The sequence below is a fragment of the Pseudochaenichthys georgianus genome, unplaced genomic scaffold (genome assembly GCF_902827115.2).
Source record: "Pseudochaenichthys georgianus unplaced genomic scaffold, fPseGeo1.2 scaffold_951_arrow_ctg1, whole genome shotgun sequence".
NCBI classification, from domain to species: Eukaryota; Metazoa; Chordata; class Actinopteri; order Perciformes; family Channichthyidae; genus Pseudochaenichthys; species Pseudochaenichthys georgianus.
Genome location: NW_027263476.1, coordinates 1 through 55,219, shown reverse-complemented (window position 1 = coordinate 55,219; position 55,219 = coordinate 1). Strand labels below are relative to the sequence as shown.

Here is a 55,219-nt window from a genome sequence, read left to right as displayed (position 1 = left end):
CGGGAAGAGGAAACCATTTCAAACCCAGATGTAAATTTAATTATAACTTGTGCCTGCAGCGTGTAAATCTCATCCTGCTGTAGCACCATAACGTTCATTACTGATCACAGTAATTTAATTGTTTGTCGTGTTCTTTTTTAGGACTTCGCTAATTAAAACATGGTGGAAACACAACAAACTCTAATGCAGGGCTTCTCAAACCTTTTCCCGTCATGTACCCCCTTTGAAACATCTTCTCAGCCAAGTACCCCTGACCGACCCCCAACATTTCTGATAGAAAAAGCCTGTATAAATAAGTACAATATAGTGGTGTTCCCTCAGTGTGTGATTTATGAACTCTTTCATGACTTACAACAAACTGAGAAAAAAAGACCACATTTTTAAAAACAGATTTTTCCAAGGAGTTTTTCAATTGAAGTGAATCGAAATGATATATTATGAAAACTATAAAATACAATACACACATTTGAAATGTTTATATGAGGACCCCCTTGGTGGTTCTAGGAATACTTTATATACAATTGTGTTTTCTATATAACTTGTTGTACTAAGATTATTTTTGTAATCATGCATGCTATTTTTTTTAATTAACAATTTGTTGTTGTTATCTCACGTACCCCCTGCAGTACCCCAACGTACCCCTAGGGGTCCGCGTACCCCCATTTGAGAATCACTGCTCTAATGCACCAAAATAATGTTTTAAAGGTGTATTTTTTACAAGGTTTTGGTGGAAATAAGCTGGAAACAGAACTTTACCACTGTAGTAAGTTGATATAATAAAAACATCCTAATTACCCACAGCAGATTCAGGAAAACCATCATTCATCTGGAATAAAGATGTTAAATAATCTGCAAAGACATCGCTTTTTCATCAATTTTGCAATGGAATAATGTTATGTTCGATGTGTTCGACAGGATGTCAGTAGCTAGCATGTGCTTCTTCTGCAGCTGCTGATATAGAGAAGAGGAAGAAATAAGCTCTAGTATATTAAAGCTTTATTTATAATGGTATCTCATTATCCTAAATAAAGTTTTTTTAATTCAGAGATTTTTGTAAGGCTTTGTAAGAACTGAAAAGTTATTTTTGCTGTGTGTGTGTGTGAGTATGTGTGTGTGTGTGTGTGTGTGTGTGTGTGTGTGTGTGTGTGTGTGTGTTGTGTGTGTGTGTGTGTGTGTGGTGTGTGTTGTGTGTGTGTGTGTGTCAGTCGCCTTTTATCATCTGAATCAGGGCGGTCATTGATTGCTGTGTCTCTGAGTGTGTGTGTGTGTATGTGTGTGTGTGTGTGTGTGTGTGTGTGTGTGTGTGTGTGTGTGTGTGTGTGTGTGTGTGTGTGTGTGTGTGTGTGTGTGTGTTATAGGACACCACAGACATGAGGTCATAATCAATCAATCAATCAATGTTTATTTATATAGCCCAATATCACAAATGTTACATTTGTCTCAGTGGTCTTCACAGTGTGTACAGAATATCAGTATGACAATACGACACCCTCTCATAACTGTGAGAGCATTCTTCAAAAGGGTTTCCTGTTACATAAAAATGTGTGTGTGTGTGTGTGTGTGTGTGTGTTATAGCCCAACATTAGCCTCCTTTAGCTTAGCGGTGGTGACGTGAAGTCATGTGACCGTGCTGTAGTTCCTTTATAGCCCAACATTAGCCGCCTTTAGCTTAGCGGTGGTGACGTGAAGTCATGTGACCGTGCTGTAGTTCCTTTATAGCCCAACATTAGCCGCCTTTAGCTTAGCGGTGGTGACGTGAGGTCATGTGGCCGTGCTGTAGCTCCTTTATAGCCCAACATTAGCCTCCTTTAGCTTAGCGGTACTGACGTGAAGTCATGTGACCGTGCTGTAGTTCCTTTATAGCCCAACATTAGCCTCCTTTAGCTTAGCGGTGGTGACGTGAAGTCATGTGGCCGTGCTGTAGCTCCTTTATAGCCCAACATTAGCCTCCTTTAGCTTAGCGGTGCTGACGTGAAGTCATGTGACCGTGCTGTAGTTCCTTTATAGCCCAACATTAGCCTCCTTTAGCTTAGCGGTGGTGACGTGAAGTCATGTGGCCGTGCTGTAGCTCCTTTATAGCCCAACATTAGCCTCCTTTAGCTTAGCGGTGGTGACGTGAAGTCATGTGACCGTGCTGTAGTTCCTTTATAGCCCAACATTAGCCTCCTTTAGCTTAGCGGTGGTGACGTGAAGTCATGTGACCGTGCTGTAGTTCCTTTATAGCCCAACATTAGCCTCCTTTAGCTTAGTGGTGGTGACGTGAAGTCATGTGACCGATCGTGCTGTAGTTCCTTTATAGCCCAACATTAGCCTCCTTTAGCTTAGCGGTGGTGACGTGAAGTCATGTGACCGTGCTGTAGTTCCTTTATAGCCCAACATTAGCCGCCTTTAGCTTAGCGGTGGTGACGTGAAGTCATGTGGCCGTGCTGTAGCTCCTTTATAGCCCAACATTAGCCTCCTTTAGCTTAGCGGTGGTGACGTGAAGTCATGTGACCGTGCTGTAGTTCCTTTATAGCCCAACATTAGCCTCCTTTAGCTTAGCGGTGGTGACGTGAAGTCATGTGACCGTGCTGTAGTTCCTTTATAGCCCAACATTAGCCTCCTTTAGCTTAGCGGTGGTGACGTGAAGTCATGTGACCGTGCTGTAGTTCCTTTATAGCCCAACATTAGCCTCCTTTAGCTTAGTGGTGGTGACGTGAAGTCATGTGACCGATCGTGCTGTAGTTCCTTTATAGCCCAATATTAGCTTTTGACTTCAGAAATCATAAAGTGGTGTTAATATGTGGAGTATCATAAACGTTCATTTGACAGAGAGATTTCTTTCTGCGATAATCCGAAATCACATGGAGACATCCCATTGGACCGGGGCGAAGCTGCCTTCAGGGTCTGTCGTTGTCATCAAGTTAAAAACAGAGCGGTTATTTTTGGTTTCTGTGAAGTTTGACATTTTCCAGACGGAGGAGCTTCACCTGACGGTGTGTTGTCGGGCGGATGCTTTTATCCAAAGTGCCTCTCAGCAACGTGAAGGCATACGTCTGAAGCGCAGATTGCCCCGGAGGGAGTAGAACCTTTAACCTTCGTCGAGTCAGCATTACTACAGTCTGTTTAAATGTTGCTTAACATTTTCCTCAACTAGGAAATAATCTCCGGCTCAGTTCACAGGGATGGCGTAATAGAATCATTATTTTCCAGGTACATACAAATATTTACAATAAGTACAAAAGATAGAAAGTGAGTTTGTGGAACTGCTTCTAATCAGAACATTAAATACACTGAACATTTAAATTATATTATTACATTATAAACCATTTGGATGATTAAATATACATTTTATTAAATATATCAGCCGTGGTTAGCGGTCAGATTTCCCTCACTGAGTTATCCTTGATCCAGTTGCATTGTGGGAAATGTAGGCGCAGTTTGGTAGCGGTGCATTTAAATATTCAATCCTTTATTACTGTTCTTTTTCTTACATTTCACGCTGTTTTATTGCTGTCTACCTCCCTAGATAACCCACCTAGTCATAGTAAGAAAAACATAATACAAAAGGAGAAACAATAACATTGTTATTCAGATGTCTCCTGATGTTATTTAATAGGGGATTTTAGGAATATTTAAAAGGCCTCATCAGGAGTAAAGCTTCACCTTTAGCTGCTCTGAACAAAGACTTGAACACAGTGTCTTCATGTGGTTTCCAGGGGCAACAGTACTGGTTTACATGAGAGAAAAACATGTATTTTGTTGCTGATGTGTTCATGTTGCGTAACTGTAGAGAGTGAGTGGAGACAAAAGGACGAGGGAGAAGCACTCAAATGCAACGGTAACCACATGAACAAGAGTCTCACACTTTGAAACACAAACATGCAAAGGAAACGCAAAAGAGTCGCTCCCTTATTCCAAATCTGATGAGACGTCTTGATCGTCAGACAGAAAGTAGAAAAGTCTTTATAGTCCAGCTCGTCGGATGGGAGTGGCTGGTTGAAAGGGATGAACCTGAGCGCCTGCTCGTTGATCTGTCCTGGTTTTGATCAGGACTCCTGTCCACTTGACCTGTTGAGTAAAGTGTTAATAACCCAGGACATCGTGGTCTTGTCCTCGCTGGATCATTGGGTTTCTCAGGCTTTGGTTCGCGAGGCATTCACTGAACGTTGTGTCTTTGTTGTTTCTGAAACTAGCAGAATCCATGAATCTCCTCCGACACGTGAGGGCAGAACGGATCATTAACTAAACATGTTCACGTGTCTTTATCTTGCCTGTGTTCAATCATAGGTGTGTGTGTGTGTGTGTGTGTGTGTGTGTGTGTGTGTGTGTGTGTGTGTGTGTGTGTGTGTGTGTGTGTGTGTGTGTGTGTGTGTGTGTGTGTGTGTGTGGTGTGTGTGTGTGTGGTGTGTGTGTGTGTGTGTGTGTGTGTGTGTGTGTGTGTGTGTGTGTGTGTGTGTGTGTGTGTGTGAGTGAGAGAGAGAGAGAGAGAGAAGCTTTGATGGCACTGTATAATTGTTGTGTAATAGCAGCTTGTGAATTATTTAATTCAAACTGCTTCCTCTGTGCCAGCAGCAGCTGACACACACACACACACACACACACACACACACACACACACACACACACACAGTATACAACATTGGCACACCTTGCAAGGATACACACTTATCTTGTGACATACACATTAATAGACACAAGCACACACACACTAACTACAGACACAGCAAAACATGCAGTGCTGTATAAAGACACAGTAAATTACACAAGCGCACACACACACACACACACACACACACACACACACACACACACACACACACACACTGACTAATGCAGTCGAGGTCCTTTGAGACGTCATTGCAAAGTGGTGTGTGTGTGTGTGTGTGTGTGTGTGTGTGTGTGTGTGTGTGTGTGTGTGTGTGTGTGTGTGTGTGTGTGTGTGTGTGTGTGTGTGTGTGTGTGTGTGTGTGTGTGTGTGTGTGTGTGTGTGTGTATCTCCAGTCATGCAGTTCATTAAATTCAGTCTCATTTAATAATAATGTCCATCCCATTTTCTCAAAGTCAAATTTGTCTTTAAATGTCCATAACCCCAACATACTCACTTAAAATGATATAAAAAGATAACGCTCCTATTGGCTATCGCTCCAACACATAGTACGTGATAGGCTATGGGGCGGGACATCTCTAAGCTGTTGACCAATCACCACAAAACATGTAGACATGTCCTAGTAGAGACACTACATACTACCTGAACATCAGCAGGAGAGGACTCTTTAAAGTAGAGACACTACATACTGATATACACCTGAACATCAGCAGGAGAGGACTCTTTAAAGTAGAGACGCTACATACTGATATACACCTGAACATCAGCCGGAGAGGACTCTTTAAAGTAGAGACACTACATACTGATATACACCTGAACATCAGCAGGAGAGGACTCTTTAAAGTAGAGACACTACATACTGATATACACCTGAACATCAGCAGGAGAGGACTCTTTAAAGTAGAGACACTACATACTGATATACACCTGAACATCAGCAGGAGAGGACTCTTTAAAGTAGAGACACAACATACTGATATACACCTGAACATCAGCAGGAGAGGACTCTTTAAAGTAGAGACGCTACATACTGATATACACCTGAACATCAGCAGGAGAGAACTCTTTAAAGTAGAGACACTACATACTGATATATACACCTGAACATCAGCAGGAGAGGACTCTTTAAAGTAGAGACGCTACATACTGATATACACCTGAACATCAGCAGGAGAGGACTCTTTAAAGTAGAGACACTACATACTGATATATACACCTGAACATCAGCAGGAGAGGACTCTTTTTAAAGTAGAGACATACTGATATACACCTGAACATCAGCAGGAGAGGACTCTTTAAAGTAGAGACACTACATACTACCTGAACATCAGCAGGAGAGGACTCTTTAAAGTAGAGACACTACATACTGATATACACCTGAACATCAGCAGGAGAGGACTCTTTAAAGTAGAGACACTACATACTGATATACACCTGAACATCAGCAGGAGAGGACTCTTTAAAGTAGAGACACTACATACTACCTGAACATCAGTAGGAGAGGACTCTTTAAAGTAGAGACACTACATACTGATATACACCTGAACATCAGCAGGAGAGGACTCTTTAAAGTAGAGACACTACATACTGATATACACCTGAACATCAGCAGGAGAGAACTCTTTAAAATAGAGACACTACATACTGATATACACCTGAACATCAGCAGGAGAGGACTCTTTAAAGTAGAGACACTACATACTGATATACACCTGAACATCATCAGGAGAGGACTCTTTAAAGTAGAGACACTACATACTGATATACACCTGAACATCAGCAGGAGAGGACTCTTTAAAGTAGAGACACTACATACTGATATGAACCTGAACATCAGCAGGAGAGGACTCTTTAAAGTAGAGACACTACATACTGATATACACCTGAACATCAGCAGGAGAGGACTCTTTAAAGTAGAGACACTACATACTGATATACACCTGAACATCAGCAGGAGAGGACTCTTTAAAGTAGAGACACTACATACTGATATGAACCTGAACATCAGCAGGAGAGGACTCTTTAAAGTAGAGACACTACATACTGATATACACCTGAACATCAGCAGGAGAGGACTCTTTAAAGAAGATACACTACATACTGATATACACCTGAACATCAGCAGGATAGGACCCTTTAAAGTAGAGACACTACACACTGATATGCACCTGAACATCAGTAGGAGAGGACTCTTTAAAGTAGAGACACTACACACTGATATGCACCTGAACATCAGTAGGAGAGGACTCTTTAAAGTAGAGACACTACACACTGATATGCACCTGAACATCAGTAGGAGAGGACTCTTTAAAGTAGAGACACTACACACTGATATGCACCTGAACATCAGTAGGAGAGGACTCTTTAAAGTAGAGACACTACACACTGATATGCACCTGAACATCAGTAGGAGAGGACTCTTTAAAGTAGAGACACTACACACTGATATGCACCTGAACATCAGCAGGAGAGGACTCTTTAAAGTAGAGACACTACATACTGATATACACCTGAACATCAGCAGGAGAGGACTCTTTAAAGTAGATACACTACATACTGATATGCACCTGAACATCAGCAGGAGAGGACTCTTTAAAGTAGAGACACTACATACTGATATACACCTGAACATCAGCAGGAGAGGACTCTTTAAAGTAGAGACACTACATACTGATATACACCTGAACATCAGCAGGAGAGGACTCTTTAAAGTAGATACACTACATACTGATATACACCTGAACATCAGTAGGAGAGGACTCTTTAAAGTAGAGACACTACATACTGATATACACCTGAACATCAGCAGGAGAGGACTCTTTAAAGTAGAGACACTACATACTGATATACACCTGAACATCAGCAGGAGAGGACTCTTTAAACTGCATTTATTCTTTCATATAGATGAAACTACATCATTTTTGTTTCTGTCTCTTTTCAAACTGAGCTTTTGTATCTTGACAGTTTCAATTAAATCGTTTTGTTGATTTTGGCCTTTTTTCTCTTAACATCATCTGGTATAACTTTAATTAGATCAGAGGAATCAGACTGAGATGTTTTGTCAGAGATCAGCAGTGTTGTCATCAATAATATAAATTGAATTTGAAGAAGGCAGTTTCCTTTCTGTTTATTTACAATGCTGCACATTGTGTTCACGTTAGGGGTGTAACGGTTCACAAACATTTCGGTTTGGTACGTACCTCGGTTTTTAGGTCACGGTTCGGTACGTTTTCGGTACAGCAGAAAAAATTATCAAATCAAATCAAGTTTTATTTATATAGCACATTTATAAATGATGTTTGGTGGAGCCAAAGTGCTGCACATATAATAAAAATAGCCTACAGTAGAGACACTTTACAGCAAATACAACAGCACAATATCAGTATGAGAAAAACAACACCCTCTATCCTTAGACCCTCTGTCCTTAGACCCTCTGTCCTCAGACCCTCTGTCCTCAGACCCTCTGTCCTCAGACCCTCTGTCCTTAGACCCTCTGTCCTCAGACCCTCTGTCCTCAGACCCTCTGTCCTTAGACCCTCTGTCATCAGACCCTCTGTCCTTAGACCCTCTGTCCTCAGACCCTCTGTCCTCAGACCCTCTGTCCTTAGACCCTCTGTCCTTAGACCCTCACATCGTACAAGGTAAAACTTCCAGAGAAAACCCACAGTTTAAAGGGGACATGGAGAAACCTCAGGGAGAGCAGCAGAGGAGGGATCCCTCTCCAGGACGGACAGACTGCAATAGATGCCGTGTGTAAATCCAAGAGATAATACATTTTACAGCGTAGAGACCGAATGTTAGGAAATGCCTGTGTCTGTAATGAGAAGATGAATCCACGAGGATGTCAGCTACAAAAACATAAAATATGTTTTGGGTTTTTTCAATTATTATTAAACTGTGAATAATGTATTCACTCAAATAAATACAAAATATAATAAAAATAAACATTAAAGGTGACCTATCATGCAAAATGCACCTTTGTACGTCTTTTATACATGAGTATGTGTCCCCGGTGTTCCAGGGAACTCACCAAGAGTCAGAAAACACAACCCTCTCTATTTTCCTCCGTACCCAAATCTCTAAAAAAGGGGCTGCAACGGATCTGATACAGACTGATCCAGATTTGAACACTTCTATGACGTCACAGAAGTGGCGCTACGGCTATTGGGCCAACTCCACCAATCAGGAGGAGACAGCCACGGACGTTGCCGTTCGAAAGCGCTGGAGACGCTGTAGTACATATGCCATGCCTGTAGGTGGTGCTGTTCTCACAGAATCAGCTCATCGTGCAAAGACAGTTTTAAATTGAGCGAAATGAGGAATGGCTAAAAGGCCTGATCTGTTTGGTATTTTGAAAAGTAAAAAGTATAAATATGTCTTATATAGGTATGGTCCTACACTATATTATTCGAATATAGCATGATAGGTCCAATTTAAGGTGCAGCATTTCGATGAACTGAAATCATCTGTATTTGAACTGTACTAGTTCCTAAGCAGCCAGCTTGACATTAGGACTTGCTTGTCATTGTGTTTTCATGTTGTTTTAGAGAAAGATGAACTTGTCCACTAGTGCTGTAGTGACGCGTCGACAACGTCGACGCATCGTCTTCAAAATATCGTCGACGACATATTTCCGCGTCGACGCGTCGCTACACACACGTGGGTCACCCACAGCAACAAGCAGTTCTAGCTGTGGTGGCTACCATTAGCAGCTAGTATTTGCTCTCCGATTTTTACATTAAAATGGAATTATGGATTATAAATTCAATCATTTTTTTATACATAGACGTTAAAAACCTATGGATTAACCGATTCAGCCGCGTTTTTTCTCATTTTAATGCCATTGAACACGTCTTTTGATCAGATTGACAGCTACGGTGGTGAGACGATCTCCCTAGAAGCTCTGTAAAGGTACGTGTTGTGATGACTGTATTTGCTTCCCCTGTCGCGAGTCCGGATCACTCAGTGATGATACTATATACCTACATAATCTGTGGAGTCTCAGTTTTAAGTGGATATCTTGTATGTGCAGCTACGATAAGTAATAAGGGTACTTTTATCTTGAGTTCTGTGCCAATGTCCGTCAGCATTTTTCGCTCAGGGGTCATTTAGATGCTTCTTATGAGACTTGTGTTTTGTTTTGGTAAACATGGTTCGTATCGGCAGTTAGCTGAGATTATTCCCGTTAATCTGGGATAACACATTAATAGGTTCTTAAATATTAAGAAGCCCCGAGACACAGTATCGTGCATTTTTTTTTTACATTACGTTTTTTTTACATTACGTTTTTTATGAATTGAACAACAGAAAAATAATCGTTAGATATTCGTTCGGGACACACGTGTACCGAACCGAAGGTACGGGTACGTATACCGTTACACCCCTAGCTCTCATTGTTTTTGTAAGAGCCACCACGGATGGAAATACATCTGTTAACAGTTTAAACAACAATTATTTGGATGGTACAGTTGCTTTATTGGTGCCAATTAACAACATTTGTGGACGTAGTCCTGGTAGTATGCATATCCGGTCTGTGTCATGTGTTTCGTGGATTTGGGGAAGACGTATGGCTTATGGTTTCTCCGGGAGATACTGAGATACGTCACAACTCGGGGCCTTCCAATCTCTATATTCCCAAAACCAGAGCTGTGTCCGAGTCAGTGTTTCCGCCAGACCAGGGCTGAGAGTGCGTCCACCCCGAGAGCGGAGGGGGGGGGGGGGGGTTACTTGAATTTTGACTTTAGCCGTCCCTTATAGGTACTTTTTACGTCAGTGAGCCGGATCATTTGGCTCGGCTCTCTTAAAGCGCCGGCTGTTTCGGCTCCCAAACGGCTCTTCGTGTTACCACAGGTTACCACGGAGCATCAGTTTCGTTCATCGCTCATCGCGTCTGTGAGAGAAACTTCTGCTCAGCAATGTTGATGGAAGAAATGGAAACTGGAGTCCGCTTTATATCAAACTCTGAGTTTAATTGAGAGCCACGGCCGTGAGTGAGAACAAGGCATTTCCACAACGTGCATTGAGAAATCCCGAGTCAACACTGAGAAATACACAGAAAACACAGGCAATTCTATCAGAAGATCCAGGAGGAGCCTCTGTTTGCGCCCTTTCTAATCATAATTAAATAAAGGATCTTCAGAGACAAAGAAAGTCTGTTTAAAGTCATCTGCCTAGTTGGCCACACTTCCCCCAACAGGAAGGCAGGACCTTTGACCTGTGCCCTGCTCTAAGTTGCAGCAGACACATGTGAAAACACTAAAATGCTTCTATACACAGACAACAGGAGAATATTCTCTAACAGCGTCCAAATCGCGCACGTTCCGTGTTGTCCTGTAGCAGGCACCGCAGATGTCGGGGAAACGATCTTCAATACTCCGAAAATAATCCCACCAGACTCCGTTGCCCCTCCAACAGAGGGATGTCCTTGCCCTTTTTCCTTTTCGTTATTTCAAGCGATAAAAACTCTCGATCTTCTCTCGAATTATTAAAAAAAATGGCGGCAAGACGCCCCCCTGGCGGAAACGCTGGTCCGAGTCCTTGGCAGGAAGTCAGAGTCGTTTTCGAAGGTTGGATGTTTGCAGATATGTCAAAAAGTACACACATCCTTTACTATAGTAGAAGTGATACTCGTGTTTAATACTCTGGTGAAAGTAGAAGTACTGACCAAACTTCTTTACTGAAGTAAAAGTAAAAAAGTATGGGCTTTGAAGTGTACTTCAGTAAAAAGTACCCATAGCTAGCAGCTGCTTTAAAGAGTACCTGACCTCCCTTTATATTAATAGAACAATAATGTCATTGTTAGCTAATGAATGTTTCCATGGTGACCAACGGCAACATGACAACGTTTCCATTGGTCCCTCTTCTTTAGAGAAGACCAGGAAGTGATGGATACACGGATCGTGTTCCAACCAACAGTGATGTACCTGAACGCGTTCAATGAACGATCGTTCATGAACGCGTTCATATTTTGGGCGAATGTGAACTGAACGTACTGTATTTCCGCTAGATGAACGTAATTGAGAACGCGTTCATTTTCAGCGCTGTATAACGGCGTTCAAAAGTGCGTTCATTCTCAGCACTGTATTATAACGGCGTTCAAAAGTGTGCCAGATTTCATATGCCTTTCAGCCGAAATCCCAGTTAAAACACACCGTAAACAGGCTTCAAAATAATGCGGAAAACCACCCAATCTGGCAACAGCAAGCTGCCTGTGACGCGTACACGTCTGTCACCCCTGGCTGTCGCACTAAAATATAAATATACTAAATATATCAGACTCCTCACAACAAACAATGTGGAACCGCGGAACCGGCGAGCATTGAATGAATGAATGAATTAGTATGGACGAAGCCGAGAGCAGCTGCAGCAGCACTCGCTCAGAGTGAGACTCTACGGCAGGGGTGGGGAACCTCCGGCCTCCGGCCGTATACGGCCCGCGAGACAATTTGGTACGGCTCTCGAGGTAATTTATAAACACACGCAAAAAATAAAAAAATGAAAGAAATCTAGACCGCAAAAAAATTAAACAAGCAAGTACCTGTTTTTCCTGGCCAAGATCAGGGTCCTTGAACACAACACGAGCCTAACGTGTCATCACGTGGTATATGTCTCGACTGACAGGGGTGCAGTTCTGACGGAGAGCACCAGAACGCCACTCCAGCACTTCAGAAATGGCAGAAAGTCCATACACATGCCGCAGTTTCTGCGTGTCTGTGTCTTTAGTTGAAAGCCCAGTGGCGATCTGCTCATCTGTCATACAGTCAATAACTGTGTTGTTATCATTAGCATCTGGTTAGCTAGCTATGCTAACGAATATAAGAAGCTTTTTCTACAACCAGTGAGGTAAAGGCACATCTTTATATGATCATTATAGTTATAAAAAAAATAAGAGAATAAAGTAAACAGGTATAAAATACTATATGACAGTTATTAATAAAGAAGAATACAGTTTGAAAGGGGAGTGATTTGTCAAATATCCATAAATTAAAAGAAAATCTGCTTACAGTTGTTTTTGGGTGTTGAGAGATGTGTCCATAGATCTCTTTATGTTGCTCTCAAAGTGCACCAGATTGATGCTTTCAACTTCAACATTTAAAAAAAATCTTCCCGGGGGAGCATGCCCTCCGGACCCCCCTAGAGGAGGTTAGGCCCCCCCCCCCCACTTAAATCATGTTCACATGAATAGGAAACTAAATACATTTGCACACATCTTGTGTCCATATCTTTCTGTGTTGGTGGTCACGCCACACCGTGCACGTGCATGCGTGCGCGAGTCATGGTGAGATATCTGGATTGAGAGGTTGCTTTTTCTTTGCACAGCATGAAATGAATGGGCTGTGATTTTAGTTTTTTTAAGCAGAGGTCAATAACTTGTACGGCCCTCTGAGGATATTGTAAACATTGAAATGGCCCATTAACATCGTACAGGAGACAAATAATAGCTCGCAGCAACGTATTGAAAAAATAATTATGAACTATAAATTAGTTCATTTTTGAAACCATGAACTTTAGTTCAACATTTTGAATTATGAACTATGAACTGAACTAGTTCATTTTAAAATGTGTGAACTGTGAACTGAACTAGTTCATGTAGAAAGTGAACTTTCCCAACACTGCCAACCAATAGGCACGCAATGACTCTAAATAATAATGACCACGCCACAAACACACATTCAGACTAAAGGAACCAGCCTGTTTGGAAATGAAAGGTATAGAAAGTGCAGTGTAGTGGAGTAAAGTACTGATACCAGAAACACGTACTTACAGTAACGAAGTATTTGTACTCCACTACTTCCCACCTCTGGCTGTTCGGTCGACTAAAGACTGCATCGCAGCTTTTTGGAGATTATGTGGTATGATGGCTTCAGCAGACCCTGGATCTGTTCCCTGCCCAGTGTGAAGCGGCTGGGATGAGGATCAGCACCTCCAAATCTGAGGCCATGGTTCTCAGCAGGAAACCGATGGACTGTCCACTCCAAGTAGGGAATGAGTCCTAACCCCAAGTGAAGGAGCTCAAGTATCTCGGGGTCTTGTTCACAAGTGAGGGGACGATGGAGCGTGAGATGGGCCGGAGCAATCGGAGAGTCTGAAACGGTATTGCAGGAACTTTACCGCACCGTTGGGATGAAAAGAGAGCTGAGCCAGAGGAGAATTTCAAATTATAGAAATTGGTTAGGAAGATACTAGCCTACTGCTATCCAAGAATATCTAAGTTAATATTTAACTCCTCCACTACAACCTTTAATGCAGCAATGAATCAGCACTTTGCACTGAGACACTTCCTGTGTTACAAAAGAGGAAACAGAGTTCAGCAGAGGAGGCGTGACAGAGCTCCTCCCTCACTGACTCGCTGAGACTGACCAGCAAACAGCTTGTTCCTCTCCCTCACTGCGGAGAGACGGACGGAGAATCAGACGATCAGATTCACCTTCAGACCAGACTAACAACTTCCTCTGAGTTCAGCTGCAGGAGAGACAAGTGGAAACTACAGCCCTGCTGCTTCAACCTGCGGACCCTCCCCCCTGAAGGTGAGTCTCCAAACATCACTCAGAGAGAAGTCAGTGGAGGAGGGGGAGGGGAGAGAGACTGACTGCACTTCCTCTCTGCTGTGTTTCAGCTTCACTCAGAGACAACATGGCTTCCAGGTTAGAGGAAGAGCTCTGCTGTCCGGTCTGTAAGGACGTCTTTAGAGATCCTGTTGTTCTGTCCTGCTGCCACAGCTTCTGTAAAGCCTGTCTGCAGACCTGGTGGAGAGAGAAGCCATCGCGAGAGTGTCCAGTCTGTAAGAGAAAACATTCAGAGATAGAACCTCCCTGTAACCTGGTGTTGAAGAACCTGTGTGAGGCCTTCTTACTGGAGAGAGGTCAGAGGCCTCCAGAGGCTCTCTGCAGTCTGCACTCTGAGAGACTCAGACTCTTCTGTCTGGACCATCAGCAGCCAGTGTGTCTCGTCTGCAGAGATTCAAGAGCACACACCAACCACAGATTCAGACCCATGGATGAAGCTGCTCAGGATCTCCGAGAGGAGCTCCAGGAAGCTCTGCAGCCCTTTCAGGAGAAACTGAAGCTCTTTGAAGAAGTTAAAGTGGAGTTTGATCTAACAGCAAGACACCTGAAGGTCCAGGCCCGACGCACAGAGAAGCAGATTAAGGAGCAGTTCAAAAAGCTTCACCAGTTTCTAGAAGAGGAAGAGGAGGCCAGGCTGGCTGCACTGAGGGAGGAAGAGGAGCAGAAGAGGAGGAAGGTGGAGGCTGTGAGCAGAGAGATAGCAGCTCTTTCACACACAGTCAGAGCCACAGAGGAGGAGCTGAGAGCTGAAGACGTCTCCTTCCTGCTCAACTACAAGGCTACAGTGGAGAGGCTGCAGCGCCCCCTGCTGGAGGCTCCACAGCTGCCCTCAGGAGCTCTGATAGACCAGGCCAAACACCTGGGCAACCTCAGCTTCAACATCTGGAGCAAGATGAAGGACATGGTGTCCTACTCTCCTGTCCTCCTGGACCCAAACACTGCTAGTCCATCACTCCTCCTGTCTGAAGATCTGACCAGAGTGAGACGAGGAGAGAAACAGGAACTTCCTGATAATCCAGAGAGGTTTGATGATAGCCTCTCTGTCCTGGGCTCTGAGGGCTTTGACTCAGGGACTCACAGCTGGGACGTCCAGGTTACAGACAGTAGAGCCTGGTTACTGGGTGTGTCAGCAGAGTCTCACCGGAGGAAGAGAGACAGGAACTCTGGATTATGGAGAATACGTTTCGATGGAAGTAAATACGCAGCATGGTCAGCATCAGATCCAGAAACTCCTCTCCGCCTGAAGAAGGAGCTCCAGAGGGTCAGAGTGCATCTGGACTGGAACAGAGGAGAGTTGTCGTTCTCTGATCCTGACACTAACACACACATACACACCTTCACACACACTTTCACTGAGCGGATGTTTCCATTCATTTACACTCTGGGTGAAGTGAAGATATTACCACTGAAGGTGTGTGTGACAGTGGATCAGAGCAGGTAGAGATAACCAGGATCATTATATCTAGTGTCTATCTCTTAAAGGCATCATTCACTGACCTCTGAAGCACCTCTGAAGCACCTCTGAAGCACCTCCTGCTGTCTCATTATTGCAAATATATTTTTGCTTCATGTATTGTTCTTATTCTTGTTTTTATTTAGTTTGACAATCTTTTAATTGTTTCTTTTGTATTTTCATGCATTTAAGTGACACATGCAGATGATAAACACAATTCCAATAATCATGCATTTGAATCATTTGCATCAATCTGCTGAACTGCTTCCTTTAAGAGTTGAATATATATTCTGTTATTATTGAATGCTTTCACTAATTTTCTGTTTATTGATTCTGTGTCAATGTGTTTCATTGTTTTTGTGTGTTGGGATCTTTAATAAATAAATCATTTATCCAAATGCATGTTTGAGTGGCTTATCATTTATCAAGCTTCAATTTACATTAACACTAAAGCAGAATTAGGAGAATTGTATTCATCACGGGGGAAATGGATTTCAGAACAGTAGCTCCATTTTAGAAAATAAAGCAAAACAAATTAAACTAGAAGAAATTGCTAGTGGGAATGCTTTATGCTGAAAACCCCTTTACCAAGGTCTGAACAATGTTTAATATCTCTAAAAGTAAGAATCAGATTTAAAAGTTGTTTCACACGAATAATTTCAGAAAGATGTGTAACATTTTAAAGTTGTAATGAGGTTTCTGAGTGAAAGTATGAATGAACAGTTAGCAGTTGAAGTCATGAAGATTTGTTGAAGTCTGAAGAATTTCTCCATTGACTTCAATGTTAAAAATGTGATATATTATGGGATGTATCTCTGGAATTATGAAAAGTTATGAATGAGAAAAGTAATAGCCATCGATTCCCGACCGAGCTGAACGTTTTGATGTTTGAACGGAGTTTCTGCGATGTTCAATGCGGGAGGAGAAGTGGGCCGGAATAACGAGCGGAATAATAATAATAAAGAATGTTGTGCGTAGAAGAACAGAATGAAACTAAATGAAATGGAAATATTTATGAAACACGATTCTAAGTTGACCTAGTTTTGTGTTTTTAGGGGATTGATAAAAACACGATAACATAATGATATAAGTAACACCATACGATTAATAAAATAATAAGGTGAAATAAATCTCAATCCTGAGAATAGTCAACGTTCTGAGAAAGAAATGCAATAAAAATTCCCCAAAGAAAGTACATTTTAAGAGAAAAGTAAGCTAAAAAAAATCGAAATTCTAAGAAATAAGTCAAATTCTAAGTAAAAGATTGAAAGAAAAAAATTCAATTTTGATAAAAGTAAAAATTCTGGGAAATACATCATTTCTACGAAAAAGTGAAAATTCTATATTAGAAAGGCCCTTTTTTTTTAAAGTCAACATTTAGAAAAAAAAATCCAAATGATATTAACAGAAATGGTTGGAACTAAAAATAAAGAGTTGGGTTTCACAATTTTTTCAAATGAGGATTTTGGTTTTTGAAATGTACAGAAAATGAGGGTTTTATTTCCTTACAAAGTGTGTGTGAGGTGAGTGTGTTCCCGATCAGGGTGCGTTTCCGTCATGTTGCTCTCAGACGTTGGTGTTTCTGCGAGAGGCTTCTCACACAACTCCATCTCCCTTCTCTCTCTTGAGTTATGTCACATTAAAGAGACATGCATGCTGCAAAGAGTCCTCTCCTGCTGATGTTCAGGTGTATATCAGTATGTAGTGTCTCTACTTTAAAGAGTCCTCTCCTGCTGATGTTCAGGTGTATATCAGTATGTAGTGTCTCTACTTTAAAGAGTCCTCTCCTGCTGATGTTCAGGTGTATATCAGTATGTAGTGTCTCTACTTTAAAGAGTCCTCTCCTGCTGATGTTCAGGTGTATATCAGTATGTAGTGTCTCTACTTTAAAGAGTCCTCTCCTGCTGATGTTCAGGTGTATATCAGTATGTAGTGTCTCTACTTTAAAGAGTCCTCTCCTGCTGATGTTCAGGTGTATATCAGTATGTAGTGTCTCTACTTTAAAGAGTCCTCTCCTGCTGATGTTCAGGTGTATATCAGTATGTAGTGTCTCTACTTTAAAGAGTCCTCTCCTGCTGATGTTCAGGTGTATCAGTACGTAGTGTCTCTACTTTAAAGAGTCCTCTCCCGCTGATGTTCAGGTGTATATCAGTATGTAGCGTCTCTACTTTAAAGAGTCCTCTCCTGCTGATGTTCAGCTGTATATCAGTACGTAGTGTCTCTACTTTAAAGAGTCCTCTCCTGCTGATGTTCAGGTGTATCAGTACGTAGTGTCTCTACTTTAAAGAGTCCTCTCCCGCTGATGTTCAGGTGTATATCAGTATGTAGCGTCTCTACTTTAAAGAGTCCTCTCCTGCTGATGTTCAGCTGTATATCAGTATGTAGTGTCTCTACTTTAAAGAGTCCTCTCCTGCTGATGTTCAGGTGTATATCAGTATGTAGTGTCTCTACTTTAAAGAGTCCTCTCCTGCTGATGTTCAGCTGTATATCAGTATGTAGTGTCTCTACTTTAAAGAGTCCTCTCCTGCTGATGTTCAGGTGTATATCAGTATGTAGTGTCTCTACTTTAAAGAGTCCTCTCCTGCTGATGTCCAGGTGTATATCAGTGTGTAGTGTCTCTACTTTAAAGAGTCCTCTCCTGCTGATGTTCAGGTGTATATCAGTATGTAGTGTCTCTACTTTAAAGAGTCCTCTCCTGCTGATGTTCAGGTGTATATCAGTATGTAGTGTCTCTACTTTAAAGAGTCCTCTCCTGCTGATGTTCAGGTGTATATCAGTATGTAGTGTCTCTACTTTAAAGAGTCCTCTCCTGCTGATGTTCAGGTGTATATCAGTATGTAGAGTCTCTACTTTAAAGAGTCCTCTCCTGCTTATGTTCAGGTGTACATCAGTATGTAGTGTCTCTACTTTAAAGAGTCCTCTCCTGCTGATGTCCAGGTGTATATCAGTATGTAGTGTCTCTACTTTAAAGAGTCATCTCCTGCTGATGTTCAGGTGTATATCAGTATGTAGTGTCTCTACTTTAAAGAGTCCTCTCCTGCTGATGTTCAGGTGTATATCAGTATGTAGTGTCTCTACTTTAAAGAGTCCTCTCCTGCTGATGTTCAGGTGTATATCAGTATGTAGTGTCTCTACTTTAAAGAGTCCTCTCCTGCTGATGTTCAGGTGTATATCAGTATGTAGTGTCTCTACTTTAAAGAGTCCTCTCCTGCTGATGTTCAGGTGTATATCAGTATGTAGTGTCTCTACTTTAAAGAGTCCTCTCCTGCTGATGTTCAGGTGTATATCAGTATGTAGAGTCTCTACTTTAAAGAGTCCTCTCCTGCTGATGTTCAGGTGTATATCAGTATGTAGTGTCTCTACTTTAAAGAGTCCTCTCCTGCTGATGTTCAGGTGTATATCAGTATGTAGTGTCTCTACTTTAAAGAGTCCTCTCCTGCTGATGTTCAGGTGTATCAGTATGTAGTGTCTCTACTTTAAAGAGTCCTCTCCTGCTGATGTTCAGGTGTATATCAGTATGTAGCGTCTCTACTTTAAAGAGTCCTCTCCTGCTGATGTTCAGCTGTATATCAGTACGTAGTGTCTCTACTTTAAAGAGTCCTCTCCTGCTGATGTTCAGGTGTATCAGTATGTAGTGTCTCTACTTTAAAGAGTCCTCTCCCGCTGATGTTCAGGTGTATATCAGTATGTAGCGTCTCTACTTTAAAGAGTCCTCTCCTGCTGATGTTCAGCTGTATATCAGTATGTAGTGTCTCTACTTTAAAGAGTCCTCTCCTGCTGATGTTCAGGTGTATATCAGTATGTAGTGTCTCTACTTTAAAGAGTCCTCTCCTGCTGATGTTCAGGTGTATATCAGTATGTAGTGTCTCTACTTTAAAGAGTCCTCTCCTGCTGATGTTCAGGTGTATATCAGTATGTAGTGTCTCTACTTTAAAGAGTCCTCTCCTGCTGATGTTCAGGTGTATATCAGTATGTAGTGTCTCTACTTTAAAGAGTCCTCTCCTGCTGATGTTCAGGTGTATATCAGTATGTAGTGTCTCTACTTTAAAGAGTCCTCTCCTGCTGATGTCCAGGTGTATATCAGTGTGTAGTGTCTCTACTTTAAAGAGTCCTCTCCTGCTGATGTTCAGGTGTATATCAGTATGTAGTGTCTCTACTTTAAAGAGTCCTCTCCTGCTGATGTTCAGGTGTATATCAGTATGTAGTGTCTCTACTTTAAAGAGTCCTCTCCTGCTGATGTTCAGGTGTATATCAGTATGTAGAGTCTCTACTTTAAAGAGTCCTCTCCTGCTGATGTTCAGGTGTACATCAGTATGTAGTGTCTCTACTTTAAAGAGTCCTCTCCTGCTGATGTCCAGGTGTATATCAGTATGTAGTGTCTCTACTTTAAAGAGTCATCTCCTGCTGATGTTCAGGTGTATATCAGTATGTAGTGTCTCTACTTTAAAGAGTCCTCTCCTGCTGATGTTCAGGTGTATATCAGTATGTAGTGTCTCTACTTTAAAGAGTCCTCTCCTGCTGATGTTCAGGTGTATATCAGTATGTAGTGTCTCTACTTTAAAGAGTCCTCTCCTGCTGATGTTCAGGTGTATATCAGTATGTAGTGTCTCTACTTTAAAGAGTCCTCTCCTGCTGATGTTCAGGTGTATATCAGTATGTAGTGTCTCTACTTTAAAGAGTCCTCTCCTGCTGATGTTCAGGTGTATATCAGTATGTAGAGTCTCTACTTTAAAGAGTCCTCTCCTGCTGATGTTCAGGTGTATATCAGTATGTAGTGTCTCTACTTTAAAGAGTCCTCTCCTGCTGATGTTCAGGTGTATATCAGTATGTAGTGTCTCTACTTTAAAGAGTCCTCTCCTGCTGATGTTCAGGTGTATATCAGTATGTAGTGTCTCTACTTTAAAGAGTCCTCTCCTGCTGATGTTCAGGTGTATATCAGTATGTAGTGTCTCTACTTTAAAGAGTCCTCTCCTGCTGATGTTCAGGTGTATATCAGTATGTAGAGTCTCTACTTTAAAGAGTCCTCTCCTGCTGATGTCCAGGTGTATATCAGTATGTAGTGTCTCTACTTTAAAGAGTCCTCTCCTGCTGATGTTCAGGTGTATATCAGTATGTAGCGTCTCTACTTTAAAGAGTCCTCTCCTGCTGATGTTCAGGTGTATATCAGTATGCAGTGTCTCTACTTTAAAGAGTCCTCTCCTGCTGATGTTCAGGTGTATATCAGTATGCAGTGTCTCTACTTTAAAGAGTCCTCTCCTGCTGATGTTCAGGTGTATATCAGTATGTAGTGTCTCTACTTTAAAGAGTCCTCTCCTGCTGATGTTCAGGTGTACATCAGTATGTAGCATCTCTACTTTAAAGAGTCCTCTCCTGCTGATGTTCAGGTGTATATCAGTATGCAGTGTCTCTACTTTAAAGAGTCCTCTCCTGCTGATGTTCAGGTGTATATCAGTATGTAGTGTCTCTACTTTAAAGAGTCCTCTCCTGCTGATGTTCAGGTGTATATCAGTATGTAGTGTCTCTACTTTAAAGAGTCCTCTCCTGCTGATGTTCAGGTGTATATCAGTGTGTAGTGTCTCTACTTTAAAGAGTCCTCTCCTGCTGATGTTCAGGTGTATATCAGTATGTAGTGTCTCTACTTTAAAGAGTCCTCTCCTGCTGATGTCCAGGTGTATATCAGTATGTAGTGTCTCTACTTTAAAGAGTCCTCTCCTGCTGATGTTCAGGTGTATATCAGTATGTAGCGTCTCTACTTTAAAGAGTCCTCTCCTGCTGATGTTCAGGTGTATATCAGTATGCAGTGTCTCTACTTTAAAGAGTCCTCTCCTGCTGATGTTCAGGTGTATATCAGTATGCAGTGTCTCTACTTTAAAGAGTCCTCTCCTGCTGATGTTCAGGTGTATATCAGTATGTAGTGTCTCTACTTTAAAGAGTCCTCTCCTGCTGATGTTCAGGTGTACATCAGTATGTAGCATCTCTACTTTAAAGAGTCCTCTCCTGCTGATGTTCAGGTGTATATCAGTATGCAGTGTCTCTACTTTAAAGAGTCCTCTCCTGCTGATGTTCAGGTGTATATCAGTATGTAGTGTCTCTACTTTAAAGAGTCCTCTCCTGCTGATGTTCAGGTGTATATCAGTATGTAGTGTCTCTACTTTAAAGAGTCCTCTCCTGCTGATGTTCAGGTGTATATCAGTATGTAGTGTCTCTACTTTAAAGAGTCCTCTCCTGCTGATGTTCAGGTGTATATCAGTATGTAGTGTCTCTACTTTAAAGAGTCCTCTCCTGCTGATGTTCAGGTGTATATCAGTATGTAGTGTCTCTACTTTAAAGAGTCCTCTCCTGCTGATGTTCAGGTGTACATCAGTATGTAGCATCTCTACTTTAAAGAGTCCTCTCCTGCTGATGTTCAGGTGTATATCAGTATGCAGTGTCTCTACTTTAAAGAGTCCTCTCCTGCTGATGTTCAGGTGTATATCAGTATGTAGTGTCTCTACTTTAAAGAGTCCTCTCCTGCTGATGTTCAGGTGTATATCAGTATGTAGTGTCTCTACTTTAAAGAGTCCTCTCCTGCTGATGTTCAGGTGTATATCAGTATGTAGTGTCTCTACTTTAAAGAGTCCTCTCCTGCTGATGTTCAGGTGTATATCAGTATGTAGTGTCTCTACTTTAAAGAGTCCTCTCCTGCTGATGTTCAGGTGTATATCAGTATGTAGTGTCTCTACTTTAAAGAGTCCTCTCCTGCTGATGTTCAGGTGTATATCAGTATGTAGTGTCTCCATGCTCTAATGTTCAAAAAGCTCTTCATTGTTCTCATGCTGCCTGTGCTGCAGCACCTCTTTTCACCCTCTGTCTGAAACCAGAGCTGCTCTGATTGGTTAGCTGGTCGGCTCTGTGGTGATTGGTCAACCGCTTAGAGATGTCCCGCCCTTTAGCCTATCACGTACAATGTGTTGGAGCGCTAGCCACTATATGGCACTTTGTTTCAGTGGTGGAACTGAATTCTGAGGTACATTTAAGACAATCTGAAGAGTTGTGATGTATTTTATGATCATAACTAACCTGAGCTCCTCCTCTTTCAGACGTGGCTGAAGAACTACGGCTACCTGCTGCCTCACGACCTCCGAACCTCCGACCTGCGGCAGGAGAAAGCCATGCAGTCAGCTGTGGCCGCCATGCAGCGCTTCTACGGGATTCCTGTGACGGGAATACTGGACGAGACTACGATAGAGTGAGTCGTGTGTGTGTGTGTGTGTGTGTGTGTGTGTGTGTGTGTGTGTGTGTGTGTGTGTGTGTGTGTGTGTGTGTGTGTGTGTGTGTGTGTGTGTGTGTGTGTGTGTGTGTGTGTGTGTGTGTGTGTGTGTGTGTGTGTGTGTGTGTGTGTGTGTGTGTGTGTGTGTGTGTGAGGCAGGGTTCGAGTTATGACGAGTTAAGACAAAATGTTTTAACACTGAAAAGAAAAATATGAAAATTGTAAGAGAAAAATTTTAAAGACATTTTTTTTTATGAAACAAAGGATTCAACAAAACACACATTTTAGAGCCAGGGTCTCAATCTCACTTTCATAGAGGCCACCGCAGATTAAGGCCTGTTTAAAATAAATCCAATAATATGAGTATGCTTGCTAGTGGCTTCAGTAGATGCAGGTTCTTCTTTCCTAAATGTGGAATGGTTGTGTTTCAGGTGGATGAGGAGACCTCGCTGTGGCGTTCCAGATCATCCTCACACCACCCGCCGGCAGAGGAATAAGCGCTACGCTCTGACGGGGCAGAAGTGGAGAGACAAAAAGATCTCCTACAGGTAACTATCCCTTAACTCACACTTCTACTCCGCTACTGTTCAGAGGTAAAGTGTGTACTTTTACTCCACTACATGTATTTAATCCCTTTAGTTACTTCGCAGATCTGTTGAATCAGACTTTAGTTCCACCTGGAGTGAATCCACCAGCTACCCTGCAGTCTACAAAGTACTTCAGACTAGCTGCACCTCCACCAGCTACCCTGCAGTCTACAAAGTACTTCAGACTAGCTGCACCTTCACCAGCTACCCTGCAGTCTACAAAGTACTTCAGACTAGCTGCACCTTCACCAGCTACCCTGCAGTCTACAAAGTACTTCAGACTAGCTGCACCTCCACCAGCTACCCTGCAGTCTACAAAGTACTTCAGACTAGCTGCTCCTTCACCAGCTACCCTGCAGTCTACAAAGTACTTCAGACTAGCTGCACCTCCACCAGCTACCCTGCAGTCTACAAAGTACTTCAGACTAGCTGCACCTCCACCAGCTACCCTGCAGTCTACAAAGTACTTCAGACTAGCTGCACCTTCACCAGCTACCCTGCAGTCTACAAAGTACTTCAGACTAGCTGCACCTTCACCAGCTACCCTGCAGTCTACAAAGTACTTCAGACTAGCTGCACCTCCACCAGCTACCCTGCAGTCTACAAAGTACTTCAGACTAGCTGCACCTTCACCAGCTACCCTGCAGTCTACAAAGTACTTCAGACTAGCTGCACCTCCACCAGCTACCCTGCAGTCTACAAAGTACTTCAGACTAGCTGCACCTCCACCAGCTACCCTGCAGTCTACAAAGTACTTCAGACTAGCTGCACCTCCACCAGCTACCCTGCAGTCTACAAAGTACTTCAGACTAGCTGCTCCTCCACCAGCTACCCTGCAGTCTACAAAGTACTTCAGACTAGCTGCTCCTTCACCAGCTCTGAGAACACTTTCATGATCAATCATTATAAAACATATCATATATATTATTCTGAAATGGACCAATCTGCACAACGACTACTTTCACTGTCTTTCACTATATTTAGATGAGAATACTTTCTACTTTCCCTTGAGGGACATTTTGAATGAGGACTTTTACTGTAACAGAGTATTCCTACACTCTGGTACTTCTACTTTTACTCAAGTACAAGATCTGAGTACTTCTACTTTCACTCAAGAACAAGACCTGAGTACTTCTACTTTCACTCAAGTACATGATCTGAGTACTTCTACTTTTACTCAAGAACAAGATCTGAGTACTTCTACTTTTACTCAAGTACAAGACCTGAGTACTTCTACTTTACTCAAGAACAAGATCTGAGTACTTCTACTTTACTCAAGAACAAGATCTGAGTACTTCTACTTTCACTCAAGTACATGATCTGAGTACTTCTACTTTTACTCAACTACAATATCTGAGTACTTCTACTTTTACTCAAGTACAAGACCTGAGTACTTCTACTTTTACTCAAGTACAAGATCTGAGTACTTTTACTCAAGTACAAGACCTGAGTACTTCTACTTTTACTCAACTACAATATCTGAGTACTTCTACTTTTACTCAAGTACACGATCTGAGTACTTCTACTTTTACTCAAGTACAATATCTGAGTACTTCTACTTTACTCAAGTACACGATCTGAGTACTTCTTCTTTTACTCAAGCACAAGATCTGAGTACTTCTACTTTACTCAAGAACAAGACCTGAGTACTTCTACTTTCACTCAAGTACATGATCTGAGTACTTCTACTTTTACTCAAGAACAAGATCTGAGTACTTCTACTTTTACTCAAGTACAAGACCTGAGTACTTCTACTTTACTCAAGTACAATATCTGGTACTTCTACTTTTACTCAAGTACAAGATCTGAGTACTTCTTCTTTTACTCAAGTACAAGATCTGAGTACTTCTTCTTTTACTCAAGTACAAGATCTGAGTACTTCTACTTTACTCAAGAACAAGACCTGAGTACTTCTACTTTCACTCAAGTACATGACCTGAGTACTTCTACTTTTACTCAAGAACAAGATCTGAGTACTTCTACTTTTACTCAAGTACAAGACCTGAGTACTTCTACTTTACTCAAGTACAATATCTGGTACTTCTACTTTTCCTCAAGTACACAATCTGAGTACTTCTACTTTTACTCAAGTACAAGATCTGAGTACTTCTTCTTTTACTCAAGTACAAGATCTGAGTACTTCTACTTTACTCAAGAACAAGACCTGAGTACTTCTAATTTCACTCAAGTACATGATCTGAGTACTTCTACTTTTACTCAAGAACAAGATCTGAGTACTTCTACTTTTACTCAAGTACAAGACCTGAGTACTTCTACTTTACTCAAGAACAAGATCTGAGTACTTCTACTTTTACTCAACTACAATATCTGAGTACTTCTACTTTTACTCAAGTACAAGACCTGAGTACTTCTACTTTTACTCAAGTACAAGATCTGAGTACTTTTACTCAAGTACAAGACCTGAGTACTTCTACTTTTACTCAACTAAAATATCTGAGTACTTCTACTTTTACTCAAGTACACGATCTGAGTACTTCTACTTTTACTCAAGTACAAGATCTGAGTACTTCTTCTTTTACTCAAGTACAAGATCTGAGTACTTCTACTTTTACTCAAGCACAAGATCTGAGTACTTCTACTTTTACTCAAGTACAAGATCTGAGTACTTCTACTTTTACTCAAGTACAAGACCTGAGTACTTCTACTTTACTCAAGAACAAGATCTGAGTACTTCTACTTTTACTCAACTACAATATCTGAGTACTTCTACTTTTACTCAAGTACAAGACCTGAGTACTTCTACTTTTACTCAAGTACAAGATCTGAGTACTTTTACTCAAGTACAAGACCTGAGTACTTCTACTTTTACTCAACTAAAATATCTGAGTACTTCTACTTTTACTCAAGTACACGATCTGAGTACTTCTACTTTTACTCAAGTACAAGATCTGAGTACTTCTTCTTTTACTCAAGTACAAGATCTGAGTACTTCTACTTTTACTCAAGCACAAGATCTGAGTACTTCTACTTTTACTCAAGTACAAGATCTGAGTACTTCTACTTTTACTCAAGTACAAGATCTGAGTGCTTCTACTTTTCCTCAAGTACACAATCTGAGTACTTCTACTTTTACTCAAGTACAATATCTGGTACTTCTACTTTTACTCAAGTACAAGATCTGAGTACTTCTTCTTTTACTCAAGTACAAGATCTGAGTACTTCTACTTTTACTCAAGCACAAGATCTGAGTACTTCTGCTTTTACTCAAGTACAAGATCTGAGTACTTCTACTTTTACTCAAGAACAAGATCTGAGTACTTTTGCTTTTACTCAAGCACAAGATCTGAGTACTTCTGCTTTTACTCAAGAACAAGATCTGAGTACTTCTGCTTTTACTCAAGTACACGATCTGAGTACTTCTACTTTTACTCAAGTACACGATCTGAGTACTTCTACTTTTACTCAAGTACAAGATCTGAGTACTTCTACTTTTACTCAAGTACAAGATCTGAGTACTTCTACTTTTACTCAATCACAAGATCTGAGTACTTCTACTTTTACTCAAGAACAAGATCTGAGTACTTCTGCTTTTACCAGATATAAGTACTTCTCCACCTCTGTACGAAGGCTCTTCTCTCTCTTTTCTCTCCCAGCCTGAACGAATCGAAGCTTAATGTGAATTATCTCCCACGGGACCCTGAATGCATCTCGTGTTCCTGCATCACGTCCACCCACTCGTCTCTCCTTCTTTCTCTTCACTCCTCCTCTCTATGCAGCTTGTTCTATTGTCTCCTACTGTCTATATAGATGTAACCCTCCGCTGTATGAGGAGACGAGGAGACGATCAGTGACGGTCTGATGCAGATTAGAGGCGTCCAGCGAGATAACATGTAGTCCCGTCAGAAACAACCTGTCTGTTAACTCTTTGTATACGTATTGATATATTTGTACGGGAAACTTCTGTGTAGCAATGCAGGAGGAGTCACCGACTCAAAGGAGACACGAGGAGAGTTGGAGCTCTGATGACGAACACTGATGGTTTATTACGAGTATCGGCCGGAGGATTCACATCAGATCAGGTTCACAGAGAGTAATCAACATAGTGAAGGAGATACCCTACACATCTGGGAACACGGAATCACTTGCCTGACCCTTATGGCCTCGAAGCCAGCGTTCCTTAAGGGGGATAACAGCCGTCTGGGTTGGTCATAAATGTCAAAGGGCCAAACGGTTAGATACCTAGGAGTGAAGGAGAACTATTCCCTAACGATATTCATTCGGTTGACCGCAGTCAGAGGCTGTGTTCCCACTGAAGAAATGTACTTCATTTTATATTCAGTCTAGTTCGGTTTCACAACTAAAAGCAGATTTGATTAAAGAATACATTTCCTGAAGCTCAACGTACGGATGAACAACAAATCCTTCGTATCCAGAGTTTTCTTCATGAACACTTTCTCCACTTTCTTCCGTGGACTTTATTTTGCATTTTCTTTCGCTTTCCGACTTTGGAAACGGACCAAATGTTTGCACTCGAAGAGAAGGGAAGCTACGTGCAGCCGTTGCATTTTGATTTATTCTTATTGTGTACAAATGAAGCGCACCAGAGTTTGATGAAAATAGATGAAATGCGACCTTGTGAAAGCGTTTTAAGCATCCTTCTTAGGGAGTAGCCGTTGTCTCTGGTGTCTGGTATTCTCAGCGGGACAGAGAAGCAAAAGCTCAGTTGCAACACGGCAAACACAACGATGAGTGAAGCCGGGTTTCCCCCTCGTCTCCCTCCCTCCACTCTCAGCTAATGTAAAGACGTCTCTCCCACGAGGCGCTGCCGGCATGCTGGCGCTCTGCATCACATCCCGCTACACGAGCCCCACAGTGCGAGACCCCCGCTCTCCGGTTACCTCGTACTGTATGTGAGTCTCCCCTTTGTTTCTCCGGCACTGTTCGGGCTGCATTACTCTAATCGTTTTCTAACTCGATTGTTCTCCTGCTAAGGCGCCAAACTATCTCTAGAGCCAGCGCCGTCTACGGTGAATTCCCTCGTAACTCATTTGCGTCGGCTTGTGTTTCTGACGAGTGCTGCCAGGATGACATTATGTTATGTTCCCTGGCACGGCGAGAAGTAGCCAACATTTGGTCCGTTTCCAAAGAAGAGTCCCTAAAGATGTCGAAAATGTCATGTTTATAACGTTTTGCTGGAGAAGAAGGGGTTCGTATACAAGGCAGACATGTAAGCATGAGCCTCTGATTTGGTCTAGTCAAACATATGAGTTGGGATTTTGGGAACTAAGTCATGTGGAATCACAACGTTATGTTGAATGGGATGTGGTGAGACGACCTGGAGAAGAGGCCTCTGACTAATGAACAGTTAATGGATGGGATGCTATGTTTCTGATACGTGCTGGAATCACTGGGTTAGCTACGTTAGCTACGTTAGCTAGCTAGCTCACAGCAGATCTGCAGTGACATCGGGAGTCATGTGACCACTTTGTTCCAATAACACCATCAAACATTTTAGGTGAGACAGTTGTTCAGCTTTATGATCCTGAACGTCACCAAGCGCTCTGTCCCAGCTGTGTGCGTCACTCTTTAGTGTCCCCTGGTCTCCAGCTGTGTGCGTCACTCTTTAGTGTCCCCTGGTCTCCCAGCTGTGTGCGTCACTCTTTAGTGTCCCCTGGTCTCCCAGCTGTGTGCGTCACTCTTTAGTGTCCCCTGGTCTCCCAGCTGTGCGCGTCACTCTTTAGTGTCCCCTGGTCTCCAGCTGTGCGCGTCACTCTTTAGTGTCCCCTGGTCTCCCAGCTGTGTGCGTCACTCTTTAGTGTCCCCTGGTCTCCAGCTGTGCGCGTCACTCTTTAGTGTCCCCTGGTCTCCAGCTGTGTGCGTCACTCTTTAGTGTCCCCTGGTCTCCGAGCTGTGTGCGTCACTCTTTAGTGTCCCCTGGTCTCCAGCTGTGTGCGTCACTCTTTAGTGTCCCCTGGTCTCCAGCTGTGTGCGTCACTCTTTAGTGTCCCCTGGTCTCCCAGCTGTGCGCGTCACTCTTTAGTGTCCCCTGGTCTCCAGCTGTGTGCGTCACTCTTTAGTGTCCCCTGGTCTCCAGCTGTGTGCGTCACTCTTTAGTGTCCCCTGGTCTCCAGCTGTGCGCGTCACTCTTTAGTGTCCCCTGGTCTCCAGCTGTGCGCGTCACTCTTTAGTGTCCCCTGGTCTCCAGCTGTGTGCGTCACTCTTTAGTGTCCCCTGGTCTCCAGCTGTGTGCGTCACTCTTTAGTGTCCCCTGGTCTCCAGCTGTGTGCGTCACTCTTTAGTGTCCCCTGGTCTCCAGCTGTGCGCGTCACTCTTTAGTGTCCCCTGGTCTCCGTTGTGTTTTGATCTTCTTGCAGCGGTTGGTTTCCTCCAGTCGCTGAATGTTTGTGGGGTAATTTCTGTTTTTATATCGGCATGGTTTCTGAAGCTGCATCACGTTTCTCCTGATGGAGATGTTTTGAGCCGTTGTCGCACGTTCTCATCTGTTTTCACTGAAACAAAGTTACTCTGGTTGAGTTCCAGATACTAGAGACCCTGTGATATTAGAGGAGTTCAGTCGGGGGGTTTTCCTGGCAGCGATGCAGAGAGACTTTGGGAGGAGTTTCAGAGCTGCTGAAAGTATGCCTCAGGACTGGGAGGTGAATACGAGCAGAGTAGAAAGAAACCGAGAGAGAGGAAAGAACTTCAAGAAGATGGTTCACTTTGATGTTGATGTTTCGGCTGCATTGCTTAAAATAGTTTTCTGCAAGCTGAGCACATCTGTTTGGATCAGATGCAGAAGCAGAGAGGGAACATCTGCTTCGCTCGTCTGCAGACACTCACAGATTTCTGACACTGTAGTTTTTGTATCTTCCCAACTATCGGACGTTCGTGTTCCCCAGAGGATACATCTCTCTGGGTTTGGACAACCCTATTACCTTTCCTTTTGCAGCACAATAAGGTGTGCCTTTGGTGTTCTAATGAAATATTTAGACTTTAAATATTTATTTTATGGTTGATTTTATTCATAAATATGCAAGGTGTCAAGAGGCTGAACAACTGGATGAACAACGGGTTGAAGTTTGTAGTTTCGACCAATTAACTCTGCGTTTAACATTTGCTTTAATTAAATGCTTTGAATGTCTCTGTATGGCCATCTGAAGTGCTAGACGTGTGTGTGTGTGTGTGTGTGTGTGTGTGTGTGTGTGTGTGTGTGTGTGTGTGTGTGTGTGTGTGTGTGTGTGTGTGTGTGTGTGTGTGTGTGTGTGTGTGTGTGTGTGTGTGTGTGTGTGTGTGTGTGTGTGTGTGTGTGTGTGTGTGTGTGTGTGTGTGTGTGCGCACGCTCTCACCATCTGTGTGTTTTGGCCACAGGTCATTTGGCCAGCTTCAGTGCGGTATCGTTCCACACCATTTACTCAAATCAGACAACTGCTACAGACAGACACACACACACACACACACACACACACACACACACACACACACACACACCCCTTAGCACTAGCAATAGCAGCGCCAGTGCACATAGTAATCTCACTACTTTCAGAAAGTAAACCAAGAGAAACAGGGATTTTAGAGTGTGTAGACCATTGACATGCACTAAGACACAACACGCTGCAGGAGAGGGGAGCCTGAGGAAGATGGCCTCTGATCCACCCCCAGCATCACACAGAGACACACGACTCCTAACCCACACAGAGCGGTCATCGCTTCTTCTCCAGGTGGACGCGTGTATTCGCCTCATGAGGCGGATAATGTTGAGTTATGAGGAATATGGAATGTGCTCATATGTATTTCCATCATGCATTCCCCTGGATATAAAGCATGTGCCTCCTGCAGAGAAACAGGTTGTGTGAAAGGAAGTCGCCTTGCTCTGTTTTCTTAGTCGCTGTTTCTTCATCTCCCGGATTTTGTTTTCCATCCTCGCCTCTCTGCGTCCGCCGATCACCTCTTCCTCCTCCTCCCTCCTCTTCCTCTCTCTTATTCTCTGGTATGGTCAGAACCTTTATTTGTACAGTGTTTCTGTGTTGGACCCTGAAGGCATCGTCTCTCCGGTCCAATGGGATCTCTCTGTGTGATTTTGGATTATGTCAGAAAATAATGTCTGTGTCGAACAAACGTTTAGTTCAGCAGGATAATCTAGGTAGGTCTCCAGGTAATGTTGTATTCTTTCTCTCCCTCAGCATATCTAACTTCACCCCTAAAGTGGGAGAGAAAGACACGCAGAGGGCGATCCGACAAGCCTTCAACGTCTGGCAGACGGTCACCCCGCTCTCCTTCCAGGTGCAGTAGAAGAAGTAGAAACTTCTTGTGTAGAAATGTAGAAATGTCACTGCTAATTGTTGTCATATGCACACAGCGTCTGGACTTTCAGTCTCTTATTTCTACTGTAAACAGAAAATACCTTCATTCAAGATTTAATCCAGACAATTCAAGGCGAAACAGAACAAAACTTCCGATGTACGAATAACAAACAATCCACCAAAGACTATCAGACAAAGTTAAAACAGAGCGGACATGAAGAAGACGCTCCTGCTGGAGCTCCAGCGTTTCTCACTTCCTTCAAAACAAAACAAGGCATTGAACTTAAGTAGAAATGAAGGAGTAGAAATAAACAATAGTATAATTTAAACTTCTCAAAATAGAACATATGAAGTAGATAGCCGTGAAGATAAAAAATCTAGGCGCAACTAACAAGGCCAGGACAATCGAAAGAGGCGGGAAAAACACGCAAAGACAGGAAGTAAAAACAGAGACTCCAGCGTTTCTCACTTCCTCTTCCTGTTTCAGGAGGTGCCGTACTCGGAGATCAAGAACGACGGGAAGGAGGCGGACATCATGATCTTCTTCGCCTCTGGTTTCCACGGCGACAGCTCTCCGTTTGACGGGGAGGGAGGTTTCCTCGCCCACGCCTACTTCCCCGGCGCCGGCATCGGGGGGGACACACACTTCGACTCTGATGAACCCTGGACGCTGGGCAACGCCAACCACGACGGTGAGACCACAAGAAGCCGACATTAAAGAGGCCCTATTCTGGTTTCCTGTTATATAGGTTTTAGTGCATGTCAATGGTCTGCAACGGCTAAAATCCCTTTGTTCCCTCCATAGGGAGTTTCTCTGCCACAAACTCCCCGAAAACACAAACTCTCATTTCTCCTAAAAAGGCCCTATTCTGCTTTTGGGGGGTTTCCCTTCCCTGTAGTTTGTTCTAAAGGTTTGTTTTAGTGCATGTAAAGGGTCTGCAAAGGTTAAAATCCAAGGGTTTCTCTCCCACACCCCCCTCTCTCCTTGAACCGCCTCCATTGGACTCCTTTGTTTACTTCGGGAACACAGTGACATCACCATGCGCTCCTATTGGCTAACGCTCCAACACATTGTCCGTGATAATCTTAGGGGCGGGACATCTCTAATCGGTGGACCAATCACAACAGAGCCGTATTTAATTGATGTCTTGTTTCCTAATTTGCTAGTCAGTAGTAGTGCTGCGTACCGGTACGCCAAACCGGTACGCGACTTGTAAAAAGTTTCGGTTCAAGTCCGGTTAAATCCGGAACGTCGGGAACCGGTACTTGGACTCGCAAAAAAAACTAGCACTTACGTATATTCTCCTTTTTGTTCTAAACCATCTAAACCTTCCATAGATCGAGAAATGTGTTCTGAGAAAAGACGAAAAACATCGTGTCGGCTTCTGATATGGCGGCCATTACTGAACTCGCGAAGTCTCGCAAAATATCGCAACTGCTCGCGAGATCTGTGTGACGTCAAGGGAAGCTAGCGATGTGATTGGCTTAGACATAGTGTCTTGAGTCTTGACAGTCCACAGTCTCCTCACTGTCCGAGTGACATAGATGATAGATGCTTACGTTAACTATGTATGCCATTTGTATCAAAATGGTATGTGTGTACATCACTATGTATGTAGTATGTACTGTATAATGTACACATGTAGAGTTGTAGAAAATACATGGTGTACAGACAGTAGAGTACACTGACTGTACAGTCACTACAGTAGGTGTGTAACAGTGTAATGCGTATAGTCTACAAAGCTTTAGGGATTTAGGCTCAGTCAGCTCAGGGACGGTTCGGTTACTTTAGTTTGGTAAATGAAATAAATGTTTGAACTTTGTAGTAGTTCACTGTAGTTGCTGTCATAAGTCATTTGTAGACTAAGTGGCAAAACGTTTTTTTTTTACATTTGTACTTTGTAGAGAAATGTGGACACAAGTTGGAAGGGAGCACAATAAACCTGAGGAGTTTGAATTTGAGTTGATTTTGAGTTAATTTTCAATTGATAATTAGCTCACAATAAGTTCACTTTAGTTACTCACACAACTTGACACAAGCCATGGGTTCAGGTCCGGACTTATAACTCCGGACCTGAACCTGAACCTCTGGACCTGGTCCGGACCTGAACCTGAATGTGAGTCCAGGTACGCAGCACTAGTCCGTAGGGCGGCAACAACCCCCTGTGGCATCAACCCTGGGCCTAGGAGCTATTATAAGATGAGATAAGATAAGAGGTACTTCATTGATCCCAGATTGGGGAATGTTTGAGTTGCAGCAAAAGCAACAAAACAAAACAACGTTAGTAGAAATGAAGGAGTACACAGTGAAATCCGGAGTGTTCATTTACCACTGGAGATAAGGACCACATGTTCACTGGCTTTAAGTGTTAAGTTAACACTTAAAGAGTACATTTTAACTGAACATATGGTCCTTCATAGTGTTAAATTAAGACTCCAGATTTCACTGTGTAGAAATAAACAATACTAGAATTAATAGAATTAAAGCAGCATTAAAAAGAAGAAAATATACAGTAGATAAAACATCTATAAACTCTGACAGTAAAACACTATTACTATCTCTGGTTTGAGAGATTAGCAGAAAAGAGAATTTGACAGAGGAGCTCTAAATGTCTAAATGTGCACGGGGAATATTTTTGAGGATGCATCAACGCAGCTTTGTTGAACTGTCGCAGAGGACACATGGACAGGAGTTTCTGTTCGTTCTTTATCCATTTAAAAAGCACAGTCGAAATACACAAGTCTTAGGGGGCTTCATAGTGTGTGAGATAAAGATAAGATATACTTTATTGATCCCAACGTGTTTGCGTTGAAGACAAGGCATTGCACAAGAGAAATTAAAAAACAAGAAATAAACTATTCTAAAATGTAAACATCTCAAAATAGAAATAAAACATCTTTAAAAAAGTAGAAAATATAAATGTGGAAATACAAATTCACAGTAGACAAAATATAAAGCAGGATATTATATACATTAAAAGTCTCCTATTATGCAAAATCCACTTTGTCATGTCTTTTATACATAAACATGTGTGATTGATGGAAAACAGTGTAATAGGGGACCTTTTCATTTCATCTTTCTTTGTCCCGCTCATGGTACGCAAAACCATCCATCCATCTTCTCCGCTTATCCGTGGTCGGGTCTCGGGGGTAGCAGTTCCAGCAGAGAGCCCCAAACGTTCCTTTCCCCTCATCAACCAGCTCTGACTGGGGGGTCCCAAGGCGCTCCCAGGCCAGCGAAGAGATATAATCCCTCCACCTGGTCCTAGGTCTACCCCTTGGTCTCCTCCCAGCTGGACGTGCCTGGAACACCTCCCTAGGGAGGCGCCCAGGTGGCATCCTAACTAGGTGCCCGAACCACCTCAACTGGCTCCTTTCGACGCGAAGGAGGAGCGGCTCAACTCCGAGTCCCTCCCTGATGACCGAACTTCTCACCTTATCCCTAAGGGAGACACCAGCCACCCTGCGGAGGAAACCCATCTCGGCCGCTTGTATCCGCGAAAACTTGTGTACGCAAAAAAACAAATGTACAATAATTGCCACAAAACATGACTCTACCAAAACACCATTGAGCGAAAAAGAGCAGGGAGAAGAATACAATCGTATGTGACCTGCCCCTTTCTAAAAGAAACTAAATAAATACAAATAGATGGTCTGCCCTTCATCATAATAATTTTCCACAGCCAAACATAACAGTATCTCAGGACACTAAGAGAAACGCACAAAAACATTTTTATTTCCCACTTGACGGTTAACGGAAAGAAGCAAAACACCAAAACATCACATGTATAAGGAAAAGACAAGTGCAACACCCTCACCTGAGTCCTACTGGAGAAGAAGGTGGAAAGCGACGCATGATGATAATAATAACAATAACAACAATAACAATGGCAATGGGACGTGCAAATACAGAGGAGACATCACATCAAAACCATGCAGGACCAGAGTACATGGACTTATTCACATCCTGCTTCATATCGTCCCGTCTTTCTTCATTTATACCACTTCTTTAACTGAAAAATACAAATACAATTCTTTAGATCCTTGTGTTGAGAATTCCACAATTTTACACCAACCACCGAAATACACATTTGTTTAAGAGTAGTCCTTGCATAAGGATGCTTAAAGTTTTAAGTGTGTAAGGAAACAGACATCCTCTGTCCTTAGACCCTCGCAGGAAAAACTCCCAACAAATGTAAGAAGCGCCAGGGAGGGCGTCTATAGATGTTGTGTATATAGATAGGAAAAGTCTTCAGCCTGGATTTAAAAGTAGTCCTGCAGGTTTCTGGGAGTTTGTTCCAGATAGTTTGAAATATCTCAAACCATATTCTCACATTCCTCTAACCCTAGTCTTCCTGTGAAATCATAGTTCTTATATTCCTTTCATCCTCCTCCTTCCTCCATGTTGCTTCCCCAGACAACACACGTCTTACTGTAACCCCAACCCGTCTCTGACCTTTAAACCAGTTTTCTTTTCATTTCCCAGAATTAGGATATTTAAACCTGTCGCATGAATCTTTTGAATTTCCAAATGCAAAAAGGAATACAACATAAATAATCGAAATTCCCAAAATGTATGATGATAAAAAAAAAGGATGGATCAAGGAGGATATCTAAAACCTTCCAGGTGCAAAAGAGCAACCTTTTATTTCCCGGCTAGACGTCGACACTGAATATCTCGAAGTCTTACGCTACGTCCACACGGCAGCGTGCGGAGACGCCTCCCACTCACTTTGAATGGGGGGACGTCACGCTTTGCCGAACTGCATTGTGGTTCTGTCGCTTTGCCTCCGTGGTTCGCTTCGAAAGTTGAGAAAAGTTCAACTTTTCAAGTGTCGACGGAAGCGCCAGCCAATCAAATCATGTCAGTACAAGCTCTAGCCAATCAAATCATGTGTCAGTACGAGCTCTAGCCAATCAAATCATATGTCAGTACGAGCTCTAGCCAATCAAATCATATGTCAGTACGAGCTCTAGCCAATCAAATCATATGTCAGTACGAGCTCTAGCCAATCAAATCATATGTCAGTACAAGCTCTAGCCAATCAAATCATATGTCAGTACGAGCTCTAGCCAATCAAATCATATGTCAGTACAAGCTCTAGCCAATCAAATCATATGTCAGTACAAGCTCTAGCCAATCAAATCATATGTCAGTACAAGCTCTAGCCAATCAAATCATATGTCAGTACGAGCTCTAGCCAATCAAATCATATGTCAGTACGAGCTCTAGCCAATCAAATCATATGTCAGTACGAGCTCTAGCCAATCAAATCATATGTCAGTACAAGCTCTAGCCAATCAAATCATATGTCAGTACGAGCTCTAGCCAATCAAATCATATGTCAGTACAAGCTCTAGCCAATCAAATCATATGTCAGTACAAGCTCTAGCCAATCAAATCATATGTCAGTACAAGCTCTAGCCAATCAAATCATATGTCAGTACGAGCTCTAGCCAATCAAATCATATTTCAGTACAAGCTCTAGCCAATCAAATCATATGTCAGTACGAGCTCTAGCCAATCAAATCATATGTCAGTACGAGCTCTAGCCAATCAAATCATATGTCAGTACAAGCTCTAGCCAATCAAATCATATTTCAGTACAAGCTCTAGCCAATCAAATCATATGTCAGTACGAGCTCTAGCCAATCAAATTATATGTCAGTACAAGCTCTAGCCAATCAAATCATATGTCAGTACAAGCTCTAGCCAATCAAATCATATTTCAGTACAAGCTCTAGCCAATCAAATCATATGTCAGTACGAGCTCTAGCCAATCAAATCATATGTCAGTACGAGCTCTAGCCAATCAAATCATATGTCAGTACAAGCTCTAGCCAATCAAATCATATTTCAGTACAAGCTCTAGCCAATCAAATCATATTTCAGTACAAGCTCTAGCCAATCAAATCATATGTCAGTACAAGCTCTAGCCAATCAAATCATATGTCAGTACAAGCTCTAGCCAATCAAATCATATGTCAGTACAAGCTCTAGCCAATCAAATCATATTTCAGTACAAGCTCTAGCCAATCAAATCATATGTCAGTACAAGCTCTAGCCAATCAAATCATATTTCAGTACAAGCTCTAGCCAATCAAATCATATTTCAGTACAAGCTCTAGCCAATCAAATCATATGTCAGTACAAGCTCTAGCCAATCAAATTATATGTCAGTACAAGCTCTAGCCAATCAAATCATATGTCAGTACAAGCTCTAGCCAATCAAATCATATGTCAGTACAAGCTCTAGCCAATCAAATTATATGTCAGTACAAGCTCTAGCCAATCAAATCATATGTCAGTACAAGCTCTAGCCAATCAAATCATATGTCAGTACGAGCTCTAGCCAATCAAATCATATGTCAGTACGAGCTCTAGCCAATCAAATCATATGTCAGTACAAGCTCTAGCCAATCAAATCATATTTCAGTATAAGCTCTAGCCAATCAAATCATATTTCAGTATAAGCTCTAGCCAATCAAATCATATGTCAGTACGAGCTCTAGCCAATCAAATTATATGTCAGTACGAGCTCTAGCCAATCAAATCATATGTCAGTACAAGCTCTAGCCAATCAAATCATATGTCAGTACAAGCTCTAGCCAATCAAATCATATTTCAGTACAAGCTCTAGCCAATCAAATCATATGTCAGTACAAGCTCTAGCCAATCAAATCATATGTCAGTACAAGCTCTAGCCAATCAAATCATATGTCAGTACAAGCTCTAGCCAATCAAATCATATTTCAGTACAAGCTCTAGCCAATCAAATCATATGTCAGTACAAGCTCTAGCCAATCAAATCATATGTCAGTACAAGCTCTAGCCAATCAAATTATATGTCAGTACAAGCTCTAGCCAATCAAATCATATGCCAGTACAAGCTCTAGCCAATCAAATCATGTGTCAGTACAAGCTCTAGCCAATCAAACCAAGTGCTTGTGTGTCCGGGGCGGGAGATTCATGTGATTGGTTGTTGGTCGAGTTTCAGACACGCCCACCGGCAAGCTTCAACGCGACGGAACCGTGTGGACGTACCGTTATGCCGAGGGTTTCACAATAGCTCTTCTACGGTCACCTGAGACGCTGCATCAGTGTGTGAGGAGGGCAGTAGCGCAAAGAAATGGCTCATATCAAAAGAGATGCCATGAAAGTTTTGTTCAGACTCCTCTAAACTTCGTCAAGGAATCATCTAAGATAAGATAAACCTTTATTAATCCCCGTAGGGAAATGAAAAATAGCGATAAGAGTGAAACACAGGGACGTATCCGTACATTGTATATTTACAGAAATTAATAGTTGTGAATAATATCAATAAATATAAATGTGTGTGCGTGTGTGTGTGTGTGTGGTCTCCTGCACACCCTCACACATGCCTCTTTATCTCTCAAATCCCTACACACACACACACACACACACACACACACACACACTGAGTAATTGAAAGATAAGGAGGACAGATAGTGAGACGGTGAGCTTCTCAGATGCTACGTAAAACTAATTCACGGTATCGGCTTCAGAAGGACGCGAGAGGACAAACAGGATTCATCTTCACCTTGGATTTAAAACCTTGTTGCTTTTCTCTTGCTGGAGGCAAGCGGCTGTTATTAACCTGCCCCCACCTGGGGCTGTTATTAACCTGCCACCACCTGGGGCTGTTATTAACCTGCCACCACCTGGGGCTGTTATTAACCTGCCACCACCTGGGGCTGTTATTAACCTGCCCCCACCTGGGGCTGTTATTAACCTGCCCCCACCTGGGGCTGTTATTAACCTGCCACCACCTGGGGCTGTTATTAACCTGCCACCACCTGGGGCTGTTATTAACCTGCCACCACCTGGGGCTGTTATTAACCTGCCCCCACCTGGGGCTGTTATTAACCTGCCCCCACCTGGGGCTGTTATTGACCTGCCACCACCTGGGGCTGTTATTAACCTGCCACCACCTGGGGCTGTTATTAACCTGCCACCACCTGGGGCTGTTATTAACCTGCCCCCACCTGGGGCTGTTATTGACCTGCCACCACCTGGAGGCAAGCGGCTGTTATTGACCTGCCCCCACCTGGGGCTGTTATTGACCTGCCACCACCTGGGGGCAAGCGGCTGTTATTGACCTGCCCCCACCTGGGGCTGTTATTAACCTGCCCCCACCTGGGGCTGTTATTAACCTGCCCCCACCTGGGGCTGTTATTAACCTGCCCCCACCTGGGGCTGTTATTGACCTGCCACCACCTGGAGGCAAGCGGCTGTTATTGACCTGCCACCACCTGGAGGCAAGCGGCTGTTATTGACCTGCCACCACCTGGGGGCAAGCGGCTGTTATTGACCTGCCACCACCTGGGGCTGTTATTGACCTGCCACCACCTGGAGGCAAGCGGCTGTTATTAACCTGCCACCACCTGGGGGCAAGCGGCTGTTATTAACCTGCCCCCACCTGGGGGCAAGCGGCTGTTATTAACCTGCCACCACCTGGGGGCAAGCGGCTGTTATTAACCTGCCCACACCTGGGGGCAAGCGGCTGTTATTAACCTGCCCCCACCTGGAGGCAAGCGGCTGTTATTAACCTGCCCCCACCTGGGGGCAAGCGGCTGTTATTAACCTGCCACCACCTGGAGGCAAGCGGCTGTTATTGACCTGCCACCACCTGGAGGCAAGCGGCTGTTATTAACCTGCCCACACCTGGGGGCAAGCGGCTGTTATTAACCTGCCCCCACCTGGGGGCAAGCGGCTGTTATTAACCTGCCCCCACCTGGGGGCAAGCGGCTGTTATTAACCTGCCACCACCTGGAGGCAAGCGGCTGTTATTGACCTGCCACCACCTGGGGGCAAGCGGCTGTTATTGACCTGCCACCACCTGGGGGCAAGCGGCTGTTATTGACCTGCCACCACCTGGGGGCAAGCGGCTGTTATTGACCTGCCACCACCTGGGGGCAAGCGGCTGTTATTGACCTGCCACCACCTGGGGGCAAGTGGCTGTTATTGACCTGCCACCACCTGGAGGCAAGTGGCTGTTATTGACCTGCCACCACCTGGAGGCAAGCGGCTGTTATTGACCTGCCACCACCTGGGGGCAAGTGGCTGTTATTGACCTGCCACCACCTGGAGGCAAGCGGCTGTTATTGACCTGCCACCACCTGGGGGCAAGCGGCTGTTATTGACCTGCCCCCACCTGGAGGCAAGCGGCTGTTATTAACCTGCCCACACCTGGGGCTGTTATTAACCTGCCCACACCTGGAGGCAAGCGGCTGTTATTAACCTGCCCCCACCTGGAGGCAAGCGGCTGTTATTAACCTGTCCCCACCTGGAGGCAAGCGGCTGTTATTAACCTGCCCCCACCTGGAGGCAAGCGGCTGTTATTAACCTGTCCCCACCTGGAGGCAAGCGGCTGTTATTAACCTGCCCCCACCTGGAGGAGGGCAGGGACAAACACGTGAAGGCCAAATATCACCTTTCCAGATGGGTTTCCACAGGAGTTACGTTCATATTTGAGGAAGCTGCAGCACGGATTTATGCTAATAAGATGAGATGTAGTTTATTAATCCGCATGTTGGATATGTGTTTGTTGCAGCAGAAGAAATATCTCAAAATAGAAATAAACCAGCATTAGAGAGTAAGATGTTCAGAGCGAACGCAGGAAACGTGAAGACACTTAAAGTAAAAGACATTACATGACTTTTCATCACTTCCTGTCCCCTTGGCTGGAAGTCAATGGTTGACTGTGAATGGTTTTTGGGGCCTATGGGTCCCACGTTAAGCTTCACCCAGTCTCCCGGATGCTAGGGAGGTAGCATCATTTACTGCAGCTGAGATACTTTATAAAACACAGAGTCGGGCTCCTATTGTTCCAACCTAGCCTATTATATACTAGAAATAGAAAATACTGAATGTCCTCTTCCAGCATGAGAGTAGCATGCTACAAAGGTATCAGCTGTAGCTGTGAACATGACAGGAAGTGTGATGACCTGAAGAGCATCAGGACTGCTTGAGGCAGATGATAGCTCTGTGATGAACATGATGACTCAGCCTCTATGGAGAGAGACATCAAGCATGCTCATTATGGAGAGAGACATCAAGCATGCTCATTTCTGACGTGGAGCTAATCTGAAGTAAACATTGAAGACTGCTTTCTGTTCCTCCATCTTGGGACTGCGTAACTAGGGTGACCAGGTAGTAGTATGTTTGTGTGGGACAATGTGGGACACCCTCTCATAGCTTTCAGTTTTGTCCATCACAGCAACAGCTGCAGGCGCCGGCAAGCTCTCACCGGCTGTGCACTCCGAGCGCCATGGAGAGCGCCATGCTGAAATAATTTACTTCTCCATCACAATCTCCCCCCCCACTCTCACACACACACACACACACACACACACACACAGACACACACACACACACACACACAGGCTATGGCTATGCACTTCCAGCACCATGGAAAGCAGCTGGCAGTGAAACAGAAACTCAAGAATAGCAGCACCGTATTAAATCTAACACCACATTGGCACAATATCCTACTCTTAGTCTTTATTCTGAACAAAGTTTATCTTACCTGAGATGCTCTTCTTGACTTTGTACTCTTTTGCTCGAGCGCGCAGCTTCCAGTAAGGCCTTCTCCTTGAGTGCATAGGTGTAGAATTCCTTACAACTGTATTCAAAGTTGGTCTCCACTTGAATTTCAGACGTGATAAGCTCCACAGAGCACCGGTTCCGCTGGTCAGTCCACGCTGCCGTCATGAGGGAGAACACTCTCTCTACCGAAGCATTAGTGATGGGGATGCTTCGGAGGAAGGATGCCACAGCAGTCAGATGTGGTGTGTGTGTGCCTTGGAGCAAGGTGGACCACTTCCCCACAACAGCAGCTCTTCTCTCCACAACGTCCTGCTGGCAAAGTCACACAGTATTCATCACACAGTTCATCCATCAGGACCTCCACTGCAGCACAGAGACGGAGGATGTGAACTTGCTCTTCAGTGCCAAGCTTGCAACATTCTTCCGGTAGTTGTTGTCTGTGAAGTCATACCACTTCTCAAGGAAGTTGAGAGCAGCCTGGTAGAACTTGGAAAGATCATGGTCTGGAAACTGTTGGAGGATAGCACTGGTCTCCGTTCCAAAGGAGGAATCAATCTGTCGTTGTTGGATCATGTCATATCGCTCACATACGGTCCCGTCCTCCTCTCACAGTAGCACGACATCGTGGAAGATGTTCAGCACATTATCGAGGAAGGACAGGTACACCTGTAGCCAGTGGTGTAGTGGGGATTCTTTCACTGGGGGGACGCTATTTTAATTAGGTAATCCCAAACAATGCCACACAAGAGCGCACGTGCGCAGTGCACTCACAAAACGGGCAGACAGGTCCACAGAAACTACCGGTATGCTTAGTCCCACTTTACTGTACTGCAAGAAGCAGACGGCGCTGCGCTCAACAGACACACTCAACCATGGACACACCGGCACATACGTTACATAAACAATGTATAGGCCTAAATTGCATAAACTACAGTATTGCAACTAAGCAGTGTATCTCTCTCTCTCTCTCTCTCTCTCTCTCTCTCTCTCTCTCTCTCTCTCTCTCTCTCTCTCTCTCTCTCTCTCTCTCTCTCTCTCTCTCTCTCTCTCTCTACAAACAAACACAACTCCCAAAGTTGTCCTGAAATTAACTTATTAAATAAACGAAACGAAAAATATATATAGCCTACTTATGCAAACAACATTGAATCTGGATTTGAAATTAATCTGATTAGGCCTAGCCTACATTGCACATAAGCAGACAGCGCTGCTTTTCACACACACACACACACACACACACACACACACACACACACACACACACACACACACACACACACACACACACACACACACACCTTGCGTTTTGAAGACTGATACATCAGATATGGATGAACAAACTTTGCAGCCCAGTGTCCCAGCTTTGCAGTGTATCCACGGGTATGCCTCTTTTTCCTCCGCCACATCTCCTCCGTCCATACCTCTGGGACAGCTGAGCTTGAGCTAGCCAGGGGAACGTTGCTAGCGCAGCTAACGTTAACGTTAGTGCTAGCATTATCCACGTCTTCAGGCGGCTCTTCTGATGATGTAGTAGCAGCTTCACTTGTAGCTTCGGTGCTGCTAGCCTCTTTCTTCTTGTGAATGATATTCTTTTTTAGAAAATAAGTCAAGTAAAAACATTTTTTCTGCCATTATAGAGCTTTTTCTTTAGTGTTTTTGAGGGAAAGAGCTGCCGCAAAATCGGCGGCCGGCAAGCTGGCTCTCCCCATTGGGTGTGTCACTGACACACCCCCAGCCCTCCGCAGGGTCTCGAACGTGATGACAAATCATAATTATTTAAGGAATTCGTTTTTATTTTGTATGTTTTTGTCATTATTACAAAAAATACACACTTGCAACTGATAACACTGGCAATGATTTTATATTTATTAGACTATTAAAAAAAAGATCATGCTCCAAATAAGTGGGGGTACGGCGTACCCCCGCGTCCAACGCCCACTACACCACTGCCTGTAGCTCTAGGGGTTTCCCAGCACCATCCTCATGGTTTCTGAACAGCTGCCACAGTGAATGTGTGCACGTATCCTCTCCCAGTGACCAGAAGTAGCTCTTGATCGCCCTCCAGCTGTCATGTCGCCTCTGGACAGCAGGCCACAGACTCAACCATCTTGCGAGTACGTGTCTCCGCACAACCTGATATTCTTCTTCCACAAAGGTGAACACTGCTTTCTTCTGTACGTTTTGCAGATGAGGAAAAGTGACTGAATGTTTTGTTCACTCCTAGCTCAATGTCAATGTTCAACCTGTCTCCAGCATGCTCTGCACTGCTGTGCTCTATGTGGGCCACACAGCTAGCCTTAATGATGCCACTGCTGTCTGCTTTTAGCTTCTGGAAAACTGAATGGTTTCTCCCGTAATTTACACGTGCATTATCGGCAGTGTATGCTGACATCATGTCAGGTTGCAGACCATTTTCTCCGAGCCTGCTTGTAATCTGGCGGTGTATGGTAGCAGCTGACTCATCACTATCCTCATAGAAGTCTGATGTTCTGAGTGGTTAAACATCACTAATGGTGTTCCACAAGGTTCAGTTTTAGGTCCGCTATTATTCTCTATCTATATTAATAGTTTAGGTGAAAATGTCGAAGGAGCAACCTTACATTTTTATGCGGATGATACCGTGATGTACTGTGCAGGTCCCTCATTAACGAGGCTGTTGTTAAATTACAGGCTGTTTCTAACACTATTCAGACTCAGCTCTCTGAACTAAAGCTTCTTCTAAATGTGGATCAAACCAAGGTGAACGCTCTTTCCTAAAGCTAAAAAGACATCAGAGCCTGTTTTAGATATTGTAACTACGCAAGGAACAAAACTTGAAGTTGTTGCCTGTTACAAATACCTTGGTATCTGGCTTGATGATTGTCTCTCTTTTAAACTTCATGTCAATAACCTGCTTAAAAAGCTGAGGGTGAGGCTAGGGTTCTTCTACAGGAACACGTCCTGCTTCTCGCTTGAGGCCAGGAGAAGGCTCTGTGACCTTTGACCTGTGCTGGACTCTGGGGATCTGGTCTATATGAATGCACCGGCCCATTGCCTGGTCAAGTTAGATGCTGCGTATCACAGCGCTCTGAGATGTGTGACTAATTGTAAAGCACTTACGCATCACTGTACCCTGTATGCAAGGGCTGGTTTACCATCACTAACTGCACGGAGGCTCAGTCACTGGTACTTTTTCATTTACAAAGCCATGCTAGGGAAACTACCATCTTATATCTGCTCCCTGATCTCTCTGCGAATTGAAAGTACTTATTGTCTGAGATCGCATGCTGTGGTTTTATTAAATGTGCCAAGTGCTAGGACTGTCTTAGGGAAGAAAGCTTTTAGATGTGCAGCTCCACTAACTCGGAACAGTCTGCAAAAAGAATGGAAAATTACCAAGCTGATACCACGACATGTGTTTAAAGCTCGGTTGGATGCTACAACATCAGATGCTGTTGGTACCTGTACATGTGGTTAGATATGTAAACTGTAATCCCTGTACATGTTGCTGTGTGATGTCCTTTTGTTGTTCTGTTGTTTATGTTTTGTTGTCTTCTTGTGGAACCTACTGCTGCAGCTCTCCCTGAAAAAGAGATCATTGATCTCAATGGGATTTTGCCTGGATAAATAAAGGTTTTTAATTGAATTGAATTGAGAAGTCAAGGATCTTGCTTTTCAAACCCAACTCTGGGTCCAATATCCCAGAGACAGTGGGAAGAGTTTTATAGTGCCATGATTTGAAGCATCTGAAGCCACTGAAAAAAATGGTGTGTGGGCTATTTTGTCACCTAGAACCACTGGTGTCTTTGACTCTGTCAAACAACTCTCCACAGAGGCAGGGGCAGAGGCTGGAGCCGGGGGCTGGAGCCGGGGGCTGGAGCCGGGGGCTGGACCCGGGGGCTGGAGCCGGGGGCTGGAGCCGGGGGCTGGAGCCGGGGGCTGGACCCGGGGGCTGGAGCCGGGGGCTGGAGCCGGGGGCTGGACCCGGGGGCTGGAGCTGGGGGCTGGAGCCGGGGGCTGGACCCGTCCAATTCCAGTTTTGGAAAGTCTGCCGTGGTTCCATTCCATCTCAAAGAGCTGTTGACACTCAGCGTAACCTCGTCGCACTGCCACTCCAACATCCAATCACAGGGCTTGATGACTAATCACGGGGTTTGTAAAGCAAGGCGGATGTTGTAGTCCCAAACGATAGCTGGGGATTCTGGGTAGTGTAGTGTTTTCGGAAACTGTAGTGTCTAAACTCCTAACAAACTATTTGTTTCTCTGAATCGAAGGTTAAAAACACAAAAGCATTGTACACAATTTAAACCAATCAGTGTTGTGTAATTAACAAGGATACACTGATGTTTGTTAGTGGATGAGTAATGCAGATATCACTGTGTAATCATTTGACAGTGAGGGGAATATATCCGGTTTTATTATGAAAACTTCGAGACCGGAAAAACTGTTTTCACCCACGCTAACTTTACATGGAAGCTGCATACACGTTCTCCTGGCGATACCTCAAATCATCTTCGTATATCTATCAAACTGTAGATCCTACACATCCACTGGACGTGGATTCTAAGAGTACAATACACTTCTCGCCAGAAATCGAATCATCGAGACACAGAGAGAAACCAACGGGAATTCCTTCAAACACATGAAGTCTAAAATCCTCTTTATCTTTCCTGAGACATGGAAGAAGGAGAGGCGAGAGATAAGCTGGAGGGTGAGGAGAGGAAAGACGTTTTCCCACGCCCCTTTTTAGGACCGTCTGCCAACACATCACCTCATTTAGAGTTTAGAGTCATTATTTATTTTTAATACAACTGATATTTGAATGGACTCCCGCCATTGGAAGATCAAACCACTCTGCACCTTATACACCTTATATGTAATGGCTGACACGTTAAGATGCAATTCCCCTCTTCTTGTGTGCATGAATTGGATGTTGGCTGTGAATGGGGATCGTTATGTTATCCTATTTGCCGAAGACACAGTTCCATGATATGTTATTTGAATGGGTAATCAAGTATCTGATCATGTCTAGGGAATCAGGAGTTTGTTTTTCCCACATGTGGCACACAACAGGAGATTTTCAGCGTCTAAAGCAGGGGTGTCAAACTCAATTTCATCGCGGGCCACATCAGCATTATGGTTGCACTCAAAGGGCCGGTTGTGACTTTAAGACTTTATAAATATACATATATAATATATTTAATATATATAAAATAATGTATTATTTATAATACATAACTTCCTCTGCATTGGATTATTACCGGATAGGGTAATAACTTCATAATTAACTACGTCTGAAAGCAGAAGTCCAGGGCAAATAATTGCAAGTCTCTTCAGTGCGCATGTCACAAAACACGATGCATTGTGGGACATGTAGTTTATGGGCAACGTGCTCCTGTAAAGTGGCGTGTAACCGTATAATAAACGTATTATATTCTTTGTATGCTCTTGCGGGCCACATTGAATTAAGTCGCGGGCCGGATTTGGCCCCCGGGCCTTGAGTTTGACACCTTTGGTCTAAAGCGTTCTCACTTCCTTGAAATACTCCCATTTACTCCCTTTGAGCACGCATGTTAAAACAGTTCCTAAATCAGCCTACTATCACCTAAAGAACATATCTAGGATTAAAAGACTAATGTCACAGCAGGATCTGGAGACACGTGTCCATGCTTTTATCTTCAGTAGACTGGACTACTGCAAAGGTGTCTTCACAGGTCTCACTAACACATCTATTAGGAAGCTGCAGCTGATTCAGAACGCCGCTGCTCGAGTCCTCACTGACACTAAGAGAGTGGATCACAGCACTCCTGCTCTGAAGTCTTCACACTGGCTTCCTGTGTGTCAAAGAATAGATTTCTAAATGCTGCTGCTGGTTTATAAAGCACTGAATGGTTTAGGCCCAAAATACATTTCTGACCTCCTGCTAAACTATGAACCATCCAGATCTCTCAGGTCTTCAGGGACTGGTCAGCTTTCTGTCCCCAGAGACAGATCTCTCAGGTCTTCAGGGACTGGTCAGCTTCCTGTCCCCAGAGACAGATCTCTCAGGTCTTCAGGGACTGGTCAGCTTCCTGTCCCCAGAGACAGATCTCTCAGGTCTTCAGGGACTGGTCAGCTTCCTGTCCCCAGAGACAGATCTCTCAGGTCTTCAGGGACTGGTCAGCTTTCTGTCCCCAGAGACAGAACTAAACCTGGAGAAGCAGCGTTCAGTTATTATGCTCCAGATATCTGGAACAAACTCCCAGAAACCTGCAGGTCCGCTGCAACTCTGACTACTTTTAAATCCAGCAAGAAGACTTTTCTTTTTGTCGCTGCTTTTAATTGAACTATTCACATCTTAAACTGCACTGTAACTTTTATCCATGTATTTTTTTTTTTATCGTTTCTTTTATTATCTTTTCTTTTTAATGACTGATTTTAAATGCCATTTCTTAATGTCTTTCATTTTTGTAAAGCACTTTGAATTGCCTTGTGTTGAAAAGTGCTATATAAACTTGCCTTGCCTTGCCTCGCCTCGCCTCGCCTCGCCTCGCCTCGCCTCGCCTCGCCTCGCCTCGCCTCGCCTCGCCTCGCCTTGCCTTGCCTGCTAACTCAGAGGATTTGGACGGTTGAATACAAAAAGCTACTTTACAAAAATATCTGTGTACGCCAGAGTAGACGAGCAAACTGTCTCTCTTGTTGGAAACTTATCTAAAATGTTTGATGGCCTTATTTTAACAATGCAAACACATGACTTCTGATGTCACTGCAGATCCAACCCAGTCTCACGGCATTTCGTGTTATAGTCACGAAATCAATGTAATCTATTGCTTCGTGTTCACCTACACGATTTCCACATTTTTCTCGTGTCACAGAACGATTTTAGATTTTAGAAGCATTTCTTTTGGTAGTGTGTTTCGTGGCTGCGTCTTTTTGTCCGGCCGGGTCGTGGAAGACCGGAAGCTGTGTGGTTCATAAAAACATGTTCTTACTCAATATCGTACCCTAAGCCTTTTACTTTGAATTGGATAATGTCGGAGTTTTTTTGCCGTCCGCGAGGAAAAGAAATGGCTCAGAGCCTCAGAATACTGACATCTGTATTTTCTTCTCTTTTTCATTCTAATTTGTTATTATTTACTTTGCTTTTGAAATCGTTCCGCGACACGAACAAAATGGCGAAATGGTGTTGGTGAACACGAATCAACAGATTACATTCGTGACTATAACACGAAATGCCGTGAGACGGTGTTGGCATATCTGCTGTGAGCTAACGTAGCTAAGCTAATCATTTCAGACACACGCTTACAGTTAGGAGACGGCTAACTCTTTATCATCCTGAACGTCTCCAGCTGTGTGCGTCACTCTTTAGTGTCCCCTGGTCTCCCAGCTGTGTGCGTCACTCTTTAGTGTCCCCTGGTCTCCCAGCTGTGTGCGTCACTCTTTAGTGTCCCCTGGTCTCCCAGCTGTGTGCGTCACTCTTTAGTGTCCCCTGGTCTCCCAGCTGTGTGCGTCACTCTTTAGTGTCCCCTGGTCTCCCAGCTGTGTGCGTCACTCTTTAGTGTCCCCTGGTCTCCCAGCTGTGTGCGTCAATCTTTAGTGTCCCCTGGTCTCCAGCTGTGTGCGTCACTCTTTAGTGTCCCCTGGTCTCCCAGCTGTGTGCGTCACTCTTTAGTGTCCCCTGGTCTCCCAGCTGTGTGCGTCACTCTTTAGTGTCCCCTGGTCTCCCAGCTGTGTGCGTCAATCTTTAGTGTCCCCTGGTCTCCAGCTGTGTGCGTTACTCTTTAGCGTCCCCTGGTCTCCCAGCTGTGTGCGTCACTCTTTAGTGTCCCCTGGTCTCCCAGCTGTGTGCTTCAACTCTTTAGTGTCCCCTGGTCTCCCAGCTGTGTGTTTCAACTCTCTAGTGTCCCCTGGTCTCCCAGCTGTGTGCGTCACTCTTTAGTGTCCCCTGGTCTCCCAGCTGTGTGCGTCACTCTTTAATGTCCCCTGGTCTCCCAGCTGTGTGCGTTACTCTTTAGTGTCCCCTGGTCTCCCAGCTGTGTGCTTCAACTCTTTAATGTCCCCTGGTCTCCCAGCTGTGTGCGTCACTCTTTAGTGTCCCCTGGTCTCCCAGCTGTGTGCTTCAACTCTTTAGTGTCCCCTGGTCTCCAGCTGTGTGCGTCACTCTTTAGTGTCCCCTGGTCTCCCAGCTGTGTGCGTCACTCTTTAATGTCCCCTGGTATCCCAGCTGTGTGCGTCACTCTTTAGTGTCCCCTGGTATCCCAGCTGTGTGCGTCACTCTTTAGTGTCCCCTGGTCTCCCAGCTGTGTGCTTCACTATTTAGTGTCCCCTTGTCTCCCAGCTGTGTGCGTCACTCTTTAGTGTCCCCTGGTCTCCCAGCTGTGTGCTTCAACTCTTTAATGTCCCCTGGTCTCCTAGCTGTGTGCGTCACTCTTTAGTGTCCCCTGGTCTCCCTGCTGTGTGCGTCACTCTTTAATGTCCCCTGGTCTCCCAGCTGTGTGCGTTACTCTTTAGTGTCCCCTGGTCTCCCAGCTGTGTGCGTCACTCTTTAGTGTCCCCTGGTCTCCCAGCTGTGTGCTTCAACTCTTTAGTGTCCCCTGGTCTCCCAGCTGTGTGTTTCAACTCTCTAGTGTCCCCTGGTCTCCCAGCTGTGTGCGTCACTCTTTAATGTCCCCTGGTCTCCCAGCTGTGTGCGTTACTCTTTAGTGTCCCCTGGTCTCCCAGCTGTGTGCTTCAACTCTTTAATGTCCCCTGGTCTCCCAGCTGTGTGCGTCACTCTTTAGTGTCCCCTGGTCTCCCAGCTGTGTGCTTCAACTCTTTAGTGTCCCCTGGTCTCCAGCTGTGTGCGTCACTCTTTAGTGTCCCCTGGTCTCCCAGCTGTGTGCGTCACTCTTTAATGTCCCCTGGTATCCCAGCTGTGTGCGTCACTCTTTAGTGTCCCCTGGTATCCCAGCTGTGTGCGTCACTCTTTAGTGTCCCCTGGTCTCCCAGCTGTGTGCTTCACTATTTAGTGTCCCCTTGTCTCCCAGCTGTGTGCGTCACTCTTTAGTGTCCCCTGGTCTCCCAGCTGTGTGCTTCAACTCTTTAATGTCCCCTGGTCTCCTAGCTGTGTGCGTCACTCTTTAGTGTCCCCTGGTCTCCCTGCTGTGTGCATCACTCTTTAGTGTCCCCTGGTCTCCCAGCTGTGTGCTTCAACTCTTTAGTGTCCCCTGGTCTCCCAGCTGTGTGCATCACTCTTTAGTGTCCCCTGGTCTCCCAGCTGTGTGCGTCACTCTTTAGTGTCCCCTGGTCTCCCAGCTGTGTGCGTCACTCTTTAGTGTCCCCAGTTCTCCAGCTGTGTGCGTCACTCTTTAGTGTCCCCTGGTCTCCAGCTGTGTGCGTCACTCTTTAGTGTCCCCTGGTCTCCCAGCTGTGTGCGTCACTCTTTAGTGTCCCCAGTTCTCCAGCTGTGTGCGTCACTCTTTAGTGTCCCCTGGTCTCCAGCTGTGTGCGTCACTCTTTAGTGTCCCCTGGACAAAGCTGCAGCACGTCCTCACAGCGACTCTCAGATTGCAGAATTTGGGAAAATGCAAATATCCCAAGATTTGTTTTTTCTCCGGCATATTTTAAATCTTCAAACAGCAGCAGCTCATAGTTTATACATGCACAGATTTTGAATTGGAAATCTTGTTGTCAGGATGAAAGTGTGAATTTGACTCGACATCGAACAGTTTGAAGTAATCCCGTCAGCGTTTGAAGAAGCTTCAGATTCACGATCCGACAGACGCCTCGAAGTCTCCTTTTGATGTGAGCTTCATACTTACAGGCTAACCTTAGCTCACTTCTGAGCCTCCTCTCGGGTGTGTTTGCACTGCGGAGGCTCTGTTCTCAGGGGCGCTGCCTTTCCCTTTCCTCTCTGGTCTGTGCTGTGTTTTAAATATTGTGAAGCAATGTTCAAAGTGATGATGGCTTTCATCCTGGCTCTTGGTCTTCATTATTTAAATATCTGTTTGATCTTTTTTCAGACTTCAAATGTCTGTTTATATGAATATCTTCATCTATCCATCCATTTTGTTCATTTCTACTTTATTCTGAAATGGAGACTCGGTCACAAAACACAATTTCCCCTGAGATGAATAAAACATTCTGACGCCCCCCTCCACACCTCCACCTGCCCTGTTTGACCTTTGACCCCCCCCCCCTCTGTCTGCAGGTAATGACTTGTTCCTGGTGGCGGTGCACGAGTTGGGTCATGCGCTGGGTTTGGAGCACTCCAACGACCCCAGTGCCATCATGGCTCCGTTCTACCAGTACATGGACACGCACAGCTTCAAGCTGCCTCTGGACGACCTGCAGGGCATCCAGAAGATCTACGGTGAGCGCTCAGATCACTCATCATCATGCAAAGGAGTTATTCCACGGCTGTGGTTTCTTTAAGTATTTTAAACTTTTTTTTAAATGTTTTATTCCTGTTACGTTTAATTTCTGGAATCTGTTGGGCTTTTGTTTGCTGTAACTTTACGTGTCACTTGTTAGACACTTTGATCCACTTACATACTCAATACTGGGCAATCCCCACAGGAGCACTCTGACTGCAGCGGGACTCGAACTTGCTATGCCCTGAATCCAAGTTCAGCGCGCTATGAGCTGATCAGATTTTGGCCACTTTATGATGTCATAACGATGTGTTGTCTTGTGTAGCCATTAGCCAATCAGCAACCAAGGTACCCCCCCCCCCCCCCCTTATCACCTGAATCTCCTCTAGAGCTCCATTGAGTTCTTTGTAACCAGATGTCTCTCAGAGGGGCGTGGGGAGGGGCTCCTTGTCTTCCTCTGAAGTAACAGACAGAGAATCAGCACTTTGGAAACAGGGCTGAAACAGAGGAGATTATGGGTAATGCTGCCATGATCTGTTTGGTGTGTCAGCCAATCAGAGACAGGCTCTGTATATCTCTGAGAGCTGAGTTGCTGATGTCCTCCACCAGGTATCCCCACAGCCATGCTGGAGCCCACCCGCCCGCTGCCCACTCTGCCTTCCCGACGGACGCACTCCACTTCCAAACACGACCGCTCCCGCCCGGCGCGTCCGTCCGGCGACCGGCCCGCGCTGCCCGGCAACGGGAAACCCAACATCTGCGACGGAAACTTCAACACCGTGGCCTTCTTCAGGAGGGAGATGTTCGTGTTCAAGGTGAGCCGAGACGCAACCTTTTGTTTCATTGCATTTGTATTTGTTCCGTTCATGGTATGCAGAAGTTAAAGTATAGATAACACTTTATATTAAGGTACACAAATCAACTAGTTGTTAATTAACATGCATATCAGCAGAATATTGGCTCTTTATTAGTCATTATTAAACACTTATTATATTTATTCATTCTACAAGTAATAAGCCATGAGTTGAGAGTTTCTCCTCAATAACCCTCCAAGTAAGGAAGTAGTTGTCCATGAGTTCTGGTCTTAATGTGCTCTGCTCAATATGGGCCTATAAGGCAGTACCACTAGAATAGTAATTCTCCCATAATAGCACTTAACAAATATGATCTATTGTTATATAACAAGACATGAAACTAAAAGTGTTAATTGAGTCAAAATAACTCAAAATGTGGTATTTATAACTCAGAATCCCAATTTTAAAGTGAAGTCTTGTTCATAAGAAGTAAGCTGGTAGTTTGACTCTAATATGTTGATTAACAACTAGTTGAATACGTTTACCTTCATATAAAGTGTTACCAGCAATTATTCACAAAACACGTCTCTTTAACCGTTAAACCCCCCGGACGCAACGTCTTGCAAGAAACAGCGTCCGAGGGCTTCTTAACATGTAACAGACTATGAATGTGCCGGACCCACTGAACGGGAAGGAACTCAGCTTCCAGACCATGTGTAGCAACACGAAACACAAGGGTGATAACAAAGGCTCTGAATTAGCCCTTAGCGGAAGAATGCTAACGCACTTTGCACAGAACTCACGATAAAATACCCTTATTACTTATGGGATCTGCGCACACAAGATATCGACTAGCAAGCTGAGGTTCCACAGATTCCAGAGGTATAAGTGTCATCACTGAGCGGTCCGAACTCCCGCTGTTCGGCTGTTGTTTAATCCTCATCACTGACAGTAATATTAAAGAGAACATGCGTGTTTGTGTTATCTGAAGGTGCATCTCACCTCCGTGTGGCCAGAAGGAGAATTACAACAAACACAACAAAGAATTAACCTCAAATAAGCACTGAAACAGGATGATGGTTATCCGACCGCTCCTCGTTTGTCCTTGAGTATAAAATACACGTCTGTAGCTTCCTCAAAGACTTGATTCAAAGCGTTTAAATCACAAATACTGAATGCACAACTCTAAAGCAAACCTCTCCGAAGCCAGGGTGCATGCTTCTGCCAAAGGTGCATTTTTGAGAGACACACACACACACACACACGCTGTGGGTCTGTTGTGTAATAACTGCTGCTGCAGAGGGTGAGTCATGCGGCCAACGGGGCGACTGGGGGATTTAGATAAGCTTAATTGAACATTAAGAGGTGCGGCAGCTCCGGAGCGCTCGGGTTCGATTCCCTCTGGAACTGCCCGTGTTGAGAAAAATGTCTCTCAAAGTACTGCGGATAATATAATCAGCTCGGTGGCGTGTGGTGGTGTCAGCGATGCACTCCCAGCGGTGCAACGGCGAGTCCTAAAACCCAGACAAGAGCTGAGAGCTGCCTGTCCTCTTTAAGGTGATCATTGTCAACTTACTCATGGTTTCCTTTTGCAAGACATATACCTGCCTGCTGAACCCTCTGTGCGGTGCCCCCATACACACTCATCTGGCTGTCATCTTGCAATCTACTTATTATATAAATAGTTATCACCGCAATAAACCATATTCAATTTGGTCTTAATGTTATTATTTCATTTCATATTCTGTTCTTGTACATATCGTGGTTTTTTACATGTATATAGACTCCTTGCACTATTTTTGGTTTTTGTATTTTATTATATATGTTGCATTGTTGGAGGT

At 44.0% G+C, this 55,219-nt stretch overlaps 2 protein-coding genes across 2 annotated transcripts; both read left to right on the top strand.

Moving 5' to 3' along the window:
* The first annotated feature begins 13,933 nt into the window (after positions 1-13,933).
* On the top strand, positions 13,934-16,005 carry LOC117444840 (nuclear factor 7, brain-like). The gene is made up of 2 exons (XM_034080215.1): positions 13,934-14,115; positions 14,205-16,005. Exon 2 carries the CDS (start codon positions 14,222-14,224, stop codon positions 15,593-15,595), a length of 1,374 nt encoding a protein of 457 aa, XP_033936106.1. The 5' UTR covers positions 13,934-14,115; positions 14,205-14,221; the 3' UTR covers positions 15,596-16,005.
* Positions 16,006-22,680: 6,675 nt separating this feature from the next.
* LOC117444839 (matrix metalloproteinase-24-like) lies at positions 22,681-53,399 on the top strand (the record flags this gene model as incomplete). The annotated part of the gene is made up of 6 exons (XM_034080214.1): positions 22,681-22,835; positions 23,288-23,404; positions 31,585-31,684; positions 32,192-32,396; positions 52,422-52,583; positions 53,194-53,399. Coding segments are annotated over exons 1-6 (867 nt in total), but the record flags the coding sequence as incomplete, so codon positions are not given.
* Positions 53,400-55,219: the final 1,820 nt, after the last annotated feature.

Coding starts and splice junctions, on each gene's coding strand:
- LOC117444840 (XM_034080215.1), top strand. CDS start 14,222: ATGGCTTCCAGGTTAGAGGAAGAGCTCTGCTGTCCGGTCTGTAAGGAC.